Genomic DNA, 60,948 nt, shown 5'->3' with positions numbered 1-60,948 from the left:
AAAGTATAAGTATAATAATAATAATAATAATAATAATAATAATAATAATAACAACAACAACAACATATTTCTTTCCATTCCTTGAGGGAATGGAAAAAAAACACCTACATACCAAGGAATGGAAATTATTATATTAGGAAGGAGTTACATTCCCTTGGAATGCTCCATTCCATTACCACATGATAACCAAACATGTTTATTTTCATTCCATCAGAATGATCCATTCCATTCCACCTTCCATTCCTTCATACCAAACGCTACCTTAGTGAAATTTTGGTTCGGTGGAAAATATAGGAAAATGGAGATATGGTTGTGAAATGTGCATGCAAGTGTGTAGATGGTGGGATTTGCATCATGGACCACCACGTAGTGCTACCTTAACACAAAACATCGAAATATTGGGCTAGTCTGGAGTTTTGTTTTGGTTTGGTATTGGCAATATTGTCCCAAACGGGTCAAACAATGCATAAAAATAAAGAAATAGATAAAGACATGAATGTAAGTTGTTTGGGGCAGGTTAGTGCACTTATACAAGACCCAACCGAAACACAAAAACACTTAGATTTGGTGTTTTAGTTTGGTAAAAGCTTGGAAGTCAAGTTAGCGTTAGAAAGGCATAATGGTCAAGAACAATACATTAATGTTATAAATCCAGAAATGGGGCTTTACCATTCATGTTTATGGCTTAAACAAAAGGTTTCTAGCTTTGGATCCATTCTAATTGTAAGTGCATTCAAGAATGAAAGAAGAAATATAATTCTGGGAGTCAAACCTTTCAATTTTGACTTTTGAAGTTCTTCAAAGATGCAGAGACTTGAGAGAGTTTGGATGTGGATTTGAGGTGTGTAAAGTAAAATGGAGTGTAGGATAGGTTGTATTTATAATGGGAAAAATGGGTTAGGGCGAATTTAATCTTAAAAGTGGTTGGAGGTTCAAAAGTGGATGAGATAACATAAATTCGCATCTGGGCGTGGCAGGCTGTAAAAGTGTTCCCCTGTGCGTCGCGGGGAAGAGCACGACTCCTCCCCGTGGCGTGTGGATGTGAAAGTCAACAAGTCAAACTGGAGGCCTCCGCTTGGTGCGAAGGGGGAGTCATCAAAAGGTTGCATTTGTGACGCATTTGCAATGGAATTTAAAAAAAATGCGACACATTTATAACAAAATATTTTTAAAAAAAGATTGTTATGCATTTGGGACAGAATATTTAAATCCACCATACTTTAAAAATTATACATAAAGCAACCTAAATTACATATATGTATTTGAGGTATACATCATTGTAATATTCGTACTTTTCCCGTTCATTGTAATCTTATGCTTTCATTTTCAAAACTTGTAATCGTTGACGTTTGGATCAATAAAATCATTTAGAATGTTTATTAATATTGTTCATATCATTTTACATACTTACATATGTCTACTTGTGTTGCTTATATCATTTTACACCTTTACATATGCTTATATACTTAAACGAACATGGAGTTTCTAGCAAAAACTAACCACGAAACATTAAGGTTTTGTATAAATCCGTAGCAAATCAAAATTTGTGACACATTTGTAACAGAAAAATGCATCAAAAATAGCCATTTTCTAGCAGTGACATGGCACCCATTATTCCATTAACGTATCTTGTATTTTAGGGTAATTGTGAGATAATTTACACACATTTCATAGTTATTAAAATACAAAATTGTATTATTAATCACGTATAAAAGAAAAATGTAGCAAACCCTAATGGATACAAATAACATACACTTATGATCATTTTACTTTGAAAATATTAGCTATGCGAACAAGATGAGAGTACGGATGATTAGGGTTGATAATTTTTGAAACGACACAAAAGCAAATATGTTTTAGGTTGATATACTAAACTCTTTTAGAAATGGGTCGTTTCTAAAAAAACATGTTTAACCTATTTAATTAAACAAGTCTGTTGCTAGCCCGTTTAGGACCCATAACCACCCACCAACTCAATTAACACGTTTATACCTTGATTACCACTCACCAACCACTTCGACACGTTTATATAAAATGGATTAAAGGGTCGTTTTCGGGTTAAGTTTATGCGGGTTAGAGTTATTGTTCATGACATAAAAAAATTATGGGTTGTGCTCGGATTGAATTGTTCAACCCATTATGATTAACACACCTAAGTATGATATACACGATATATTTCATATTAAGTTTAAATACAAATACAACCATGTTTCTACATATTGTAGGACTATAGGCTACTACAGTAGAAACTCTATAAAATAATACACTTGGGACCACTAAAATTTATTAATTAAAAGAGTTTAATTAATCGATAAATTAATAATTATTAATTTATATATTAATTAATATTTTATTAATTTATAGTAGAATACTTAGTTTACAAACACATTTCAAGCTTCCACTTAATTATTGTATACAATGCATGTATATCAAATGAACGGCCCAATTTGAAAGAAACCTTCAATCTCCTACCTTATTATGCTTCTTGTGTTCAATGTATCACTTTATGAACATTAAAAATATTTTCTATATAAATACAAGATCAAAATAGGTTAACACAAACAAATCATACACACAACATGGCTTCCCATCTTAAAGTTGTGAAAAAAACAACAATGACAGACGAGATTCGAAGAGCATTATGCAAGCACAACAAGGATAATCCAAATCTCACTCAAAAGCAATTGAAAGCGTTATTGGAATTAATAAAGATGATATCGATGAAGAAGATGATGAAAGTTCTACAATGGAGCCCCCTTCGCGAAACGAAGCTATTAAAGCGGCAATCACATTGAACAATTTCTTGTTGAGCTATGAGAAAACAACACCAGAAGTTCTTACCATGCTAAGTAAAATTAGAGACGAGATTCAAGGGGAAATTGATTTCAACAAAAAACAAAAGACAATTGAGTAATTTTTCAAGAAACCTTCATAAATCATTCATGTAATATGCTATATATAAGGAATTATTAATTTATATTTTATATGAGGTCTAAAGAAATTATCAAAAATGTATTATCTTATAATTTTAACGAATTATTAATTTAGCACCCTATCCCCGAGTCGGGACCGACAAAAAATATTATCTTAAAAAATTTATTAAGTAATCAAGTATTAATTTATCGAGTTTCTACTATATTTTTAATTTTCAAAATTACTACATTGAAAGAATTTCCAATTTAAGGACTTACAATCATGGCTTGATGACCTCTATTCTCCCGAATACCCTCCCTCAATAAATACAAGTATTAATAAGAAAAAAAAAACAATTAAGTATGAACCACCAATCATATCTTGCCACGTAACCCTTGTGAAAGAGAGGAAGTCTAGAGGTCATAGTCAAAAAAGATTCTCCACCATCGGATCAACTACTTGATCCAACGGCTCTTGTCACATGTAGATAATCAATCCCATGTAATGCACATTTTAACTAAATTGAACAGGCATAAATACACCAAAATAGTAACGCCCATTGCTCTAATTATTCTCTCTTAACTCAATCATGAACGGTGGTGACTACGGTGGTTATGGTGGTGGCCACGGTGGTTTTGCTAATAATTATGTGAATTATCATAACCAACATTCTTTGTACAAGCCTGCACCTCCACCATTAACAGCCATTGATAGATTCTTATGTGGTCGAACAAGAGTTGATCATCAAACTCTAAACCAAGAGATTAGTCAAGCCTCGTTCGCCTCTTTGAACCCGGTTTCTGATTTTTCGGCTTGGAGTAACATGATCAACAATGAAAGTAGAATTTTTAATTTAGCAACATTTTTACCATCGGTCAATAGCTTTGCAGTTGATGTTAATGCTGATCATGTGTTTACTAATAACGTTGGGGATCAAGCTAGAAATTACTTGATTTATGATCGAAATGAAGAATCTAAATTGAAAGGTGGTGTGGCCTCTAAAGTTTTGATCAAGGGACAATGGACAGATGAAGAAGACGAGTAAATTTCTAGCACTTTTTCTTGAATAATTCATACATTTAATTTCATATTAATTTATTTTTATTTTTTGTTATTTTTTTTTTTTTGTGTGTTTTTAGCAAGCTAATCAGGCTGGTGAATGAATATGGAGAACGGAAATGGGCTATAATAGCGGAGAAGATGACTGGAAGAGCGGGGAAGCAGTGTCGCGAGAGGTGGCGCAACCATTTGCGGCCCGATATCAAGGTCTTGTTTCTGTCATTAGTTGGTTTAAGTTCTTCATTTCATCTATAATCTGCTTTGAGTTATTAAATATTATTACAATGATGAACATTTTATGTTCTAGTTAAAGATGCAAAGATGCAAATAGTCACATTTACAATGATGAACATTTTATGTTCTAGTTAAAGACACAAATAGTCACATTTTTCCCACTTTGTGATTTTATGAGATCAACTTAGATATCGTACTTTGTCTTATAATTATTGTTATCAATCTATCCAAAAAAAAAAAAAACAATCTTTTACACATGAATTTGGATTTGGTAACGATATTCATAAACTCGATCTCTATGTTGATTAATTTTCTTTGAACTTTTTTTTTATTTTTTGAATTGGTTTTACAGGTTTTTGTTCCATTTATCATCTAATCCAATAGTAAATCTTTTTAAACAACAATTTTTTAACACCTAAATACCAGCTAATCTTCGACTTTTTAATGATTTATACTCACGTCACTTTTTTGAGGATCAAACACCATGCCATTCGATCATGAGGATCACCCAGTATCGTAAATAACACACATAAAGTGTGACAAAACGATAACAAAATTTCCATGTGACCGGTTATACTATACTTTCTTAAAAACTTATAACAAGTTTCATGTGACTTTTGAATACTTTTTTTTACCAAATGATTATAATCTGTTACAAAAAGGTGTATAAATAGTAAATTCTCAATTGTTATATACTATAATTTCTTAAAAACTTATAACAAGTTTCATGTGACTTTTGAATACTTCTTTTTATACCAAATGATTATAATCTGTTACAAAAAGGTGTATAAATAGTAAATTCTCAATTGTTATATACTATAATATAATTTCTTAAATAATTATAACAAGTTTCATGTGACTTTTGATACTTTTTTTCATCAAATGATTATAATCTGTTACAAAAAGGTGCATAAAAAGTAATTTTCAATTATTTGCTATCAGAAAGATACATGGAGTGAAGAAGAAGTGAGAATGCTAATTGAAGCTCATCAGAAACTCGGCAACAAATGGGCGGAAATCGCTAAATTTATTCCTGGAAGAACAGAAAACTCGATTAAGAATCAATGGAATGCAACAAAAAGAAAGCAAAATTCCCGTAGAAAGAGCAAGAAAAGTGATGCAAAAGATAGAAAGTCTAAATCAACTCTTTTACAAGATTACATTAGAAGCAAGACTATTGATCACAGTCTTGCCTCCTCTTCCTCCACCGTCACTGCTGCCACAACCACCGGCGACTCCACCATTGTGGGCCCTGAGCTAACAAACTCAAACAACAACACTTCTGATCCATCTATAGAGATGACTCAGGCCTATGACGATGAGTTAGCTTTTATGCAAGCCTTTTTCCAAACCACCTCTAATGATTCCTCCAGCCATGTTTCTGAACTTAAATCGTCGACTATCGATCATTCAATAGGGTTTTCTGGCAATTCACAATGCGGGTTTTCTTCAACTTCTTTTGATGAGAACTGGAATGTGTACTTGAACAATTACTATGAAGATGATATGTCGCAAACCCTAGTTGCTCCTGATTTGGAAGAAGTCATTGCAATGGCTAGTTCAGGTTATCATGTGCATGGTTGACATGAAGGTGGTGGTTCTTATTAGTTATTTGTTAGAGGGTCCTACTCATGTTTTTCTTGAAAGTAAAAATTTGTCGGATTCTAATAATCGGAAGGTCAGTTGACCCTCTTAAGCCGTTTCCACCTGCGGCTGAGATGGGTCAACGATTGACGGTTTTTTATTAGGTTGGAACTTTGTGATTTTAAGGTTGATGGTTCATTTTTTCTATGTTTCATGTATCCTAAGTTATTGTTTTTCCAACTTGCTATATTGTTATGGGAAAGTAGACTGAATTTAGGGATGTTTTATCATTTTAGAAAAAAAAAGGTATCAAAAGTTTTATTTATAGCTACATTTATATGAAGTATAGCTAAATCTATAAAAAGCGTTTAAAAAATATAATTTCTACTCATACTAGCTAAAAGGCTAAAAGCTATATTGGAATTTGTCTTTTATTATATTTAATTAAAACTATGTTTGGTACCAGTATATTGAACGACCAGAAAATGAAAATGAAAATGTAAAATATATAGCTCACAATTCTGTATAATTTTATTTTACATTTAAGAAAATGGTGACAACGTATTATGTGCAAATGACAAATAGTAGAAAATTTATTTACAATAAATGGAGATAAGTGACCAATTAATGCGTTATCACTAATAGTTTTTTAGTATGATATAGAAACCAAATAGTCATTAGACCATGTGCAGGGGCGGACCCACATTGGTGCCACCGTGGTCCCCGGACCCCAATCTTTTTAAAAAAAATAGTAGATTCGGTATATTAAATTGTATATGGACCCCATAAATACAATTAGATGGACACCATAGAAATAAAAAGAAAGCTGGTGTAGTGGTAAATCTCCTTTTTTCAACCAAGAGGTCATGGGTTCAATCCTTGATAAGCCCATTTTTCTTATTTTTTTTTAAAATCTAGTTCAAACCTCACTTTAACTCGACCCGAACGAGGACCGACCCGAAAATGGACCCCATTGAAATAAAATCATGGGTCCGCCACTGACCATGTGTAGTGGTTTAGTTCAATAATGTCCTCACTATGGGGTGTTTTGCGACACGTGGCAGTTCAGTCAGCATGGGGCATTATTGGGGGTTATTGCAAAAGTGTCGTAGTGGGAATAATGCCCAATAACGCCCCTTCCAATCATTAAACAATTATTTTTTTAATTAAAAACTTAAAATACTTCATTAAATAAAAAAAAATACAATACTAGAAATAAAAAAAATAAAATCCGACTAAATTAAAAAAAATACACTAGTTTTCGTCTTCGCTTTCTTCATCCTCGCCAACTTCGTCTTCCTCGTCCTCCGTTTCTTCCTCACCCTCAGCCCTCAGGTGGTACATACCGAACCAACCATGCGTGTTGTACCAAATCAACCATTAACGCAGCATGGTACGGTTCGTAACGCAACTCTCGCGCATTATTCACTCTTTCTTCCATTGACGCCTGTGGATGCTCCTCTTGAACGGCTTCTGGCACATAATTCTGGTATATCGCCTTTCCTTCGTTTTCCAAAATCATGTTGTGCATGATTATACAAGCGTACATAGCATCTCTCATTTTTTGCTTGCTCCATGCACGACAAGGATTTTTCAAATATTGCCAGCGTTTTTAAGAACCCCAAAGCATCTCTCAATGTCATTTCGTGAAGACTCTTGAACCTTTTTAAAGTATACTCTTTTTTCATCAATAGGATCACTAAACGTCTTCACGAAAATCGAATACCTAGGATAAATTCCGTCAGACAAATAATATCCATGAGGGTAGTAGTTTCCATTTGCGTAAAACGATGCTTTTGGAGCTTTGCCAGAAACCCACTCCTCTAACAACGGAGATTGTTCAAAAACATTTATATCATTGCATGACCCGACCACGCCAAAGTAAGCCGACCAAACCCAAAGGTCCTGTGAAGCAACCGTGATGTGCGTGTAGTGTAATATATTTTTGGTATATATTTTAAGCCCTTTTTACACTTTTTAGCCAAGTTTTAAATTTATAAAACACGATATTTACTAACACTAAACACACATATGGGCAAGTGCACCCATCGTGGACGTAGTATAGTGTTGGTAAGATACCGAGGTCGTCCAAGGATACAAAAGCTTTTAGTACCGGTTTATCCTCAACATCTAATCAAATCAAAATGTTAGAAAAAGATAAGAAAATAAAACTAACTAAATGTTGAAAAATAAAATAAAAATAAAAACAGATAGACAAGATGAATCACTTGGATCCGACTCATGTATTAGTATAACCTTTGATTATTTCCGCACTTTTACACTTGTTTAAGAGATTATCTTAGTTATTGTAGTAGGCCCCTCTTTTGAAGGTGACGTTACCCTCAACTCAGTAGTTTGAGTCAGCAAGGATACAATCCTAAAGGGTCGGATTATTGAAAGATAATGAATTAAGTTATTAATGCAAATTATGGTAGGCCCCTCTTTTGGAGGTGACGTTACCCTCGACTAAGTAGTCTGAGTCAGCAGGGATACAGTCCTAAATAGCCGGGTTATAGTATTAATAGTAGTTTACTTATGAGGGGGTCAAAGAGTTTGGATCCCCGCCATCCAATACCTTTGGGTATTGAAGGAGATCCTACTAAATTTGACCCAGGTCCTTTGCAGGACCTCTAAACGCTGAACAAGGGCAAGACCCTTACCAAACTGTTCCCTTAACCCCCGACCAGGTAGCCAACATACCTCCATATAGACCGTGGAGATATGAATGGTGAAAATCTTTTATTTTATATAGACAGTAAAATAATGCCAAGTCACCACGGACAAACGATAAGGAAAAGTCACCTTCAACATAAGAAACTAGTTATTAAAGTCATTAATACAAAACCAAATAAAAAGTGCAAAAGATTAAAAATAAAAAGTATTATACTAAACACTTGTCTTCACCAAGTGATGTAAGAGACTTAGGCAAACATGGCCTTGATTGTCAAGAACTCTTACGATCAATCGTGGATCCCGAGACGACTCACACACTCTATGATGGACAATGGATGATGGTGGTGGATGATGGTGTTGTGATGGTGGTGGGTGGTGGATGAAGTGTGAGAGAGGTGGTGTGCCAAGGGATGAGTTGCAATGAATCCAAGCACTCGTATTTATAGGCTGAACAGAGGCCTGGGCACGGCCCCGTGTCCGCTGGGCACGACCCCGTGCCTGTCTGACACTATCTCTCCTCATTAATTGTAATTCGCAATTACAATTAATGTGCCTGCAGTACTTTGGGCACGCCCCCGTGTTCACTGGGCACGACCCCGTGGTGAGCAATAGAAGCTTCTACAGGTTTGTTTTTTCTGCTGCTTCTTGGGCACGGCCCCGTGCTCGCTGAGCACGGGGCGTGTTCAGTCTTCTGTCTTCTCTGTTTTGCTTGGGAGGATGCTGTTGAGGGGTCGGACAATTCACTTTTGTTCCTTTTCTTGTATTTATGTTAGATTTAGCTGCCTTTTTGCTTCTTTTGTTAATTTGAGCTCATTTAATCCTGAAAATACAAAAGGAAGACAAAAACACACTTTTTCCAACATTAGTACTTAAAAAGGGTTAGTTTTATGCCTCATTTGATGTAATTTATATGTTGCATTTTACACACATCAAACCGCCTGAAGAATAACAGTGGGTCCTTTTTGGTCACCCCGTGTGTGTTGGCCTCGCCATGCGGTCGGGCAGTTATCCCAACGCCAATGCATGCAATATATGCTCCCGATCATACCAGGCAAACCATGCTCCGCCGAATGTACCTCGTAGATCTTTTGAAGGTCGTCCCATGTGGGCGTTCTAAGATAACGCGCACCATACACATCAATAATACCTTTATAAAAAAACATACACAAACATAAGCTTCAAAAAAAAAATTGTAAACATAAAGTTTAGGAATTGTACCGCGACAAAAATGCTCCAAGGTGTCTCGCGTTGTTTTCTCGCCCATTTTTAGATACTCGTCGTTGATGTTGGTTGTGTTTCCATAAGCAAGGATTCGTAACGCCGACATACACTTTTGGATACCGGTAAATCCAAGTGCCCCTCCCGCATCCGCTTTTTGTTTAAAATAATCGTAGTTGGCTTCCAAGTCGTCGACGATGCGTAGAAACAACCGCTTACTCATTCGGAAACGACGCCTAAATATTTGGTTCGAAAATGTCGTCGCCTCATCAAAATAATCTTTCATCAAACGATCGTGTGCCGCACGTCGGTCTCGTTCAATACAACCTCTTTTATTTTTTTTCTGGTTCGGGGCGACGACAATGCTTAACATATCTCACCGCTAGTTGACAAGCACTCGTAACCGCCTCTTACTCGACCTCCTCATCGGTGGAATCATCGCCATCCGCAAAAAACTCTTTGAAGTAAAAATTCACCATGGATGAAAAACTAGGGGAATCCATTAAATTTTATAAAATGAAGTGTTTTTGAGAGAGTTTTGGAAAGAGTATATATATATATATATATATATATATATATAGGTAAAAGGTTTAAAAAAATAAAATAAAAACTAGCCGTTTGAATAGCTAGCCGTTGCTAGTTGTTGATTGGTCATTCAAACTTCTTCTGGAGGCGTGTTTCAAACAACGCGGGAGCAATTTTTTTCGAAAAAAACGCCCACAGACACCCCTATGTAATGGGATGTGGGCGTTTTTTGGCGTTATTTTTCAATTTAAAAAAAAAAACGCCCCACTACGGGTGTCTTATATTATACAATTATAGAATGCTATACAATTATAGAATGCTATACATCAAAAACTGTCATAAAATTATACATTATCCTTATTTAAATATTATGTACTACCATTCAAAAACCAAAATTGGTCAAAATATACGTACTTACATAGTTAAAAATACACACTCTTACGATTTTATACATTAATCATATACATTGTCACAAATTATGTATACACTAACATTCGAATTGGTCTTTGTATAGATTTTATATATAGGGAGAGGATCATGGAAAAACTAAAAAACTAACTAAAAAAGTCTAAAATATATGTCAATTTTTTTTTACAAATTTTCTCTACTTTTTATATATAAAAAACTCTTATTCAAAAAAAAAAAAAAACTTGTACTGCATATGCGCAATACATGTGTACTGCACATGTGCATTATATGCTTAAAGTTAACTTTTGAGTTTAGTTTAGCTTTTCGAATTATGTTTTTTGGAGGTTTAGGATTAGGATTAGGTTTAGGTTTTTGGGTGTGAGGGGATGGGGGTTTAGGTTTTTTTTTTTTTGGGGGGGGGGTGTTATGTTTTTGGGGGGTGGGAGAGGTTTAGGCTTTTGGTGGGAGGGTGAATTTAGGTTTTTGGGGGTGGGGGTAGGGGGTCTAGGTTTTTGGGGGGTGTCGGTGAGGAGTGGGTTAGGTGGTTTAGAATTTTTCGTATTATTGCACATGTGAAGTACAATATCACACATCTTCCTTTTAAACTCCTCATTGTTGCACAATTCGTGTCCAACCTACACCAATAAATGGTTTTTTTATTAGCATGTAACGGATATATAGTGTAAAAAAATGCTAATGACACACAATATAGCATAGTCAACCTTATCTGCCACTTTTTTCATTATGTGCCACATGCACAATCTGTGTCTGCTAGTAGTAAAAACACCCTTGATAGCCTGTTTCATCGCAGGCTCAAGGTCTGTCACTACAAACTTTGGTTCCGTTCAAATGACTTTACAAATGAATTGAGAAGCCATTTATAAGAGTCAATGCTCTCCGATGCCAACAACCCAGCTCCAAGGGTTACATTTCGACAGTGGTTGTCAAGTCCAGTGAACGGAACAAACACCATCTTATACCCGATGCAATATAATTCATGATTTAGTAAACGTGCGAAATAGACAGTATAACATGCGAAATAGACAATATAACATGCGAAATATAAAGTTTAACATGCGATATATTCAACACCTAACTTTCATGTTTATTAACATGCGATACTCCCGTGCTTACAAGTCCCCGAACTCCATAAAGTTACGCTTGCATAACCCATCGACCCAGAACAAACCAGCTAACCGTTTGTCATCATCAACAGAACATTCAAAACAAAAGTCAACTAAATATTCTTTTTTGTCAATCAGCCTATTAATCACCATGTCAACGTCATATTCTCCTACATAGCTATTAATTCGAGATCTAAAGTTTTTGCAATCATCGACCGTGGCGCCAACATTCTCAAAACCACCATATTGTTTCCTCATTATATGAAAAGCTTTGAAAGGGCCAAGGTTTAGAGTACCTAGTTCCCATATCATTTCCTCTTGGACTTCTGACAATTGCATGTAAGCTTGCAGCATATGAATATCGTGTGGACATACAAACTTATGATTATGACCATCAACAAATTTCTTGACTGTATATGATCTACCATCCACCGAACAAATCATAAGTTGAGCTTTGCACCCAGTTCTAATGGTCCCTCTGTTCCTTGATTTGTATGGCTTTTTTTGACTTCGAATAAGCATCGTCAATAAACAATGGCTTATGTCCTTCTTTAGAGCAAACCAAATTAGTTTTGATTATACCACCACTGTGTACTTCACCACCTTTGCGGGTAGAAAAACCAGCTAACTTAGCATATGTTTGGTAAAACACGTATGCTTGTTCGAGAGAACTAAATTGCATTCCAACCACAGGTGTAGCTGATGCTTCAACCTCCGGAATATAAAGCCTTTCATCTACATAATTAAATAAAAAGAGACAACACATGCGATTTATCGGACTCATAACATGCGATATATTGAAATTCCAAACTTTCATCATATGAAAGTGCGAATTGTTAGACTCATAACATGCGAAATTGACATTTTGATAATATGTTTTACACATGCGATTTATGATATCATAACATGCGAAATCAGCATTTAGGTTTAACTTCACATGCGAATCGTTAGACTCATAACATGTGAACTTAAACACTTTGCTTTCACATCAATTATCCTCTAATAACATTGAATACGTTCCAATAGTTATAATCATACAGAAAATCATTAAACGATTTCACAAAAACATCTGACATTGAACAATTTAAACATCTGAATTAACAAACTTACCATTGGAACAATCATTTACACCACTTGTATTTGCATTTGCATTTGCAGAATTAGGATTTATAACTTCATCAATCGTAACTCTCTGATAAGCAGACAATTGAACGTAATCACCGACCGATCGAGCATCTTCAAACTCAACATCTGTATTCCGTACGGTACTGCTCTGTGGATCCATTGAAAACAACAATCGATTCAAACCCTAGCGCACAAAAACGAAACTGCAGTGTACTGTTTTGAGAATTATGAAAATTTGAAATTGATACGAATCATAACTACCGTGATAGTGGTGTAACGAACTTCGCGCGATCTGATTATTGAATGAATATACTAATTTGCCCTCATCTGATTGAATGAATTCTCTGATTTAACCTTATGAAAGGAAAATGAATCAGGGACACGTGTACGGCCATGGATATAACGTACGTAATGTAGGATAAGAGTATTTGTATTCTACACTTCCTCTAGATATAAAGGACAATTTTTATAAAAAAAAAAAAATCAGCCCGTGCTTACAGTTCCAAAGGCCAAATAACAATAAACCTATCCGCCAATGATCTCTAGATCAGGTGGTGGAGTGCTTGCATTTATCTTGAGAGATGCATGTTCAACTCCCACTTGGTGCAGAGTGAGACACTGGTGGACAATGATAGGAGATCCAGGAAAACCTGGGTTGGATCCTTGAGCCAAACGGGTTTTACCGGTAATTTCACTGTCGTGCCTACGGGCGAGTGGATTACCGGGTTTTCACCGGAATTTGTGGTGGACTCGAGTTACTCTCAAAATACTGTGTTTGTCCCGTGAATGTCCCGAAAATGCTCGAGATTAATTCTGTTTGCCGTAAAAAAAAAAAAAAATAATAATAATAATAAACCTATCCATAGACCATAAAGCCCGAGCAAGAGGATAACGATAACACACACACACTCATCCCTTTCTCCCACACAACAACAATGGCGACCTTCATACGACCACCATCATCACTCTCCTTCCTTTCATCCCAAACCCCTTCATCCCTCTTCACCAAACCCCCAAAACCCCACACTCTCAAACCCATTTCCAACCTAACCCGCTGCCAACTCTCCACCCTCCCAATCCTCTCATTCGACGGCACCAAAGTCGGCGAAACCTCCATCAACCTCAAGTCCGCCAGCCCCGACACCGCCCGCGCCGTCGTCCACCGTGGCATCACCACCGACCTCAACAACAAGCGCCGCGGTACCGCCTCCACCCTCACCCGAGCAGAGGTTCGGGGAGGCGGTAAAAAACCCTTCCCACAAAAGAAACTGGGCCGTGCCCGCCGCGGGTCGCAGCGCACCCCGCTTCGACCCGGGGGAGGGGTTGTTTTCGGCCCGAAACCTCGGGATTGGTCAGTTAAGATTAATAAGAAGGAGAAGAGGTTGGCGATATCCACCGCGTTGGCGTCGGCTGCGGTTAATGGGATTGTGGTGGAGGAGTTTGGGGGTAAGTTTGAGAAACCGAAGACCAAGGAGTTTATTGAGGCGTTGAGGCGATGGGGGATTGACCCGAAGGAGAAATCGATGTTTTTCATGACGGAGGATGAGGTGGAGGATAATGTGGTTCTTTCGAGTAGGAATATTGGGACTTTGAGGATGTTGACACCCAGGACTTTGAATTTGTTTGATATTTTGAATGCGGATAAGTTGGTGTTTACGAAAGGCGGGTTGGAGTATTTGAATGAGGCGTACGGGGCGGATGATGGAGAGGATGAAGAGGATTTCGAGGAAGAAACCGAAGAAGGTGAATTGATTAATTCGTAATTGTGAATTTTGGAGTTGGGTTATTCGATTAATGATTGATTGTTTTGATATGAATAAACAGGAACCGAAGCAGAGGAGATTGTGGTGCCACCAAGTGATTCTTGAAAGTTGAAAACCACTTTGTAGTTGCATCGAATTTCTGTTTGGTAAATTTGTATTTTTGTAGTAGATTAATGAATATTGATATGAGGCATTGAGGTGTTGTGTGTTTACTTGTGTTCTGTTATGTTTGCGCCGATTTATAAGGTTCCTGGTGCTAAGTATCGAGTTCTTTATACCTAAGAATTCTAGGTAAGGTAAGAAACAATCAAACATTGATCCTTTTATATTATTTTTTGAAATTTCGAAAAAGGTTATGTTTACTTTTATGTTATTTTTTGAAATTGCCAACATTGTATTGTGATTTGGGAGGTTATGAGGTATATGTGTGTAGAAATTAGTATAAGGGCGCGAGTATGACTCAAAACTTTGTGATCAAAATGTTTGGTCAAAATTGTTTATGTTGTGTTAAGAGAGCCTGCCTGATTGAGGAGAATGTTCTTTAAGATAAAGAGAAACAACCGGTTTTTGGAGGCTGCTTCCTCTAACGACGAGGTGTTGCCGGTGGTCGATTTGAAGGTATTCAGATTGAAGGCTTGCAAGACCAATGGTAAGAAAAATCAAGTAAGTTATGCAAAGGTGTGTTGTGTATGGTTAATATGTTGTTACTTTTAGTTATGATGACTGCTGTTAATAAAACACGAAGAATTTGGCACTATTGATTTGTCTGATAATGAGATTGTTAAACTCAAAAAAAATCATTACTGGCATCACTTCGGTGATATGGTGGATCAATATCTGTCACACCTCGCATGATGTCCAGAACTCTCCAAACATTACTCGTGATTAACTTCATAGAACTTGAATGTGGGCTTTGTTGTTACTTGAATTTCTTTGATATTCAATTTGCATATAGAATCTAAATGCATCACTTAATCTGTCACAGTTGGCTGCATCCGAACGGGAGAGCTTCATCTATGTCGCCAAGCGCTACGAAGGTTAGCAACTTTTGTGCTCTTTCTTCAGCCATCACCACCCGCTACACCAGAAACACCCCAATTTTTTATACACCTGTACACACATACGGACGGAATGTTGTAGTATATGTTTGTATGAATCCTATCCTATAAACATTTTTCACTTATGTAAGATATAGTTTTGGTCGTTTAATTCAGATTATTATAGCCATTAACACAATTATGTAATACGCAGTGTAATTATTAGTAATTGTTAAGATGCTTTACTCAAATTACAAATATGGGTCACCTACATGTTCCCTTAATGACACATCTGATAGGTTGATAGACAGTTTGGTAACTTAATTTGTAGGGTTATCGAGGCTGTGATTATGATGGGCACCCATGCCGGAAGCAAAGCATTCATTTGTAGAATTTCCTACCTCTACATGCGACCGTTTCCCGTAAAGGTTTGCTTTGCTATAACAATCAACAAAAGTCAAGGACAGACATTTAATCATGTTTGTGTGTATCTAATAAAGTCTATTTTTACACATTGGTAGCTCTATGTGGCAGCATCGCGTGTAACGTCTTGGCGTGACCTACGGTTTTATGTGGACAATGGTGGAAGTGTGACAATACACTTGAGTAGGAATGTTGTTTATAAAGAGGGTTGTTTTTGTTTTTTTTTTTTGCTGGGAAGATAAGATGCTATTTGATTGTAGTTTGTACTCTTGGTAGCAAGGGTTAGTAAATATTGTGGTTTGGGTCATTTTGCCATTTTAGTCCAAATGTTCCATTTTTCGCCTGTGGATTCAAAAAGGTTTCATTGTTGCCATTTTAGTCCACTGGTTAGCTTCATCCATTTTTTATGTTAACGAGAAGGGCAATTCAGTCATTTTATATCCAACTTTGGTTACTTTGTTAACCAGAAGGGCAATTCGGCCATATAAAATGACCGAATTGCCCTTCTCGTTAACAGAAAAAATTGATGAAGTTAACCCGGTTGACTAAAGTGGCAACGGTGAAATCTTTTTGGACCCACAGGCAAAAAATGAAATCTTTGGATTAAACTGGCAAAATGACCCAAATAACAGGGATTAAAATGACATTTAACTCTATGAAAAAAGTTAATGTTTCATAATTTTTGTTGATTGTAATGAAATCTCCCCCACTTGCAAGTCAAGAAGTATACGGTGCAAATAATGGTGTTTTTTTTAGGATGCTGTTAGGAATCATATGTTTACTTTGCTATTTCTAGTATTAGGGAGGGGGTATTTGTAATTTTCTCTCTTATAAATAAGTATGGAATAGTTAGTAGTGGAAAAGAGAGTTTGCTAGTCGGTTAGGGCTCCATTGTGGAGAGGCTCCCTTGTGGAGAAAGGCTTAGCCCGGGATCACTTCGGTGATTGTTTATCTTCGATTTGTATTTCAATTCAATCTATCACCATTATCATATATCGATTCCTATCATTGGTCCGACCTGCCTCACCTCTACTCTCCGATCTGTTACAGATCTGTGACCTACTTCTCGATTTCTACTTTCAGATCTCACTTCGATTCTCAGATCTGATTTCTACTTTCAATATCAATCTCCAGTTCATTTCAATTTCCAATTCTCAGATCTCACTTTGTTTTTCACCATGGTGAACCAATCTACTCGTTTGGACATCCAGGAGCAATTGATTCAGAAACTTCAGGGCGATTTGACCGCTCAGTCTTCGCGTTTGGATTCCATTGCGGCGACTCTAGAGGCGCATCGTTTGGAGAATTCCGAGTTCCGTAAAATGATGGCGGGTTTTGTATGATAACAGGAGAAGAAGATGACAGATGACGGGTCATCACTATTAGCTCAATTGGAAGCGCTCGTTTCCAGATCTGAAGAACGCCTTTGTGGTTATGGACGACAATTGATGTCGACTGGTCCTACAGATTCACGTTCTTCAGTTTTTGTTTCTAAATTGCCGAATTCCAGTACTCCAGTTGCTTCCGTCAGATCCAAATCTGACATAATTTCGGTCGATCGAGGCAATTCTGCAGCTCCTTTGTTCAGATCTCCGTCATCTATTCCTAATTCGTCGTCACTGTTAGCTCAATCGAAGGCTATAATGTCCAGATCTGAAGAAAACTCACGTGGCCATGGCCTTTTGATGTCGCATAGAGTTAATTGACTCCTATTGGACAACCTACAAGGGATGTTGGGCTCAGAACCACTTGTGGGCCACAATGGAGAGCTAAAAACAGTTGTGGATTTGGATTATCCAAATCCGGGCCAAGGTGTGGGGCAGAATTTGGTTGTGGGCCTGATTATTTCTGATTTGGACTTGTGTGAGAAGGGAAAAGTTCCATTTGACAGGGGAAAGAAGTCATTGTCTCACCGTCCTCTCATTGGAACGCGATTGACGTTTTCGGCTACGTGGCATTTATGGGTCGTGCATGGGCAGCCTCGGCCACCGGATGACGCATCTGAGGACGCCTATACTGGGAAACCGGGACAGGCTTCTGATCAAAGTCTTGAGGACAAGACTTTCTCGAACGGGGGAGTATTGTTAGGAATCATATGTTTACTTTGCTATTTCTAGTATTAGGGAGGGGGTATTTGTAAATTTCTCTCTTATAAATAAGTAAGGAATAGTTAGTAGTGGAAAAGAGAGTTTGCTAGTCGGTTAGGGCTCCATTGTGGAGAGGCTCCCTTGTGGAGAGGCTCCCTTGTGGAGAAGGGCTTAGCCCGGGATCACTTCGGTTATTGTTTATCTTCGATTTGTATTTCAATTCAATCTATCACCATTATCATATTATCGATTCCTATTAGATGCAAAGCAACAATACTTATGTAATACCTCCACCGTGGCACCGTACGAGTATAAAACTAGCTAAAAAAAGGTATTCAATTACTTATGTTACATGCACCCAACATAATACTTACTATATATATACAAGTCTAAAATTAGGGTAAATTACTTTTTGAGTCCCTGTGTTTTAGTGGTTTTAACCACTTGAGTCCAAAAGCAAAAAGTTTAACGACCTGAGTCCCTATAAGCATTTTCTTTAACTATTTGAGTCCAAATTTCTAACACTGTTAGAATTATTTTGTTAAAATTTGTTAAATGATAATATTACCCCTATAATTAAAAAATAAATAATAATTTATATTTCTCTTTCTCTATCTTCTCTCTCATTTATCTACCATAGATCTGCATTCCAGTCACACCTCAAGTATACACATACAATTTTCACCGGTGAACTAGGGTTTCAACTTTCACCACCGGAAAATCTTATCCGGCGACAGTAGACGATTCTACAGCGTCATCACCTCCATAACTGCCACCGTGATTCTGGGTTTCGAGTGGTGGAGATGATTTTAGCGGTGATTCTTGAGCCCCAAATGGGGGTTTATCCGGCGCCGTCCAACCTGTTGGTGGATGTAGTTTTCTCAAATCCTGGGTCATATGAGGGTGTGCGGGTTTTCACTAAAGCGATTAAAGATCAGGGGGTCATCATTCAGCGTCAAAAAGTTCAGGTGCACAAATTTCGACCCTTGAATTCGCTGCTCATGTGGCCATTACAAAGACCGGTGATGGTTCTTGATGGTTCGAATAACTTAACGGGTCGAATAACTTGAGTGAACCTGTTGGAATTTTCTGCTGCAAACAATTATGTTATAGGGTAATCTGATTCCAATCGGCTCGGTGGTTCTATTCCGGTCGCAAACCATTTGTTCTGGTTTGCTCAGGTGGTGGTGTGAAATATTAGTGTTTTTGCTTAGGTTGTGTGTGTAAAGAGAGAAGGAAGAGATTTTACATCACTGATTCATTGGCTTTTGTTGATAGATTCATGAGATCTAAATGAACCGGCTCTGATGAATGGGATGGGGACGGGGTGTTTGGATTTGAATGAACTGAAAGCTGGATTCAGGTATGGGGCAGTGTGGTGGTGGAGGTGGTGCAGTGCGGTGGTAGTTGTGATCAGGGAGGTGGGTGTTGATGGAGAGAGAGGGATGAGAGAAAGAGTTAAAAGAGAAATTGCATTTGGTTTATAAATACATATAAATATAAAAAGGTCAAGTAATATCTTATGCATAAAGAGTTGTACTTTATGTGTATTTGACTAAAATGCCCTCGTAGTTAACAGACTTGATGGATGGTGTTAGAAATTTGGACTCAAATGGTTAAAGAAAATGCTTATGGGGACTCAGGTCGTTAAACTTTTTGCTTTTGGATTCAAGTGGTTAAAACCTATAAAACATAGGGACTCAAAAAGTAATTTACCCCTAAAATTAATAATGTAGTTTTAGACGTTTAGATATTAGAATGACGCTGACACACCAATCAGGTATAGTAATTTAGCAGACCCGGCTCTTGGGCTGGCCAAGCTGGGCAGGCGCCCAAGGCCCAAAAATGTTAGGGGCCCAATAGATATTTATAAGTTTATTATGTTAAGTATACAACAGGCCCAAAAACTGAAGATGAAGGCCCAATGCTGAAAAAAAGCCCAAACTCCAAACACAATTTATCCCTAGGTCCTGTGCGCTAAATAAAAAAACAAAATTCCAACTTCTATGCGATCGATTCGTAGTTAGTGTACGCTCAAATAAAGACCAATCCTCAGTTTTTTTTTTATCATCATCATCATCCGATCATCTAACGTAGTTAAAGAATCTTCAAGATTTCATCCTTTAAGATAACTAATTTTCAATTCTAAAATCTATTACTAGAATGTAATTTTTTTTACTTTTAGATTTACATAATTAGTCAATTACATGAAACCTTGAATCTATGTTTTTTAGATTTATTGATTTAGAACTAGATGAAACTTATGAATCTTTATTGAATGATTGAATCTTTGAGACTTTGATGTATAATTGTTTATTTTTTAGGTTTAGAGTTAGATGAAACTTACTAGTTTTGAACTTTGATTTTATTTTTTTGTCTAGAAATTATGCCACCCATTCCTAAATGGATTGGCGATGATATCTCTTGAAAACGAAATATTAGAAAGCATGGAATATAAAGACTTGATCGAGAGCTTTGCTTTCAAAAACGCTAGGAGAGCCTCACGATTTGCTTAAGTAAGTTAGTTCGATCATTTAGCTACGCTAGTATTGTTTTGTTTATCTTATAACAATTAGTCAATTATCGTTGTATCGTGGTTTTTGGATATATAAAATGATAAGTTTATATTATAGAGATGGGGCCCAACTTTTTTTTGTCTCGCACGAGGCCCAAAAGTTTTTTATTATTCTCGGAGACGGCTCTGTAATTTAGCAAGTGGTAATATCAAATTCAAGACTATAAATTATATGATATAAAATTTGTGCATGATCCACATGATATGATGGAGTGTGAGCGTGTATAAGTTGAATGATAATAATATTCAGATGATCCACTTGAATTTTTATAAAGTTTTAGACTTGCATGAACATGGATGGAACCAGCACTAGCAGCGACTGCCCCGGAATCGAGTCTCCGCTACTCAACAACTTCGTGGGCGGCGCCGTTGTTGACTACAAAGGTCGTCCTGTCCTCAGATCAAAATCCGGTTCCTGGCGATCTGCATATTCCATCTGCGGTAACATTAAGCCTCTCGAACACACACTCAAACTAGTACAAGTTTTTCAACCGTTTAATGTTGTATCAGGTGTCGGACTGGCGGAGAAATTTGCATACAGTGGAGTCAGTTCAAATCTAATCACGTACTTGACAGGACCTTTGGGGCAGTCGACGGCCAAAGCCGCCGAGATTGTCAACGCCTGGTCAGGAACGGCGCTGCTTCTTCCCCTAGTAGGAGCTTTCATCGCGGATGCTTTTCTTGGTCGATACCTTACAATTATCATTGCTTCTCTGCTCTATGTTCTGGTTTGCAAATCTTTTTATTTTCACTTCGGAACAAGGGTGGCTCAAGGGAGTGAAATAAAGTAATATAATTAGGGAAACTCACGAAAATAAACGAGTAAATTACTGTTTTGGCCACAAGTTTAACCATTTCAGCCCAAAAAGGGGGCTTTTAACATATCAGACCTCCAGTTTGTATTTTATAACAGTTTTGGCCCTTTAATTAGGGAAAATCAGCAAAACAAACATTCACTTTTACCCCAATGATAAATTAGTATTTTTAAAATACACCAATCAAAACGCGCCGGATAGGAATATTGTGATCTGACTGGCACATAAATAAATGAAAAGTGTGATTGATCCACACAAGAACAACTAAATTTTAGCTAGAGCTTTTCTGATCTAGCAAAATTTTAGCAAGCACTTTACATGTGGTTTTGGAAATGTATATTTGTGAGTGTGGTAAAATTGAATGTTTATTTTGGCAAAAAAATAGGGTTAAAATGTTTATATCAGTGATTTCTACATATAGTTATGAACGATATAGGAATCATAGGATGGAAACCGAAATAATTTTATTTTTTGAAAAAAGGGCCACAATTTTATTATCCGCTTTGAGTAGGGCTGTGCAACGGTTCAGAACCGAACCGAATCGAACCAGAACCGTTAATTGCTAAATTTAAGAACTGGAACCGAACCGTATTATAACGGTTCCAGTTAGGTTCCGAACCGGTTAAATGGTTCTCGTGTAAATGGTTCTCTCGGGAACCGGTTGACAATTAAATCATAAAATTAACAGTTCAATGAAAACAAATCAAACCATTTAAAACATTAACTAAGAGTTTCAACATTCAAAGTTCAAACCAACCAAAATAAAAGTAGCAAAGCAACAATAAAAATTTCAAGCCATAAAACAAACTCTAAATAAAACTATTACAACCATCGTGTTAACAATTAAAACAAACATCTTCAAACTTCATTCGATCTTCATCCTCTCAATCTTCTCATAAACATCTAAATGAAATCAAGTGTTAGCAATTAAAAAAAATAAACGAATAATGCATCTATTGTATTTGGTTCACGTGAATAGATTGGTCAGTAATGCATCTACTGTATTTACCAAGCGATACACTATTTATATACACATTTATAATTTGATCAACATTGATTTGATTATTTTTGTTCAATTTTTATTTTCACATACATAAAACTATATGTATCAGAAAGCAAACATCTAGAAAGAAAATATATGCAATTATAAAAAATGGTCATGTAGAATAGCGTACCTGTATTTGCAGGGTGTTGATGGAGATGAACTTGTATAATAGCAATTAGGGTTAGGGTTGAGAGATGGAGAAGAATTAGAAGTTGAAAGATGAGATTGTGGAATGAATATAAGAGGAGTGAATAAGAATTAGGACGGTCGTATAATGTTGAAAAACCCATTAATAAAATAGGATTTTAAATATTTTTTAATCCCAACTAGTTCGAGCGCTTCTTTAACCGGAACCGAACCGGGAACCATTTTTACCCAAACTTATGAACCGGAACCGGACCCTATATACAAAAATACGGTTTGGATCTAGCGGTTCCGGTTCGGTTCCCCGGTTCTGGCGGTTCTGAACCGTATACTGCTCAGCCCTAGCTTTGAGACAAAAAAATAAGCTTGAGCCAGCCCTACAATGAAATTTGAATGATCACCGGATTAATTAAGCAAATGATGAAATTAACGATTAACAGGCACTTGCATTGCTGGCTTTTTCGACTTTGATTCCATCTAATTGTACAAGCGCCATTGATGGCTCATCATGTTCACCTCAGCTCCAAGTTATCATATTTTTCATTTCCTTATATCTTGTGGCATTTGCCCAAGGCGGACAGAAGCCATGTGTTGAGGCTTACGGGGCTGATCAGTTTGATGCCGATGATCCAGGAGAACTCAAATCCAAAAGTTCATTCTTCAACTGGTGGTTTTTTGGATTGTGTTCGGGGCCTACAATCGGTATCTTTGTTCTTAGTTATATTCAAGATAATATTAGTTGGGGTCTTGGCTTTGGGATTCCTTGTGTTATCATGGGTTTTGCTCTCGTAATATTCTTGTTTGGAAGCATGACTTATCGGTTTGGCGAGAAAACCCTAGAAAAAAACTCGTTTCGGCGAATCAGCCATGTGTTTGTTACTGCAGCTCGGAATTGGAGGTATAAAAAATTAGTCTAGATGCGAAACTATATAATTACAATAGCAATGTCGTCTTTTAGATAAAACTGATTTAGAAGGTCGTATGCATTGAAAGCATACTTTGGGCGACTTTTTATCCATTTATGTCACTCTTTTGACCCGTTAACTATAGAAAGTGATCCTTTCATAAATTCATAATATGTAGCATGGAATAAGTTTCTAATATCTTGTGGGAAAGTTTTATGCTAAAACAAAACATTAAAAGTGGCGCTTGAATAAAACAGTGTCGATAAAGTAGGAAACGCGAAAACGATTGGGAAAAAAATTTGGACCATTTCTCGATTTGTGCGTGTCATCCTTGCGCAGGGGCCATGCTAATCTTCTCTGTATCGTTCCAATTTTATCGGATGTCCCCGAAGGGACAAAGTGCATTGCTCAGCCACAACTTCATCTCTGGGCCGATGTGGGACGAAGTGAGTCAGCCAGGATCTTGTAATGTGAAGTTAATCAAACTGCTGCATAAGGGAAAAATGTTTCAGTGTTCAAACATATACCTGAAACTTGGATTGCAGATTGAAGATGACAGATGGATACCATGTTTTGATTGAATTTGTTTTATGGCACCTACATACATTATTACTTTTATTACAGTTATTCATTATAATAATAATAAGATGCATTAAACACGTAAAAGCATCCAAATGCAGAGGAAAGCATACGAGGGCAAAGTATGATGGACACCTTCAAAACAATAATAATAATAATTTTGATGTAAACTGAGTTTTCAAAAACATTATATTACCTTCAAACAATATACGCCACTTAGGTTTTGGCCTAGTGGTTACGAGGAATTACCTCTTGTGGAGAGACCAAGGTTAAATCCTTGGGAGGTGCAATTTGGTATAGTATTTAAGGGGTAAAAAAGCTTAGCTGTTAAAAAATACAATATACAAAAAAGTCAGACCACGTGAAACGTTAATCATCTAACATTATTAAATAAATAGATGCTATATTATTATAAACTAAAAATCCTTAAAATAGATTTAGAACTACCATTTAAGATTTTAAGTTGTATTGAAAAATAAAAAGTGAATGCTCAGATGCGCTTTAAATGTTTCGAATAATCGAACAGTTGTGATGACCCAACATCACAATGAGCGTTGCTTCTTCATTTCAAAGAGTGCACCAGCCGGGAATCGAACCCGGGTCTGTACCGTGGCAGGGTACTATTCTACCACTAGACCACTGGTGCTTGATATTTGTTTCATTTTACAAAGAGGCAATAGATAAGCTAATTTAGTAGCCACCAATAACATGATAACTTCTCACAGCATTAAAACACTTAGAAACCTAAGAGGTTGAGATTTTGGTAAAGATAACTAAAAATCATAAGTTTATTATTTACTGTGGATATAAAACTGTTGGCTTGCACGCACTGATCTGGTGAAGCCAAAGGCTGCTTGTGTTTGTATGTTGTTTGTTGTTGATGAACATTAAAAGCATAATGGTTAGAGGTAATAATTGGTCAACAGCAACCACCATAGCAACGGAAATCGGAATTGATAATGTGGTCCCAAATGAGGATCCTTTGGAGAAACCGGACCATAATCAAGGAGATGCAGGCTTGCGATGGTCGAAGATGGAATAAACATGAAGATGGAGATTGGCACCGGTTGGACCACAATAAGATCGAGGGAAATGGGTCTATGCCTAATCCAAAAGAAATATTTAAATTACGTAAGTATGAAAACTAAAAAACGGTCAGCTTATAAAAGTCTAGAATGGATCATATGTCACGGACTCTTATATCAGTGAATGGCATTTCAAAGTGGCATCATATCTAGCAAGCGGATAAAATAATGCAGAACATCCCTATCAACAATAGCTAGTTGTTTTGATCCTAAATGAGAATTACTTAATAATGGTCCTGGTTTTCTCTAAATCCAAAATCCTGTTAATTATTATTATTTTAGTTTGCGGTTATTTAATCTCTACCTCTTTGTTTTTATACAAGTTTCGGGGGGGGGGGGGGGGTTACTATTCTACCACTAGACCAATGGTGCTTGATTTTTACTCATAGAGTGATGATTATTCTGACTTGTTATTTTAAGCTCCAGCTTGTAAATGATACAACAGTTTGAGCATGATGCTGCAATGCAACATATAATCTATTAATCTGGTGAAATTGCAGTGCAATGCATATGGTAAAACACACAAGTTAGAACTTTAGACCATGTCTAGGTTTAAACAGAATAGTTCCAGGTGAGTTGTCGGTCGAACGAGCACTACGTTTAGCTAAAGTGCTAAACGAAACATGTTGTGCCAACCCATCTGGTTCATAGGTTGGCCCTTTATTTTTTATTAAAATATTCAGGATATATCGTGTAAAAGTTTTAGGTTGTGGGTATTATATGCTAAAAACAAAACATTAAATAATGGCGCACAAATAAAGTTTTGGGGTAGTACGGAAAAAAACACTTGATTCGACCTCTCTCTTTCTCGAGTCGACTTGCCTCCGTATCAGTCTTCATGTGTGTCTTCACATACAATTTAAAAAGCAGGAGCAAAAAAAGGAAAATTAGTCTTCATGTGTGTCACATACAATTTTTTAATTATCAAGTGCAGTAGAAGTAACTTACTAAATGTTTTTGATCAACAAAAGTAAAACAAACTTTGTTAAAGTAATTTTTTTTAATCATAATAGACAATTAGAGACACCCCGCTGAGCGCCATAGCCTTATAAACCATACCAAAGATGACATGTTTTGACACCTCTAGTTCAAAGTTTGTTTGCCGTTGTCATATCTTCTTTTGTTCTAAAGGTTGACAAAGGCGGGGAAGACGCTTTCTTTGTGAGCTGTTACAATGGTGGGTTGGGTCAAGTTGACCCATAAACGCTTTGTGCCATCTTTTGAATTTCTTGTTCCTAATGGGTCACATTGAGTAACCTTTTTAGTATGGATCAAGTCAGCTTGAATGCACTTAATTTTTTTATTTGTAATAACTATATGTTAAAAATAACTACAATACAATGTTACTATTACAATAATAATACAATCTTTTAAATAAATAAAAATTAGGAGGTTTATGCATGTGTTGTATCATGTTAACTGCTGATGAACATTAAAAGCATATTGGTTAGAGGTGATAATTAGTCAACAGCAACCACAATAGCAATTGGGGATGGAACAGATGTAGCGATCGAAGTCGTGGATGTAGTGTTGATTAATGTCAAGAGAACATGTTAAAGTACAAAATAAAAATATCTTTTTTGGAACACCAATTTCATTAGAAAAAAAACCAGCTGGGAGTTTTGGGTAACGGACACATTCAAAACAGAAGTAGTTGTTTGTGTCAGCCGGCGATTTATGGTAGATTGTGTATACATTTTTCTAAGGGGAAAAAGGTATCGAACAGCTGTGATGACCCAACATCACAATTAGCGTTGATTCTTCATTACAAGATGATGCACCAGCCGGGAATCGAACCCGGGTCTGTACTGTGGCAGGGTACTATTCTACCACTAGACCACTGGTGCTAGATGTTAAATACGCAGAAAATCTAGTAAATCAATATTAACAAGTAAATAAACTATTGCAGAAGCAACTTGCAAACTGCAATCTTGTAGATTTTGGTGTATTAGTGGTTTGCATTGGACATGCACACTTTTGAATGTAGCACATAAAAACAATGAAGGATAGGGTGAATTTGGAATATTTATGGATGATAATTGATCAGTGTTGTTTTATTTGTTCTAAAAATTACATCCTACAACAAAGGATAGGGTGAATTATGTTTCAACTTTTGTAAACTATTATAAATTTATTACAGCCTTATAGGTTATCTAACTTAGCATCCTATGCACCACAACACAATTAGTATTTGTTCTTTCTATAAGTATAACCCATATATATATGTAAAGATGAGGCATATGGACAATTGAGTGAATATTCTTGTGATTTGTATGTTAATGCTACATACATTTTGAGATATACATACGTGTAGATTCTAATTAGTAGTTGGTATTTGAAAGCACACATTATATGTCTTATTCTTTGGTAATTTACTTTATAACTTACATGAAATGCAGATGTGTAGTTTGTATACATTGTTGGGTTTTTGACATATACATTTGTTATAGTAGTTGGTTACTTGGTTTCATATAAATACATACATGTAAGCGTATTTAGTATACATTATTTTTGTCGCACATTCAAAATTTTGGGTCTTACATCTTGATTATAAATTCACGAATCTTCATCTATGTAGATGCTTAGACGAGGCTTGTATACAAGTTATGCAATTCGATGAAGCAGATACCTAAGCAAAAAAACACTTGAAATCCAAAGTACACCACGCACCACGTCGCTTGAAAAAAGGAACCACTGACTATCAACGGCCATAAATTTGAGAGATAAACCAATTAAGGGACATGTTTTAAAACTAATGTGTTTTTGCACATTGCATTATTTGATGGAAACAAAGAATTTCAAAATTATACAAGGTACCTCGTTGCATTTCTTTTACCAACACATGTGTATCATATATTTTTTTGTTACATACACATATGCATCATATAACTTTTTATTACATACACATGTGCATGTCGTCATATTTTTTAGAAAATGCACACATCCATACATTTGTATCTATATGTGCAAAACATATGTATTGATTATCGTCTCTTAGATAAAACTGATTTAGAAGGTCGTATGCATTGAAAGCATACTTTGGGCTGCAAATAACCACAATCAATTTTGGCTGCAAATTTTGAAATGGAATCTTTTAAGTTCAAAATAAAGCATGGGCAGCCAAATACCTTGAAGTATGAGATCAGTGGTTTGATTTTGTACAGAATTTCATAGGCAGTCTTTTTGTGCCTGGGGTTTATTAAAACTCTGTTCTGAACATAGCAAGCAGTGTTTACTGCCTCTGCCCAGAAAGTTAATGGCAAACCTGAATCTGCAAGCATGGTTCTGGCAGCCTCAATCAAAGTTCTGTTCTTTCTTTCAACAACCCCATTTTGCTCTGGTGTTGTAGGGATGCTGTACTGCCTTACAATCCCTTTCTTCACACAGAAGGCATCCAACTCCCTATTTTTAAATTCTGTGCCATTGTCACTCCTAAAGCTTTTCACTGGAAGATCAAATTGCTTTTCAACCTATGTCACAAAGTCTTGCAAAATGCCTGCAGTTTCATCTTTAGAGTGCAAAAAGAAAGTCCATGTAAACCTAGAAAAGTCATCAACTATAACTAAACAATATCTTTTCTTTTTGAGGCTCATGACTTGAACTGGGCCAAACAAATCCATGTGCAGCATTTGCAAGCACTGGGTTGTTTTGGACTCTTCAATGGACTTGTAGGAACTTTTATGCTGTTTTCCTTTTAAACAGGAAATGCAATGTTCAGGACATGAAAACAATTTTTGTGGAAGGCCTCTCACCAAACCATTTTTTGAAATTTCTGTTATTGTCTTAAGATTTGTGTGTCCCAGTCTTTTGTGCCAAAGTTCTGTCTCTTTGTTAGAGGCAGCTGAGAACAGACAGGCATCAGCTCTGGGACACTCTTTAGACATGTCAACAACATAAACATTGCCACTTCTTTGAGCAACAAGTTTTGTTTGACCATTTTTAATTATTGCTTCAATCTTTTTGACCATTTCTGGTCCAACAATCCTACAACAATCTTTTGTGAAGAATGACCCAAACCCTTTGTCACTCATTTGAGACACACTCAGAAGGTTGAATTTTAGATTGTCTATTAGATTGACATTTTCAAATTTTACATTGCCAGATTGCACTGTGCCAGACCCCAGAACTTTCCCTTTACTATTATTTCCAAAGGATATAACACCCCCACCATGGATTTTAAAGTCTTTGAGGAGGGCTTTACATCCTGTCATGTGCCTGGAGCCTCCACTATCTACATACCATAGACTATCAAAGCATGCAGAAGCTCCCTGCACATGAAGTAAAAGGATTAGTTCATTAAGGACTCCAAAGCCAACAGGGCTTTGGATGGGGTCTCAACAGTGTCTGGTATGGATGCAGTGTGATAAGCAGTGGTTAAGTCAGGGGTTTGGATAGTTTTAGTACTGTTTCTTGCTAACCACTGTTGGGGGTCTTGCCCAATCAACTGCTGGTAACCGAAAGGATGCCTATTCACTCTGGGTTTAGAGGGCCTTTTGTAGACCTCATAAACGTGTGGAATCCTTTGGTAAGACTGTTTTTCCCTGCCCTTTCTGAATTGATTGGCAGGAGGTGCATCAGTAACCTGAACATCTCTTTTGACAGATGTTTGGTTCAGCTGTTTTGTGACAGCTGTTTGAACTGGCACAAACAGTGGTTGTTTCTTTGTGAACTTGACAGATGGTGAAGGTGCTGATGAACTCAAGGATGTTTTAGCCATGTACTCATTCTTCTTTTCATTGAAGTTTTTGAGGTACACACATGCCTGAGTTTTATGGTTTGTTTTACCACAAACACTGCAACTTTCAGCTGAAGTAGTGACACTTGTTTTGGTTAAGTCATAAGCTTTTAGATGGAAACAATCTTTTGTTAGATGGTTCCTCTTCTCACAGAATTCACAAAACAAGTTATCAATTTTCTCTTTCTTCTTCCTCTTTTCAGACTCCTTTGTAGCAGAGGTTTTGACCACTGCTGGAATATCCTTAAGAGGAATGACTTTAGCTTTTGGAGCCTTAACACCATCAGTTGATGTAAAGTCCATTGGCTTGAAATTTTCAAGGATATCACACTCATCAGACCATCTTGGTTTAAATTGATGATTTTCAATCTCCTCAAATGCAGAGGGACCCATTGGTCTGTCAAGTGTGATTTTGTTACCAAGTTTGTCAGTGATTTTCACTTCTTGGACATCCTTGTTTGTTGGGATGAACTCAGTAGTTACATCAGTGGTTGAAACAGATTTTTCAAAAGCAGTGTTTTCATCATCATGTTTTCTATAACCAACCCCAAATTTTACATTGCTTTTTATCTGTTTCTCAAGCATAACCTCATACCCTTTGCATGATTCCACCCATCTTTCACAAGTGATCTGGGTGGATTCTAACTCCTTTTTGCAAACTTGGTATTTTTCTACCATAGTTTGGAGTTGGGTTTTGGTTATGCTTTGCTCTTCTTTCAAACTGCTAATCTCTTTTTCCTTTTCAGTCAACTTGTTTTTAAGTTCTTTTAAAGATCTTTCAAATTTGACTTCATCAGTTAAGATTTTGTTCCTAAGGTTTTCATTCACCTCTTTGATGTTAGCAAAAGCAATAATGCAATTGTCAGAACATAGTTTTTCTAGAACTTGAGGTGATACCTTGGCAGCAGCCATCATTGCACAATCACACTTAGGATTTTCTTCCTCATCAGCTCTCTCTTCTTCCTCACCAGCCTTTTCATCTTTCTTGTCTTCTTCAGACCATAGATCTGTCATTGGTTCAATCAGGGTACCTGAACTTTCTCCCAGCAGTACTTCATCAGTCACAGCAGTAACCACTGCTTCAGTCACCTCTTCCACTGTTTCTACCTTCAGCTGTTCCTCCTCAGATTCAACCCCCTCCTGTATTGACTCTAATGCCATCAAACAAAATTCATTGTGAGAAGAATCATTTGAAGCATATAGTGCAAAATTTTCATCATTAAGATTTTCAGGCATACTGCTCCAGTCAACAAACTCTTGACTAAAGAAACTTTGTTGTTCAGGTTGTGTAACTACTGGAGCAGTAGTTTGAGGTGCAGATTGCACTTGTGCCTGGGGAGCAGGGGTTTGAACATATTGGATTTGTGGAGCAGCTGTTTGGACATAATGCACTGGCATAGGGGCAACAACATAATGAGCAGTGGTCACATGTGCTGCTGGGGCATATTGGGCATAGTGCACAGTGTTTTGATTTTGAGGTCTAGGATTTGAACTAGGGTGAGTGACTATGGGACCAGTTGTTTGACTCCTACATTCCCTAGCAAAGTGTCCCAACCTGTTACACTTGTAACACTTGATTTTCGATTTATCCAGCCCAACCCTTAGGTTCCCATGTAGACCTGGAAATTTTCTCCCAGTTCTCTTATAAAACTTGCTGGTTCAAACACTTAGCAAGGCCAGTTGGTGCAGGATGTCCATTTCCTCTAGGTCAGTGGGGTCGAAATGCTGTAAATCATTGAGTTCAAAGCTTAAATTGTCTGACATCTGGTTTTCATTTGCAGTGAATGCATAACCTGTAGAGTGAGGATCAGGGTTGTTAAAGTTTGCACCAGCAGTTATGTCAATGAAGTGATCATAACCCTGATCCTTACCACTACCACCAGATTCTTCTTGACCCAGAAGAGCAGTGTTACCGAATGAATAATCATCAACGGTTTTCCCTGACTCTTGTAACTTCCTTTTCTGGTTCAACTCCCTCTCAAAGGTCAGGAGTCGACCATGGAGTTGGGTCAAGGTCAGATCCTTGAACTCAGGTGCAGTTCTGGTGACAATAGCTATTGTGTCCCATTTTTCTGGCAGTGATCTGAGGAACCTGCTATTTTGAGTCGAGTTTGTAAACGTGACATTAACAAGCCTCAGTTCACTGATGAGACAACTGAAACGCTCAAATTGTTGAGTCAGTGATTCACCTTTAACATGACAAAATGTTTCATACTGTTGGTTCAGGATTTCCCTATTGTTTTCTATGACCTCTTCGGTACCTCCAAACTGTTCCTTAAGTGCGTCCCACAACTCTTTGGCACTGTTACAATGTAACACTCCAGCATATATTTCGTTGGGGAGCGCTGATGCAACAATACTAAATGCTTTAGCATCTAGTTCAAATTTTTGATAATCCGTTTCAGTATAATTTTCAACAGGTTTAGGAACTTGTTTTTTAGCATCTTCAGCGCTTGGCACTGTAGGAACATGAGGACCAAAGATAACAGACTTCCAACAACCTGTGCTTTGCTGAGCGAGGATGTGACCCATCCTCCTCTGCCAGATGTTGTACTCATTTCTTTTTAGCATAGGTGGTTTAAAGAGCGAGCCAATGTTGTTTTTATCGTCCTGAGATTGTGACGTCATTCTTGTTGTTTTACAGGTACTGAGAAATCAACTATAATGGTGATTAATCCTTACTCTGTTTTTCAACGACGAACAAACGATCAGTATCAACTGTTTTGAGCTGAACTATTTACGTCAAAATGATTGTTAAATCAAATTTGACTGTTCTAGCTCTGATACCAATTGTTGGATCTGAGTTTCCTTTTGATTGTATTTTGGTTTGTAAAATAAGATGGAGATGAACGAGTGTGCAGCGGAAATTAAGTTGAACACAAACTTTGTATACAATCGAATGAGAGTAATACTTTTAATCAAACATCTTTACACAAAGAACTGAATGATTGAATTTATTTCAATTACGATTACAATGATGATGAATGAATGCAAACTCCCCCTCAGCCAGAGCTCAGCAGTTTGTTCGTGTAAAGAAGATGAATGATGTGAAGAGCTAATAGAACAGTACAAAGTACTGTACTATTTATAAGCACTTGCAAACTACTGAGCATCTTTAGCTGACATCACCATGAAAGTGACATCTAACCTCCTAACAAACTCTAACCTCTGATCTATACAGACACTGCTTCTGTTGAACTACTGCTAATACATTCTATTACAAACAGACTTTAGAACTACTGCTGCAACCTTCTACTGCTGTGAACCCAGCAGCACTTATCCGGATCAGCAGTGCTTGACTCAAGGCAGTAGATTGAATCAGCAGGACTTGAGTCTTCATCAGATCTTTAATTGAGCAGCAGTTATTGGTCAGCAGTTAGTAAGATCAGCAGATAGGAGGTCATCAGTTGTTGGAATCACTTTCAAGGGGAGAGATATGTATATCAGCATCTGCTTATTCTGAATCCACTGAGCTGATCCAGTTTTGGCTTTACATTATCTGTTCCTCTGATAGGGTTCAATCCCAACAATCTCCCCCTGGAACAGATAATGCCAAAACTCTTCATTATTGTGGATATTTTATTGCCTCATCAACAGCTCCCTTATCTGGCCTTTAAATTGCAATTCAAAGTTAAGGGCATCTGTATCTTCATCATCCCTGCTAAGTGGAAGATCAAGGAGATCCTGCAAATCTTCAAGACTCAGGCCAAGAGCTTGTTCCCTTGATGTTATCTTCACTTCTCCACCAGACCTGAGCAAAGTCAATACGCGGGTCTGTTTGTCAGTTGCCCACTTTTGTATTTTTGAGCCTGGTGGGTTTCTTGGGAGATGCTTATTTGCAGAAGTATTTGGAGAGACTGGCCGATTCATCACTGGCTGAGGAGTGGTAGCAGAATTTTCTTGTTCAAGTTCTTCTTTTAACGTTCTTAACACGCCTTCTTTTAAAACTATATTGCCCGAAAGAATATCTTGAACTGTCTCAACTCCTAACTGGCTTTGTCTCCTCCTTTTGTAAGAGGAAGTACCAGCTGGAGCAGTGGATCTCCTGATTTGCAGCTTTGATGGTCCTTTTGAAACCGCTGCTTCAGGATAGTCAGGTTTTTGAGGGATTTTAGGATCTTTCTTCCTTAATTCCTCCAACCTTTTGTAGGTTGACCTGACCAAATCTTCCTTCCATCTAGCTACTTGTCTTTTGGTGCCAAAATCAGCAACAACCAATTCTTCTTTCATTCTTTTTAGTTCCAACTGCTTGTCAGGAATATTTCTTTTGAATTTTGCCCAATCAGGAGGAGTGTGAGTGACTTTCCTTTTTATCATATCTTGTATTCTTTCTGCTTCAGCTTCAAGCTCAGGAACAGCCCACTCTTTATACATGTGTCTCTCTCCTTTGTATTTCTTGTAAAACATGATGCTTTAAATGTAGTCTTTCTTCAGAGTTTCAGCAGCTCTTTCAGAAATTTGTTGACTAACATTCTTTGCAAAACGTTCTAGGGAATTGACTTGTGTAAGCAGATATTGGTAGTATCTTGAAACTTCTTTGTCAGATTTCCCTTGTGAGTTTCTTTGTGAGATATCCTCTGCTTGTTTGGCCTTTATCTTCAAATATTCATCAATGTTTTTGGGCCATGGATATCCTTTGATTGAGGGCAAACTCCTTTTGGCAGGGTCATCCTCAGTATAGAAGGATTTTATCTCTTCTCTGACAGCTTCTAGTTTAAGAGGAAATTGAACACCTGCAGGAGGTAAAGGTTTGTGCATAGGAACAGAAGAAACTGGAACTGGTTTTGGTATATTGACAAGAGCTAAAGATTTTGAAGATGTTTGGGGTGGAAAGGTGGTTGTAGTGGCAGTGGATTGTGATAGACTAACAGTTTTTGAAACAACTGGTGTTCCAACCACTGTTGTCTTTACAGCAGATGTTTTAACAGCTGCTGTCTTCTGCCTTTTGACAGGAGGTGATTGTGATTTAGGTGGTGATGGTGGTAAAGCAGTGGATGTTGTGTGTGTTGAGGTGGTGTGTGTTGAAGTGGGAGCAGATGTTGAAACTACTGAGGTACCAACAGTAGTGGATACAACAGAAGTTACAACAGCTGTTTTGGTTGGTGGTTTTTGAGCAGACTTTGAACGTCTGACCGGAATGGATTTGGGTAGCCTTACTTTTCTAGTAGGCTTCTTCTTTTCATCAAAGAGATTTTCATCATCTCTTGACCCTGAAGTACCCTGATCCGGATAATCCACCTTGGCTTTCTTTTTGGCCTCTCTATCCCTTTTTACACATGCAAGTGCTTCTGCAAGTGCATTTGTAGTCACATCAATTTTCTTACTCCCATCTGGCAAAGGGATTTGCTTGGTCATATTTGAATTTTCTGGTGCAAGATAAAGACCATCAGTTATTCCCTTTCTTCTCCATTCTTGAATTTTCTCCCCCTTTTTGGCATTATCTTTAGGGAGGTGATCAATGAAAAATACTGGTGGAGGAGCAGTGCCAGTGGAGTGCAGGATCTGAGTTTTGAGAGCCTTTAGATCAGCCTGAGTGTCTTTGAACCTAGACTCCATAGCATTTCTCAGCTGTTGAACATGTTTTTCATGTTGCTGATCTGCTAATTGTGCCTGATGATGGAGATAAGGTTGAAAGAGATTCCAGAGCTCATTTGTAGCAGGTGCTTGTTGTAGAGCAGGTGCTTGAGGTGGAACAGCAGTTGATTGTAGTACCTTTTGTACTTGTAGCAACTGTTGGAGCATATCTTTCAGCTCTGCAACAGAGTTATCAAGTTTTTCAACACGATCCGTCAATTTCTGGTACTTTAAATCATCACCCAATTTAATGGGATCATCTTATTTCCCACTAACAGTGGTTTTATCAGTGGCAGATGTAGGGAATTTATTCCAAACACTAACCACTGATGCCCCTTTTTCTTGGTACTGGGGTCTTCTTCCTTCAACACTTGACAACCTTTTGATGATGCCAGTTGGATATATAAATCCACTGGTGGTTGGCAGAGGTTCTATGTAAGGAATTGCCTCCAAGGAAGTCTTATTAATGAAACCACTGCCCACCTGTAAACCTGTAGGTTCAATAGTTGAAGTGGCTGCTTCACTTGGATTACCATAAAGAGTTACTTGTAACTCAATGGGTGTAACCTCTTCAGGCGTTGTTGGTGGGTTAGCAATGGATGATACAGCAGGCTCAGTCATTTGTTGAGGTATATTCTCATTGACAGGTGATTGAGAAGGACTGGATAGTGCCTGGTTCAAGTCAATTGCATCCAACAGTAGTTGTGTTTTTGGTGGAATTGAGGGTGTGATGGTGGGTTTAGAAGGCGGGGTTGCTCCGGGCATTGAACTGTGGATGATGGAGACAAGTGTATCCAGAGCATCATGATGTGGTGGCCCTTTGTGTACAACCTGTCCTTTTTGTGAAGAAGTAGGAGGAGTTATGGTTATGGGTTGAGATATTTGTACCAACTGCTGTGAGGAAGAAGCAGCAGTGGTTTCTAGTGACATTTGTGTTGTCACAGGCATTAACTCTGGTATCTCATCTGCCAGAGTTGCCTTTTTGATTGGTTTGGAGGGTTTTTGATTTTTCTTTTTGGATGGCCTTTTTGGTTTGGTAGGTGTGGGTTTCAAAACAGTTGTTCTGCTGCTTTAATCACCTAGAGCAGTGGGCTCAGCAGCAGATACCTGAGGAGCAGTGGTAGCTGCTAAAGTCTGCTCAGGTACCCCTGCTTGTGTTTTGCAAGGTGCTAACATACGTGAAAATGTTTCAGATGTTAGACAGTTTATTGCAGTTATTTCACCTTGGTTTATTAGAGGCAAATCATCCTTACTGAATTTCTTTTGAAAATAATAGCTTAAAAACCTTGGAAACAGTAAAAATGATTTGCTTTCAACATTATTAACCAAATCTTTAAAGATTTCTCGAGAATAGTTATAATTTTCTTCTTGAAGAATCGCATATCCCAGATTTTGAATCTTTATAGGGATCTCATTGAAAGAAGTGGTTTTGTTTGAAACACATACTAGGAGGGTATGAACTAAAAATCTTGGTGCAGGAGGAAAATAACCTTTTTCTAAAGTTAATTTCGTCATCATTGTGGCTTCATACCCTCTTTCAATGAAGTCAATGTGCAACTCGTTTTTGGTGAAGGAAGTTTTACCTACCTGGTCATCAAGTTGAAAGACTTCGGAGATGGATTGTGGTGTAATGTGGACAGCTTTACCCTTTATGGAAGATTTGATTGCAGTGACAATGTCTCCTTGTTTTTCAAGGGTTGCATTCTTCCAAAACTCCCTTTGGGTTGCCAAGTAGATGGGTGCGTCGGCGGTGAGCAAAGTTTTGTACTTTGATTTTGCCATGATGGTGATAATGGCATCGAAAACATCTGTGGTTCCTGGTTTTGTGAGAAGACCCAGAAGATTGTGAGATTTTTTGAATGGAAGTTCAGTGGTAGTTGCCTTTTGAGAGGCTGTTTTCGATGATTTTGATGAGGGTTTTGCAGATGACTTCGATTTTGTCATTTTTGAAACGATTGATCGAAGAAATTTTGTGAGAGATGAAAGAAAAACTGCTTTGAGAAGAGAATTTTTATGAATTCAATTCGACAGTAAAACCCTGTTTGGATGGTGAGTGGGGAGTTTTATAGGAGAGATAGTGAATGCTGACGTGGCAGCCGTTACAAAAAGTCTGACACTATGTACTGCCCACGTGACAACCACTGGTGAAGATGGAGGACAGTACTTTGGATGAAAGCAACTGATGAGAGCAGTGGAAAAGGGGCAGCGGATGATTTTTACTATCAGTGGATAGCATATCAGTGGATAAGACACTGCTTTTGAACAACGGTGGTTACCAAGGAATGAGAGAACAGAGATTGCCTTTCAGCAATGGGCAGACTTTTTGAAGTAGAGCAGACTTTTGAACAATCAGTGGTTATGGCAGACTTTTAAGGATTTTAATGAAATTTTCATTTTTAAGCTATTTTTAAGGATGGATTTTTGATTTTCTGAAAACATTTTGTTGCTTTTATTCATAGAAAAACAAGATGTTGCTTGTTATTCCATGTTCAGCATCCCAATCCTAGAGACCAGACTTTCAATAGTGGCTGTATCAAGTGCTTTTGTGAGCACATCTGCCAGCTGGTCTTTAGTTGGGACATGATGTAGAGAAATCAAACCTTTTTCATAGCAATCCCTCACAAAGTGATGTCTGATGTCGATGTGTTTGGTGGTAGAATGGGAAACTGGATTTTTGATGATATTTTCTGCTGCCTGGCTATCCAGCATAAGTGGTGTCTTTAAGGCAGTGATACCAAAATCCAGTAACTGATTTTGAAGCCACAGGAGTTGGGCTGTACAGCTTGCAGCAGCAATGTATTCAGCCTCAGCAGTGGATGTTGAAACTGCTGCTTGCTTTTTGCTTTGCCAAGAAACTAAGCAATCACCTAGAAACTGGCACCCTCCTGAAGTGGACTTCCTTGTTGTGTGACAACCAGCAAAGTCACTGTCTGAAAAACCTGAAAGCTTGATATTCCCATTAGCTGGATACCAGATACCAAGTGTGGAAGCACCTTTTATGTATCTGAGAATCCTTTTTACAGCAATGAGATTAGATTTTCTGGGAGCTGATTGACTTCTTGCACAGACACATGTTGCAAACATGATGTCTGGTCTGGATGCAGTTAGGTACAATAAAGACCCAATCATGCTCCTATAAAGTGTTTGGTCAATCAGCTCATCTTTTTCATCAGACATGACCAGCTTATTTGTGGCCATGGGTGTGCTGCGTGGTTTACAATCATTCATATCAAATTTGGTTAAAAGTTCTTTAGCATATTTGCTTTGATGAATGAAAGTTCCATTTTGCATTTGCTGTACTTGGAGACCAAGAAAGCATTGCAGCTCACCCATTGCACTCATTTCAAACTCAGCTGTCATGAGTTCTCTAAACTCTTCACACATTTTGGTACATGTGCTTCCAAAAATAATGCCATCCACATAAATTTGGACGATCATTAAATCTTTCCCTCTCCATTTAAGAAACAGTGTTTTATCAATGGTACCTCTTTTGAAACCATTTGAGAGAAGAAAGTTGGAAAGAGTTTCATACCAGGCTCTAGGTGCTTGTTTCAGGCCATACAAGGCTTTGTTTAGCCTGTAGACATGATCAGGATAAAATGGATCCTCAAAGCCAGGAGGTTGACATACATATACCTCTTCTTGCAATGTACCATAGAGGAAAGCACTTTTGATATCCATTTGAAACACCTTCATGTTGTGGTTGACAGCAAAGGCCAGAAACAGTCTGATAGCTTCCAATCTTGCAACAGGGGCGAATGTTTCATCATAATCAATCCCCTCTTCCTGTCTGTAACCTTGAACCACAAGCCTGGCTTTGTTCTTGACAACAATGCCCCTTTCATCTGTTTTGTTCTTGAAGACCCACTTTGTGCCAATGGGACTGACCTCTTTTGGCAGTGGTACAAGCTCCCATACTTGTTGTCTCTTAAACTGTTGGAGCTCCTCTTGCATGGCTTCTACCCAGCTGTTGTCTTTTAGTGCCTCTTGGTACTTGACTGGCTGATGGAGTGATAGAAAACCAGCAAAAAGACAAATGTTTTGGGTTTGGCTTCTTGTGAGCACCCCTTCATTGATGTTGCCAATGATTTGATCAGGTGGATGAGATCTCAAGAAGATTAAATCTCCTTGGTATGGTATGATGGCATTTGTTGGTGAAGGCTGCAAATGTGTATCATCTGAGCTAACCACTGCTGGTGACTTTGATGACCCAGCAGTGGCTTCAAAAGGTGGTGGAATGGGTGGTAATGGAGTGGACCACTGCTGACTTTTATCCACTGTTTGAGGACTTTTGTCAGCAGTAGTTGAGGATGTGGAAGCAGTGGTAGATGGGCTACTTTGATCAACAACTATTGAGGTAGCAGTGGTTGAGCTTTGGCAATTGTTTTGAACAACTGATGCTTTCCCTTTTGTGGCAGACCTTTGAGGGATGATGACTTCATACCCATAGTCTGGTGTTGTATCCTCTGATGGACCTGCACTGTTAGTCTTGACAGCAGTATTTTCAAAAGTGAATTTTTCAAGATCAAACAGTTCAGCAGGATTTGCTGGGATTTTCATTGATGAAAGTTCATTGAACTTTACATCCAAAGTCTCCTCCACTACCTTGGTCCGTGCATTGAACACTTTGTAGGCCTTGGCAGAGGTTGAGTATCCCAGAAAATAACCACAATCAATTTTGGCTGCAAATTTTGAAATGGAATCTTTTAAGTTCAAAATAAAGCATGGGCAGCCAAATACCTTGAAGTATAAGATCAGTGGTTTGATTTTGTACAGAATTTCATAGGCAGTCTTTTTGTGCCTGGGGTTTATTAAAACTCTGTTCTGAACATAGCAAGCAGTGTTTACTGCCTCTGCCCAGAAAGTTAATGGCAAACCTGAATCTGCAAGTATGGTTCTGGCAGCCTCAATCAAAGTTCTGTTCTTTCTTTCAACAACCCCATTTTGCTCTGGTGTTGTAGGGATGCTGTACTGCCTTACAATCCCTTTCTTCACACAGAAGGCATCCAACTCCCTATTTTTAAATTCTGTGCCATTGTCACTCCTAAAGCTTTTCACTGGAAGATCAAATTGCTTTTCAACCCGTGTCACAAAGTCTTGCAAAATGCCTGCAGTTTCATCTTTAGAGTGCAAAAAGAAAGTCCATGTAAACCTACAAAAGTCATCAACTATAACTAAACAATATCTTTTCTTTTTGAGGCTCATGACTTGAACTGGGCCAAACAAATCCATGTGCAGCATTTGCAAGCACTGGGTTGTTTTGGACTCTTCAATGGACTTGTAGGAACTTTTATGCTGTTTTCCTTTTAAACAGGAAATGCAATGTTCAGGACATGAAAACAATTTTTGTGGAAGGCCTCTCACCAAACCATTTTTTGAAATTTATGTTATTGTCTTAAGATTTGTGTGTCGCAGTCTTTTGTGCCAAAGTTCTGTCTCTTTGTTAGAGGCAGCTGAGAACAGACAGGCATCAGCTCTGGGACACTCTTTAGACATGTCAACAACATAAACATTGCCACTTCTTTGAGCAACAAGTTTTGTTTCACCATTTTTAATTATTGCTTCAATCTTTTTGACCATTTCTGGTCCAACAATCCTACAACAATCTTTTGTGAAGAATGACCCAAACCCTTTGTCACTCATTTGAGACACACTCAGAAGGTTGAATTTTAGATTGTCTATTAGATTGACATTTTCAAATTTTACATTGCCAGATTGCACTGTGCCAGACCCCAGAACTTTCCCTTTACTATTATTTCCAAAGGATATATCACCCCCACCATGGATTTTAAAGTCTTTGAGGAGGGCTTTACATCCTGTCATGTGCCTGGAGCCTCCACTATCTACATACCATAGACTATCAAAGCATGCAGAAGCTCCCTGCACATGAAGTAAAAGGATTAGTTCATTAAGGACTCCAAAGCCAACAGGGCTTTGGATGGGGTCTCAACAGTGTCTGGTATGGATGCAGTGTGATGGGCAGTGGTTAAGTCAGGGGTTTGGACAGTTTTAGTACTGTTTCTTGCTAACCACTGTTGGGGGTCTTGCCCAATCAACTGCTGGTAACCGAAAGGATGCCTATTCACTCTGGGTTTAGAGGGCCTTTTGTAGACCTCATAAACGTGTGGAATCCTTTGGTAAGACTGTTTTTCCTTGCCCTTTCTGAATTGATTGGCAGGAGGTGCATCAGTAACCTGAACATCTCTTTTGACAGATGTTTGGTTCAGCTGTTTTGTGACAGCTGTTTGAACTGGCACAAACAGTGGTTGTTTCTTTGTGAACTTGACAGATGGTGAAGGTGCTGATGAACTCAAGGATGTTTTAGCCATGTACTCATTCTTCTTTTCATTGAAGTTTTTGAGGTACACACATGCCTGAGTTTTATGGTTTGTTTTACCACAAACACTGCAACTTTCAGCTGAAGTAGTGACACTTGTTTTGGTTAAGTCATAAGCTTTTAGATGGAAACAATCTTTTGTTAGATGGTTCCTCTTCTCACAGAATTCACAAAACAAGTTATCAATTTTCTCTTTCTTCTTCCTCTTTTCAGACTCCTTTGTAGCAGAGGTTTTGACCACTGCTGGAATATCCTTAAGAGGAATGACTTTAGCTTTTGGAGCCTTAACACCATCAGTTGATGTAAAGTCCATTGGCTTGAAATTTTCAAGGATATCACACTCATCAGACCAACTTGGTTTAAATTGATGATTTTCAATCTCCTCAAATGCAGAGGGACCCATTGGTCTGTCAAGTGTGATTTTGTTACCAAGTTTGTCAGTGATTTTCACTTCTTGGCCATCCTTGTTTGTTGGGATGAACTCAATAGTTACATCAGTGGTTGAAACAGATTTTTCAAAAGCAGTGTTTTCATCATCATGTTTTCTATAACCAACCCTAAATTTTACATTGCTTTTTATCTGTTTCTCAAGCATAACCTCACACCCTTTGCATGATTCCACCCATCTTTCACAAGTGATCTGGGTGGATTCTAACTCCTTTTTGCAAACTTGGTATTTTTCTACCATAGTTTGGAGTTGGGTTTTGGTTATGCTTTGCTCTTCTTTCAAACTGCTAATCTCTTTTTCCTTTTCAGTCAACTTGTTTTTAAGTTCTTTTAAAGATCTTTCAAATTTGACTTCATCAGTTAAGATTTTGTTCCTAAGGTTTTCATTCACCTCTTTGATGTTAGCAAAAGCAATAATGCAATTATTAGAACATAGTTTTTCTAGAACTTGAGGTGATACCTTGGCAGCAGCCATCATTGCACAATCACATTTAGGATTTTCTTCCTCATCAGCTCTCTCTTCTTCCTCACCAGCCTTTGCATCTTTCTTGTCTTCTTCAGACCATAGATCTGTCATTGGTTCAATCAGGGTACCTGAACTTTCTCCCAGCAGTACTTCATCAGTCACAGCAGTAACCACTGCTTCAGTCACCTCTTCCACTGTTTCAACCTTCAGCTGTTCCTCCTCAGATTCAACCCCCTCCTGTATTGACTCTAATGCCATCAAACAAAATTCATTGTGAGAAGAATCATTTGAAGCATATAGTGCAAAATTTTCATCATTAAGATTTTCAGGCATACTGCTCCAGTCAACAAACTCTTGACTAAAGAAACTTTGTTGTTCAGGTTGTGTAACTACTGGAGCAGTAGTTTGAGGTGCAGATTGCACTTGTGCCTGGGGAGCAGGGGTTTGAACATATTGGATTTATGGAGCAGCTGTTTGGACATAATGCACTGGCATAGGGGCAACAGCATAATGAGCAGTGTTCACATGTGCTGCTGGGGCATATTGGGCATAGTGCACAGTGTTTTGATTTTGAGGTCTAGGATTTGAACTAGGGTGAGTGACTATGGGACCAGTTGTTTGACTCCTACATTCCCTAGCAAAGTGTCCCAACCTGTTACACTTGTAACACTTGATTTTCGATTTATCCAGCCCAACCCTTAGGTGCCCATGTAGACCTGGAAATTTTCTCCCAGTTCTCTTATAAAACTTGCTGGTTCTAACACTTAGCAAGGCCAGTTGGTGCAGGATGTCCATTTCCTCTAGGTCAGTGGGGTCGAAATGCTGTAAATCATTGAGTTCAAAGCTGAAATTGTCAGACATCTGGTTTTCATTTGCAGTGAATGCATAACCTGTAGAGTGAGGATCAGGGTTGTTAAAGTTTGCACCAGTAGTTATGTCAATGAAGTGATCATAACCCTGATCCTTACCACTACCACCAGATTCTTCTTGACCCAGAAGAGCAGTGTTACCGAATGAATAATCATCAACGGTTTTCCCTGACTCTTGTAACTTCCTTTTCTGGTTCAACTCCCTCTCAAAGGTCAGGAGTCGACCATGGAGTTGGGTCAAGGTCAGATCCTTGAACTCAGGTGCAGTTCTGGTGACAATACCTATTGTGTCCCATTTTTCTGGCAGTGATCTGAGGAACCTGCTATTTTGAGTCGAGTTTGTAAACTTGACATTAACAAGCCTCAGTTCACTGATGAGACAACTGAAACGCTCAAATTGTTGAGTCAGTGATTCACCTTTAACATGACAAAATGTTTCATACTGTTGGTTCAGGATTTCCCTATTGTTTTCTATGACCTCTTCGGTACCTCCAAACTGTTCCTTAAGTGCGTCCCACAACTCTTTGGCACTGTTACAATGTAACAGTCCATCATATATTTCGTTGGGGAGCACTGATGCAACAATACTAAATGCTTTAGCATCTAGTTCAAATTTTTGATAATCCGTTTCAGTATAATTTTCAACAGGTTTAGGAACTTGTTTTTTAGCATCTTCAGCGCTTGGCACTGTAGGAACATGAGGACCAAAGATAACAGACTTCCAACAACCTGTGCTCTGCTGAGCGAGGATGTGACCCATCCTCCTCTGCCAGATGTTGTACTCATTTCTTTTTAGCATAGGTGGTTTAAAGAGCGAGCCAATGTTGTTTTTATCGTCCTGAGATTGTGACGTCATTCTTGTTGTTTTACAGGTACTGAGAAATCAACTATAATGGTGATTAATCCTTACTCTGTTTTTCAACGACGAACAAACGATCAGTATCAACTGTTTTGAGCTGAACTATTTACGTCAAAATGATTGTTAAATCAAATTTGACTGTTCTAGCTCTGATACCAATTGTTGGATCTGAGTTTCCTTTTGATTGTATTTTTGTTTGTAAAATAAGATGGAGATGAACGAGTGTGCAGCGGAAATTAAGATGAACACAAACTTTGTATACAATCAAATGAGAGTAATACTTTTAATCAAACATCTTTACACAAAGAACCGAATGATTGAATTTATTTCAATTACGATTACAATGATGATGAATGAATGCAAACTCCCCCTCAGCCAGAGCTCAGCAGTTTGTTCGTGTAAAGAAGACGAATGATGTGAAGAGCTAATAGAACAGTACAAAGTACTGTACTATTTATAAGCACTTGCAAACTACTGAGCATCTTTAGCTGACATCACCATGAAAGTGACATCTAACCTCCTAACAAACTCTAACCTCTGATCTATACGGACATTGCTTCTGTTGAACTACTGCTAATACATTCTATTACAAACAGACTTTAGAACTACTGCTGCAACCTTCTACTGCTGTGAACCCAGCATCACTTATCCGGATCAGCAGTGCTTGACTCAAGGCAGTAGATTGAATCAGCAGGACTTTAGTCTTCATCAGATCTTTAATTGAGCAGCAGTTATTGGTCAGCAGTTAGTAAGATCAGCAGATTGGAGGTCATCAGTTGTTGGAATCACTTTCAAGGGGAGAGATATGTATATCAGCATCTGCTTATTCTGAATCCACTGAGCTGATCCAGTTTTGGCTTTACATTATCTGTTCCTCTGATAGGGTTCAATCCCAACACCTAGGGTCTTGTAGACGCGATGTCCTTGAGCAATCCCCCATTTATGTAGGCGACAATATACATTCACACAATACTCTCCCTAGTCGAGTCAAGACCTCATGGTTGTGTCCGTTCATGGTCATGGAACACGTTCCTGGTACTGCAAGAGCTCTAGGATTTGCGCCTCCCCACAAATCCATTCGAAGCGACCCCACTTCTCTCTAACATAGGTGATTCCTCTGAATCATTAAAAGCATGGTTTGTTGGTGCATGTTTGTGACAACAGCTTAGATTTGGTCTTTGGATATCTTGTAATTAGTTAAACGATAAACAGTTAGCGGGTTTAGCTTTGTAATAGTGAAATAATAGAGTTTGGGCTAAACTAAACCCAATTGGATGTAGGGAAACGAATTGGGCCTTGCCCATGTAGGAAACCCTAGTCCAACTTGTAAACCTTGTGTTATATAAACAAGGTTAGACATTAGGGTTTAGGTTAATCAGATAATCAGACTAAACAGTATTTGTGAGATAGAATTTCATGATAGCTTTAGGGTTTGGACGAAATTCTGGTGGTTAGGGTTTTGATTGATTGTAATACTTTGAGTTTGATAATCAATAGAAAACCCGGTTTGAAAGTGATTGCTGATTTCTGTTCCTACACGTTTTCTGCTAATTCTGATCAAGAGGATTCCGCACTCTTGATTGGAAAGACGATTCTGTGAAGATCCATAACATCAAGGGGACCTACATGGTTAATTTGGATTTCCTCAAAATCCTTAACCTCAACATGCTTAACCTTTCCTTCATGTCACTGATTGGAATGGACTAGGAAGTATACAACTCCCTTTATTGATTTTGGGGCACCCCCCACAGTGACTCCCTTTGGGTTTATGATTAAGTTTGCCTATTGAACCTAGATCTTGGGATCTCCAGTCAACTAGGTTAGGTTTCCCTCATATTCCCTTCATCTATGGGCTTTAATCCCATTCCTCTTGACAACCTATACACCTTATCTGTGCTTAAGCCTTTTGTTAACGGGTCCGCAATGTTCTCATTTGACCTAACATAGTCAACTGAGATCACACCCGTTGAGATAAGTTGTCGTACCGTGTTGTATCCACGTCGAATGTGCCTTGATCTGCCATTGTACATCATGCTTTGTGCTCTAGCAAGAGCATACTGATTGTCACAATGTATGCAGATTGCCGTCAACGGCTTTGGCCATCTTGGAATATCTTCCACAAATTGACGTAGCCACTCCGCCTCTTCCCCGCTTTTATCTAAAGCGACGAATTCGGATTCCATCGTAGATCTAGCTATAACCGTTTGCTTGGAAGACTTCCAAGCTATAGCTGCGCCAGCAAGTGTAAACACATATCCACTTGTCGATCTATGATCTTTTATATCCGATATCCAATTCGCGTCAGTGTATCCTTCGATCACTGCTGGATCACGGGTATAATGCAATCCATAGTCTCTCGTGTATCTTATGTATCTGAGCACCCTCGTGATAGCTTTCCAATGATCCTCGCTCGGATTACTGGTGTATCTACTTAGCCTACTCACAGCATACGCTAAGTCGGGTCTAGTACATGTCATTAGATACATTAGACTACCAATGATCCTTGAGTACTCTAACTGAGAAACGCTCTCGCCTCTATTCTTCCTTAGGCGTTGGGTATTATCAATTGGACTTCGAGCTATACTCGTATCGTCCGAATTGAATTTCCCAAGGATCTTGTCCACGTAGTGAGATTGACTCAACACAAGACCATTTTGGGTTCTAGTGATTTTTACTCCAAGAATCACATCCGCGAGACCCATGTCTTTCTTGTCAAACCTCGCTTTCAACATGTCTTTCGTTGAGTTGATCATGTTATCATCACTCCCAATGATAAGCATATTATCTACATAAAGACATAAAATCACATAACCTCTTGGTGTGTCTTTAAAATAAACATACTTGTCGCACTCATTTATTTTGAAAACCATTGTCAATCATGACATGATCAAACTTTTGGTGCCATTGTTTTGGAGCTTGCTTCAAGCCATACAAAGACTTGACCAATTTACATACTTTACCCTTGTTTCCAGGGGCGGAAAAACCCTCAGGTTGTTCCATGTAAATTTCTTCTTCTAAATCGCCATTTAGAAATGCGGTCTTTACATCCATTTGGTGAACTTCCAAATTTCTTAGAGCCGCAATTGCAAGAACCAATCGTATAGAGGTTATTCGCGTTATAGGCGAGTAAGTATCAAAGTAGTCTAGACCCTCCTTTTGTCTAAATCCTTTGATCACTAACCTTGCCTTGTATTTATCAATACTTCCGTCAGCTTTCATCTTCCTTTTGAATATCCAACGATATCCAAGTGGTTTACAACCAGGTGGAAGATCTACTAACTCCCAAGTATGATTTTGCAATATAGAATCAATTTCGTTCTTAATTGCTTCTTGCCATTGAGGTCCTTCTGCGGAGGTAACCGCCTCGCGGTAGGTATTGGGCTCACCCTCAACCATATAGCTCATGAAGTCTGGACCAAAAGATTTTTCAACCCTTTGTCGTTTACTTCGTCTAAGCTCACCCTCCTCGACCTCAGGTCATTCATGAGTTTCATCTAATCTCGTAGACGAACTCGGACCTGCCTCATCTACCCATGTAGATGAACTTGGACCCGCTTCATCAGCCGCTGTTGATGAAGTCGCTTGTGTTTGACCCAACATAGGAAACACATTTTCAAAATATGAGACGACGTTAGGATTTGCGTCCATGATAGTGTGTTTGTGTACATCGGGATTCTTGGACTCATGTACAAGAAAACGATGCGCACTACTTTGATGTGCATATCCAATGAAAATGCAATCAACAGTTTTGGGTCCTATCCTAAGAGCCTTAGGAGGTTGTACAATCACCTTAGCTAGGGACCCCCACACTTTCAAGTATTTGTACGAAGGCTTCCTTTTTCTCCATAACTCATATGGAGTTTCGTCCCTATTTTTCAAAGGTATCTTGTTCAAAAGATAGTTTGCTGAGAGAATGGCGTCCCCCCACATTTCTCGGTTCACTCCCGAGCTTATCAACATGGCGTTCATCATTTCTTTCAATGTGCGGTTCTTACGTTCCGCAACGCCATTTGATTATGGAGAATAAGGAGGTGTACACTCATGTACAATGCCACTTTTTGCGCATAAATCCGCAAAAGGTGCAACATATTCACCTCCTCGATCGCTTCTCAAGGCTTTTATCTTCTTTTTAAGTTGATTCTCAACTTCGTTTTTGTACAAGATAAACTTTTCTATTGCTTCGTCTTTACTCTTTAGTAAATACACGTAGCAATATTTCGTACAATCATCAATAAACGTGATGAAGTACTTATTTTCTCCACTCGTGGGAACCGCTTTTAAATCACACACATCGGTATGAATTAAATCAAGGGGTTTGGTTATTCGTTCAACCGATTTAAACGATGATCTCGTAAGTTTGGATTCAACACATGTCTCGCATTTGTGATTGGACTCGATATGGAATGTTGGTATTAAGTTTAATTTAATTAAACGTCGTAATGAATTAAAATTTACATGTCCTAGTCTACCATGCCAAACATAAGAAGACTCAACCATGTAAGTAGAAATAGAATTTTCATTCATTTTCTTGTTTTGGTTCACAACCATTACATTCATTTTAAACATTCCATTAAGGGCATAGCCCTTTCCAACAAACATTCCACGTCTAGACAAGACAAAATTGTCCGATTCAAACACTAGACGAAATCCAAACTTGTTGAGCATCCATCCCGACATGAGATTCTTCCTTATCTCTGGGACATAAAGCACGTTGGTCAAAGTAAGCTCCTTGCCAGACGTCATCTTCAGGATGACAGTGCCTTCCCCCTTGATGCTTGCGGTAGCTTTATTTCCCATATAAAGCTTTTCTTCACCCGACGCTTCCTTGAATGTAGAGAAAAGAGCCTTGTCTCCACAAACATGGCAGGTTGCACACGTGTCAACGAACCATCCTTTTGGGTTTTCACCCATCGCGTTGACTTCTTCAATCATAGCCGCTTCCTCGGTTATCATTGCGATTAGAGGCATACCATCCTCATCAACCATGTGTGCACGCTCACGCTTAGGTTTCTTGCATTGGTTAGCACGGTGCCACGTCTCGTTACAATTATAACAAGTACCTTGGAAAGGCGCAGGCTTCTTTTTCACAGCCCCCTTTTTCGGTCCAAGGTTGTTAACCTTTGCTTTCCCTTTGGTGTCCTTCTTACCCCGTTTTGCCTTATTACCCTTTGAGGACTCCCCAACTTCCACCATGTTTGCTTTAGCCGAAGCTTGCAAAATGGTGCCTTTTAGGGCCACCCTGTTGTCCTCCTCTATACGAAGACGGACGACAAGATCCTCAATCGACATTTCCTTTCTCTTGTGTTTAAGATAATTCTTAAAGTCCACCCAAGCAGGAGGTAATTTCTCAATCATGGCTGCCACTTGAAATGTCTCGCTGAGTACCATACCCTCAGCATGGATGTCATGAAGTATAATTTGTAACTCTTGGACTTGGTTCATAACAGTCTTGTTATCAACCATTTTGAAGTCCAAGAAACGGGCGACAACAAATTTCTTTGTTCCCGCATCCTCCGTTTTGTACTTTTTCTCCAAAGACTCCCATAATTCTTTGGAAGTCTTGATATTATAGTACACATTATACAGGGCATCCGAGAGACCATTGAGAACATAGCCTCGACATATAAAGTCCGAGTGCTTCCACGCCTCTACCGTGCTCAGAGCCTGAGCATCGGTCTCCCCTTCCGCAGGTTGGGGAACGGTCTCCGTCAAGAACCTCGTAAGGTTCATGGTGGTCAAGTAGAAGAACATCTTCTATTGCCACCTCTTGAAGTGGAGACCCGAGAACTTCTCGGGTCGTTCAGCATGATTTGCCACTGTGGACGCTCCCACAGTGTTGGCAGGGGTACCGACAACGACGTTGACGTTGGTATTTTCAGTCGACATTCTGAAAAATTCCACAAAACCAAGTTAATAAAATAATAAATGTGCTAATTTATTATTTATCCAATGTAAAGAGTTTATGAAACCACCACGCAGCTTCTAAGTCCAACTTTGAAGACTACAACAGTAGGTTTTTAGAACTCAATAAAGAATGGAGTAGAAGCAGAGTTCTGTTTTGACAAAGTCGCTCCTTTGAATCAAAACAGAGAAAAATCTTTTTAAAACACAACCTGCTGTGAGAGAAAAAAATTTGAATTCACAGCAGAGAAGTTTGTGATTCTACACGAACGGTGTTTTAAAATTTGTTTTAAGATTGTAGGAATCCGTTCGTGTAAAATATGTAAAATAATTTATTAAATAATTTATTAACTTGAATTACAAGAACAAAACAGAATTACAACTGAAATAAAAATACTATTACAACTGAAAAAGGGAAAAACGAGATCAGAAAATCCAAACAGACGAAACTGTTCTTGGCTGAGGATCGTGTTAGACACGGGTCCCTTAAAACAAATTTCGTGTCTCCCAGGAGAACACGTTTGTTTCCAGGATACAACAGCCGCAAGCAGTTGCACTGCCGGTCTTGACTCCAACCCGAAGGTATACCTTGAAGCTTGAAGGAAGAAAAAGAATTCTGCTTGAGAAGATTGTAGAGAGAGCTTATGATTTTTCGGTGTATTTGATTCTGCAGCTGAATCCTCAATTTATGCTGCAAATCTTGAAGAAACTGAAAAACGAATTTAATAGGAGAATTAAACTGCATTAAACGTCTTCAATGCACTTTAATTCTTCATTAAATTCTCAGTCAAACGCATTAACTACGTCAGTTTCAAATGCTGAATGTAACTGCACTAGCATTAACTGCAGTATGGATCAAGTCAGCTTGAATGCACTTAATTTTTTTATTTGTAATAACTATATGTTAAAAATAACTACAATACAATGTTACTATTACAATAATAATACAATCTTTTAAATAAATAAAAATTAGGAGGTTTATGCATGTGTTGTATCATGTTAACTGCTGATGAACATTAAAAGCATATTGGTTAGAGGTGATAATTAGTCAACAGCAACCACAATAGCAATTGGGGCTGGAACAGATGTAGCGATCGAAGTCGTGGATGTAGTGTTGATTAATGTCAAGAGAACATGTTAAAGTACAAAATAAAAATATCTTTTTTAGAACACCAATTTCATTAGAAAAAAAAATCAGCTGGGAGTTTTGGGTAACGGACACATTCTAAACAGAAGTAGTTGTTTATACATTTTTCTAAGGGGAAAAGGGTTAAAAAAAAGGATGCTCAGAGACGCTACATAATTCGAAATATCGAACAGCTGTAATGACCCAACATCACAATTAGCGTTGATTCTTCATTGCAAGATGATGCACCAGCCCCGGGAATCGAACACGGGTCTATACCGTGGCAGGTACTATTCTACCACTAGACCACTGGTGCTAGATGTTAATTAGGCAGAAAATCTAGTAAATCAATATTAACAAGTAAATAAACTATTGCAGAAGCAACTTGCAAATTGCAATCTTGTAGATTTTGGTGTATTAGTGGTTTGCATTGGACATACACACTTTTGAATGTAGCACATAAAAACAATGAAGGATAGGGTGAATTTGGAATATTTATGGATGATAATTGATCAGTGTTGTTTTATTTGTTCTAAAAATTACATCCTACAACAAAGGATAGGGTGAATTATGTTTCAACTTCTGTAAACTATTATAAATTTATTACAGCCTTATAGGTTATCTAACTTAGCATCCTATGCACCACAACACAATTAGTATTTGTTCTTTCTATAAGTATAACCCATATATATATGTAAAGATGAGGCATATTGACAATTGAGTGAATATTCTTGTGATTTGTATGTTAATGCTACATACATTTTGAGATATACATACGTGTAGATTCTAATTAGTAGTTGGTATTTGAAAGCACACATTATATGTCTTATTCTTTGGTAATTTACTTTATAACTTACATGAAATGCAGATGTGTAGTTTGTATACATTGTTGGGTTTTTGACATATACATTTGTTATAGTAGTTGGTTACTTGGTTTCATATAAATACATACATGTAAGCGTATTTAGTATACATTATTTTTGTCGCACATTCAAAATTTTGGGTCTTACATCTTGATTATAAATTCACGAATCTTCATCTATGTAGATGCTTAGACGAGGCTTGTATACAAGTTATGCAATTCGATGAAGCAGATACCTAAGCAAAAAAACACTTGAAATCCAAAGTACACCACGCACCACGTCGCTTGAAAAAAGGAACCACTGACTATCAACGGCCATAAATTTGAGAGATAAACCAATTAAGGGACATGTTTTAAAACTAATGTGTTTTTGCACATTGCATTATTTGATGGAAACAAAGAATTTCAAAATTATACAAGGTACCTCGTTGCATTTCTTTTACCAACACATGTGTATCATATATTTTTTTGTTACATACACATATGCATCATATAACTTTTTATTACATACACATGTGCATGTCGTCATATTTTTTAGAAAATGCACACATCCATACATTTGTATCTATATGTGCAAAACATATGTATTGATTATCGTCTCTTAGATAAAACTGATTTAGAAGGTCCTATGCATTGAAAGCATACTTTGGGCGACTTTCTATCCATTTATGTCACTCTTTTGACCCGTTAACTATAGAAAGTGATCCGTGCATAAATTCATAATATGTGGCATGGAATAAGTTTCTAATATCTTGTTGATATTGGGTTAATGGCAGATTTCTCAACAAAGTGTTGGTTTCCCCTGACGGGTCGAATGAAGATGTAACCGTTTGTAGTGCTGATGAGGTGGAAGAAGCAAAGGCGGTTCTTAGACTAATTCCAATATGGGTAAGTTGTTTAGCGTATGGGATTGCATTTTCTCAAGCTTCCACATTATTCAGCAAACAAGGAGCTACCATGGACCGGTCAATTGGGTCAACATTTGAGATTCCACCCACCACACAACAATCTTTCATCAACCTCTCTGTTATCATCCTCATTCTGATCTATGACATGGTAATAGTTCCTCTTACCCGTGTTGGGTTGTGGAGGATTTGACTAGCAGGGGTGCTGTTACACTCCTTCTGCACCTAGCAAGCTAGCAGGGGTGTTCTGTGCTACACTCCTTTTGCAGCTAGCAGGAGTTTCTCTGTTTATGTAATAAAGTCAACAACCCTAATTGTAACCCATATAAATGCTTCTTTTCATGTACTGTAAACTTCTTGAGCACCTAATACAAAGAATACTAGTTGTGGAGAGTGGATGTAGATCAAGCTTGATCGAACCACTATAAATCTTGTGTTCTTGTGATTTTAGAGTGTGTGTGAGTGTGCAAGCTTGTTGATAATTGTTCTAGTGTTTGTGTGAATCGTGTTCTTGACCTAACAACTGGTATCAGAGCACAGGCTCTCGATTGATTCGCACAAAACAAGTAACAAACAGAGGTGAAGAAGAAGAAGATACCTGCAAATCGCGACTAGGGTTTCAGAAACCCAGTAGCCGCCGCCGCTGCTCTTCATCTTCTCGTCGCTAGCACCTCCGCCGCCGGCTAGGGTTCCAAATTAGAGACCATCCTTGCTGGAAATCGCATCTAGGGTTTCAAAATCGAAGGTCTAGGGTTTCGATTTTGCTTGAGGATCGCCGGATTTCAGAAGAAAAAAAAGAAGGTTTTTTTTGTTGTTCTGTGGGAGCAGGTCGCAGGAAGGAAGAAGAAGAGTATACGTTCCTTTTTGTCTTTCTTTAAGGAGAATCAAGTTTCCCCTATTTGCTAGAAGAGCCCCTCAACTTTGATAAGGATCTCATCACCTATCATTATTTGTTCAATCACAAAGCCTGAAACAGATAAGTGCTTGTTTCCGTTTATTGCTTCCGCTAGTATAATTATCATTTAGCAGTACAAATTCGTTTAGTTTGTAGCAAATTGATAATTGTTCGTTAAAATGGCAGAAGATAGTAAAATCAAGATTGACAAGTTTGATGGTAGTGATTATGGATTTTGGAGAATGCAAATAGAAGATTTGTTGTATCAAAAGGGTTTGCATTTGCCTATGTTGGGAATATAACCGGATGACATGTATGATGAAGAATGGAAGTTGTTGGATAGACAAGCTTTGGGTGTGGTTAGGCTTTCTTTGGCAAAGAGTGTTGCGTATAACATTGTCAATGAAACAACTACGTATGGTGTATTGAAAGCTTTGTCCAATATGTATGAAAAACCATCTGCTTCAAACAAAGTATTCCTCATCCGACAATTGGTTAACACCAAGATGAAGGAAGGCATGTCGGTTACCTCTCACATAAACGAGTTCAACTCGATTATCTCTCGTTTAGCCTCAGTTGAAATAAAGTTTGATGATGAAGTACAAGCGCTCCTCCTTTTATCATCATTGCTCGAAAGTTGGTCAGGCACAGTCACAGCTGTTAGTAGTGCATCTGGCACTACCAAACTTACCTTTGAGGGTATTCGTGACTTGATTATAAATGAAGATATCAGACGGAGAAGCAATAATGAAACTTCTAGTTCAAGTTCTTTATTGCACACATAAAGTAGAGGAAGAAGAAACGATAGAGGAACTAATCGAGGTAGGTCAAAGTCCAGAAAAAGGGGGCAGTCAAAGAACAGAAAAGACATTGAATGTTGGAACTGCAAAGAAAAGGGTCACTTTAGAAGCCAATGTACAAAACCAGCTGCAAAGAAAGAAGTAAACAGTGTAGTCTCTGAAGAATCAGGAGATGCTCTCATATGTTGTGTTGAGAATTCAGTGGAATCCTGGATTATGGATTCTGGTGCTTCTTTCCATGCTATCTCATGCCCAGATATGGTCAAGAATCTACGAACAGGTAATTTTGGTAAAGTTCGTTTAGCCGATGATCAAATGCTTGATATTATGGGTATTGGAGATGTAGACTTAAAGACCTCATTGGGAACTATATGGACATTGAAAGATGTCAGGGTTATTCCTAATTTGAGGAGAAAGTTGATTTCAGTTGGTAAATTGGACGATGAAGGGTTTAATGTTCACTTTGGGGGTGGACAATGGAAAGTGATCAAAGGCAACTTAGTGATTGCCAAAGGAAAGAAGCAAGGCACTCTATACATGGCAGAGATTCATGTTGAAGGTGTTCATGCCATGACAACCAGTCCGAGTCCATCTACTTTATGGCACAATCGACTCGGACACATGAGCGAGAAGGGATTGAAAATGTTGGCTCAGAAAGGGAAGTTTCCAGATTTGAAGAAAGTGGAAACTGAATTCTGTGAATCTTGTGTCTTTGGTAATCAAAAGAGAGTCACTTTTGTGAAGACGGGGAAGACACCAAAAGCTCAGAAGCTGGAGCTTGTTCACTCAGATGTATATGGACCAACATCAGTTTCATCTCTAGGAGGCTCGAGATACTATGTTACTTTCATCGATGATTCAACACGCAAGGTATGGGTCTATTTTCTTAAACATAAATCTGATGTATTTGATGCTTTTAAGATATGGAAATCTGCTGTTGAAAATGAAACTAATTTGAAGGTAAAGTGCTTAAAGTCGGACAATGGTGGTGAATACATAAGCAAGCAGTTTATTGACTATTGTGCCAAGAAAGGGATAAAGATGATCAAGACGGTTCCTGGAACTCCTCAGCAGAATGGTGTAGCTGAGAGAATGAACAGAACATTGAATGAGAGGGCAAGAAGTGTTGATGCACGTAATGTCTATCGCCTTCGTCAATCCGTGTCGTAGTGAAAAGTCGGAAGGAATCAAGCGCATAATGTCGTATCTAGATAGAAGTGGCAAGGTGGCAAACTTGTAATTAATGATAACTATCATTAAAGTGCCTTGACCATATAAATAGGAGCTTATGTTATGATTTTAGTTAGACTTTTGGAAGATTAGGAGAAGACTTGGAGAGGAGACTTTCTAGAGAGAGAAAGTAGAGAGAGAAAGTAGTGTAAACGTGAAATCTTGTACCGAAGCGTCAAATCTATCAATGAAATCACGTTAGTAGTACGATAGTGTGTGTTCGGTCACGTACGTTCACGGATTCCGCACGTGAAACGTTCGTTACGCAATCGAACGGTGTCAAAACCGGTCCTACAAGTGGTATCAGAGCTAGGAGCTCGATTGCTTGATCAAACACGTCGTTCTCGTACAGATTTTAGCGTATTCAGAGCCAAATCAGATCTAAATTCGTCAATTTCTTCATCTTCTACTCGTTCTTTACGGTTTTTACGGAAATTCGACAAATTGAACGTGTTTTCACGGTCCGATTCGTCTGAAATTCAAGTATATTGTGCGAATATCATTGAATACCAAGTTTCACATTGAAACACCAAGCCGTTTTGGAGAAATTGCAGATTTTTCGGTCCGAATTCGCGTCAAATTTTAGGTGTGGATCGCTTATGTGACACTATTGTGGATCGCTTATTGGGAATTATTTGAATCGCTCATATGTCATTCCTTTGAACCGCTCTTAGGGAATCTTTTGAACCGCTTTTATGACACAACTGTTGAACCGCTTATTTGTCTTTTGTAGAACCGCTCATTAGTCACCTTCTTCACGTGACTGTCTGATCTTACAGGTTGTCGGCAACTTGAAAGTTCATCACTGATTTAGTCGGCTACATAAGAAATCATCCTTAATAGTCTACATCAACAATTGGCCCAATCATCGACGTTGATTTGATAAGCATTGTCCAATCCTAAGCTTTGTTCCACGTCCCATGTGAAGCCCACTAGCCCACCGCCCAATCATTATTTGCACCGTCCCACTAAAAGAGCAGTGCCCAATCACAGGTGCACCAACCCACTTGTTTAGAAAGGCACAATAGATATGTCAGTTCATTAATACACCGCCCATCTATTGGTTTTATCGGCCCAATAAACCCAACAGCACCGCCCCAATATCTTGTTTTGGCCCAATCACAGTTTGTTTCTTTCAAAAAGTGAAAAGGTGTGGTTGTTAATTTTTAAAAAAAAAGGGGCACTATCAGCAGTGGTGTTTAGATTTACTAAAGTGCAAGGCAAAATCCCTGAAGCCTCACAGTTTGGGTTGTTTGAAGAATTGGGGACAGTTGAATTAACAGTGTAATTCATTGGAACGTGTTCGCGGATTTTCTATACGAATTCTAGATCAATTTAATTGACACACACTTTGACAAATTCAGTTGTTTGATACTTTTACTGATCGTTTATTTGTGTATTTGCAGGTAAGTCGAAGTGATTAGAGGTCACCAGATTTTCATCAATCATATATTCATTAGATTTTTGCTTGTGTGAAATCATTTTCATTGATTGAAAATCTGTCGCTGTGTATTTCTCATTACCGAATCATGGATATGGATTTCTTTAATATGACTAAAGAAACACTTGATAGAAGAAAGGTATTAAAGAAAGAATTTGATTCGTTTTCAGGTGATCCAGGAGAAAACACTAAGGATATCATTGGGAGATATAGACTTCTTGTTCGTTCAATGTCTGAAATTGGTATAACTAAAGAACCAGCAGAATGGGTTGAAAAATTTGTCAGTGCTTTACCGAAAGAAGAATGGGAAGATTACATCTTGAACCTGAAGAGTTCTGGAGAATTTTCTCAACTGACGATTTGTCCACTCGTTGAAAGAATTGAAGAACAGATGAGGATTAATGATGAAAAGAAGAAAAACCAAAATGGTGATCAAAGGGCAAAGGAAGAAAAGGCTTCAAAAGTTGGAGAATCTGTGAAGAATGCATCAGTGTGTTTCAAATGTGACAACTTTAAGACTAATAATGACAAACTCGTAAAAGTTGCAAAAAGTTTGGCATTGGAGATCAAGAAGTTGACAGATGAGAAGCAAGCTGATGATAAACAGATTCTTATGATTCAGGAAATTTGTGAGAAACTGAAAGTTGAAAATGACAAACTGTTGGGTAATTTGAACAATTTGACATCAGAAAACAAGGTTTTGAAAGAGAAAGAAAAAGACTTTGAAAGCAAAAAGAAATCCTCAGAAAATGAAGATTTTTGGATAAAACTTGAAAACAAGAATTTGAAAGCGAACGAATCAAAATTCCAAGAACAGTTAAAAATTTTGGAAATTGAAAAATCTGTTCTTGAAAATTTGAAGAATGAGAATGAAAATGCGATCAAGTCTCATCTTGGTAGAATATCTCAGCTTGAAAAAGAAGCTGAAAATTCCAGAAGCAAGATTGATGAACTTGAGAAGAAATTGATAGGTTTTGTGACTTCATCAGATAGTTTGAAGTTTCCCTGTCCAAAACCAATCAATTCTAATCCAATAAGTGACAATGTCACAAACTTTGACAATGTCAAAGTTGAAGATTGTGATGAGAAATCTGATGATGTAAATGCAAAAATTGAAAAACAAAAATTGTTTTTAGAATTAAAAGAAAAAGTCAAAAATACTGTTTTGCAATCTACTGAAATAGGTGAATGCTCAAAGCAAAAACCTGTTAAGAAGAGTGTAGAACAAAAACAAAAAGGTAAAAATTTGAAAATTGTTCAAAACAAAAATAAAAGCTCATCAGATGAATCATCCAATCGCAATCAAAAAGTACAAAAATTGAAAAACGAAAATTCAAAAATTGTTGGCAATGAGTGGTGCAGGTTTAACCACAGTGCTCAAGAGCCAAATCCAACAATCAAGAAGAGGAAAGAGTATCACCAAGCTAAACAGTGCTTTGATCTGAGCGTTTGGTATGAAAATGGTGATTGGCATGATAACAGAGTGTGTTACCGATGTGGGTATCGAGGACACATTGCTGTTAACTGCCAGAGACAGAGATTTGAGGCGAGGAGATGCTATAACTGCCAAATCAAAGGTCATATTGCCAGAGATTGCCCAAGGAAATTAAGTGAAAGATTGAGGGCTAATTCTCAGAAATTGGCAAAGAAACCAGTCCTTGTCAAGCCCAAGGTACTGAAAGTTTTAGAGAATGTCAAAGAACAGAAGGTCCAAGAACCTAAAGTTCAAGAAAAGAAAGTGAAGCTTTCTCAGGGGCAAAAAGACAAACTGCGAAAGAAGAGGAAGAAAGCCAGAGAATATCTGGAGAAGATTTTGTCCTCGGGTTCACCCGAAAGATCGAATAAGAGTGCTGATGAATCGATTCACTTAACTGCAAAGTCAAGTAAACCGAATTCATCAGATACAAATCTAAGGACAAAAGAGGAGATAAAGAAGAAGGAGAAAAAGGTCGGCGATGAATCTGACATGTCGAAGTCAGACAAGCCACCTTCAGGCGATGAATCTGGCTCGTCAAAGTCAGACAAGCCACATTCAGGCAATGATTCTGGTTCCTCAAAACCAGAAGAGCCAGTTATTGAGGTAAAATCTGAGAATTCAGATTTAACAATGGATGATACGAACTTTCCTCCATTGCTAAACAAGAATTCAAAATCACCCAAGGACAGTCAGGCTTGGGTGAAACTTTTCAAATGAAAAACCTGACTTGCCGGAGTTCCCAGGTTGGTAAGCGTGGAACATGAATCGGCACATTTCTTGAGAAATTTCACTCTGGTGATTTTTCGTCTTTCAAAAGATAAATCAGGGACATTAAGTTGTACTTGATTCATCTTTCCTACAAGTGGTAATTTGAAAAACAAAGTGATGAAACCCCGTGTTTATGAAATGTCACACAAAACTAATTTTCCGGAAAAACCATTTTGATTAAAACAAACTTAAGTGTTTTGAAATCATAATGGGAAAATAGTTTGTTGTGAGGGGGAGTTCTGATTGTTTACGCCAAATGGATGGAGAATTGAAGTGATTCTCATCATGTTGTCAAGTTTGTACAGTTTGTTTCAAATTTTCTCAGAAAATCAAAATTGAAACATATTTTGATTTTAGGGGGAGAAAAATTTTAAAAAAAATTTAGAAAATTTGAAAAAAATCAAAAACATTAAAAAGTCAAAATGAGTTTTGTTGTGAAAAAGAGGAAATGATAGTAAATCAGTGGACTATCACAGCATGCTAAAGAAATGTAATGTAAAATGTGATAAACGGTCTCACTGATGATGTGACGATAGGTTTTTGTACATTTAGTAGATTTATTCGGGATATAAACCTAAAATTTCAAACTTGTGAAATTCGTGGGGAACACTACTTGGATATATAGGTAACCCCTGAAATCTTGTTTGAAAGGTCTCGTATTCTGATATACTAGGTGTTTATACTCTATGATGTCTGGGGTATTATTCCGGGACTTCTGCTGAACGGTAGTTCTGACCTAGTCCTTGGCTAATACTTTCCGCAAAATGCTTGAAACATAGCATAAAGCCCTCAGCTGATTAGACAATAAAATTGATAATCATCTGTTGTAGCTGAAAAGATACTCTAAAGGGGACACACTGCTAAGTCGAAGCTGATATCTCTCTGCTGAACGGAAGTTCTGACCTGAGATCCCTCAGTTCTCGCATTTAACCCCT

At 37.9% G+C, this 60,948-nt stretch overlaps 4 protein-coding genes, 1 long non-coding RNA gene and 2 other non-coding genes across 7 annotated transcripts; 3 read left to right on the top strand and 4 right to left on the bottom strand.

The window, feature by feature from the left end:
* Positions 1-3,502: 3,502 nt before the first annotated feature.
* On the top strand, positions 3,503-5,997 carry LOC110908070 (transcription factor MYB119). Its single transcript, XM_022153006.1, has 3 exons — positions 3,503-3,954; positions 4,053-4,179; positions 5,149-5,997. Exons 1-3 carry the CDS (start codon positions 3,503-3,505, stop codon positions 5,788-5,790), a joined length of 1,221 nt encoding a protein of 406 aa, XP_022008698.1. The 3' UTR covers positions 5,791-5,997.
* Positions 5,998-9,392: 3,395 nt separating this feature from the next.
* Positions 9,393-9,904, bottom strand: LOC110908152. Its single transcript, XM_022153071.1, has 2 exons — positions 9,682-9,904; positions 9,393-9,610 (listed from the first exon to the last, which is right to left on the bottom strand). Exons 1-2 carry the CDS (start codon positions 9,902-9,904, stop codon positions 9,393-9,395), a joined length of 441 nt encoding a protein of 146 aa, XP_022008763.1.
* Positions 9,905-13,744: 3,840 nt separating this feature from the next.
* On the top strand, positions 13,745-14,988 carry LOC110868776 (50S ribosomal protein L4, chloroplastic). Its single transcript, XM_022118032.2, has 2 exons — positions 13,745-14,606; positions 14,688-14,988. The coding sequence occupies exons 1-2, from the start codon at positions 13,799-13,801 to the stop codon at positions 14,729-14,731; spliced, it is 852 nt and encodes a 283-aa protein (XP_021973724.1). The 5' UTR covers positions 13,745-13,798; the 3' UTR covers positions 14,732-14,988.
* Positions 14,989-15,132: 144 nt separating this feature from the next.
* On the top strand, positions 15,133-18,098 carry LOC110868784. Its single transcript, XM_022118043.2, has 4 exons — positions 15,133-15,275; positions 15,612-15,663; positions 15,995-16,091; positions 16,185-18,098. Exons 1-4 carry the CDS (start codon positions 15,161-15,163, stop codon positions 16,326-16,328), a joined length of 408 nt encoding a protein of 135 aa, XP_021973735.1. The 5' UTR covers positions 15,133-15,160; the 3' UTR covers positions 16,329-18,098.
* Positions 18,099-22,351: 4,253 nt separating this feature from the next.
* On the bottom strand, positions 22,352-23,071 carry LOC110868804. Its single transcript, XR_002552770.2, has 2 exons — positions 22,739-23,071; positions 22,352-22,466 (listed from the first exon to the last, which is right to left on the bottom strand). It is a non-coding gene; the product is annotated as an uncharacterized LOC110868804 (long non-coding RNA).
* Positions 23,072-23,950: 879 nt separating this feature from the next.
* LOC118482929 lies at positions 23,951-24,053 on the bottom strand. Its single transcript, XR_004869257.1, has one exon. It is a non-coding gene; the product is annotated as a U6 spliceosomal RNA (small nuclear RNA).
* Positions 24,054-24,811: 758 nt separating this feature from the next.
* Positions 24,812-24,882, bottom strand: TRNAG-GCC. The gene has a single exon. It is a non-coding gene; the product is annotated as a tRNA-Gly (tRNA).
* Between the last annotated feature and the right edge of the window lie 36,066 nt (positions 24,883-60,948).

The sequence above is a fragment of the Helianthus annuus genome, chromosome 1 (genome assembly GCF_002127325.2).
Source record: "Helianthus annuus cultivar XRQ/B chromosome 1, HanXRQr2.0-SUNRISE, whole genome shotgun sequence".
In the NCBI taxonomy this organism is placed as follows: Eukaryota; Viridiplantae; Streptophyta; class Magnoliopsida; order Asterales; family Asteraceae; genus Helianthus; species Helianthus annuus.
The sequence above is the reverse complement of the archived record's forward strand: the minus strand, read 5'-3'. Positions and strand labels throughout refer to the sequence as shown.

Bases quoted from the DNA above. Each gene is read 5' to 3' on its own strand.
- LOC110908070 (XM_022153006.1), top strand. From the start codon at position 3,503: ATGAACGGTGGTGACTACGGTGGTTATGGTGGTGGCCACGGTGGTTTT. The intron at 3,955-4,052 runs GTAAATTTCTAG...GTGTGTTTTTAG, and splicing joins TGGACAGATGAAGAAGACGA to CAAGCTAATCAGGCTGGTGA. The intron at 4,180-5,148 runs GTCTTGTTTCTG...ATTTGCTATCAG, and splicing joins ATTTGCGGCCCGATATCAAG to AAAGATACATGGAGTGAAGA.
- LOC110908152 (XM_022153071.1), bottom strand. From the start codon at position 9,904: ATGAGTAAGCGGTTGTTTCTACGCATCGTCGACGACTTGGAAGCCAAC. The intron at 9,611-9,681 runs GTACAATTCCTA...TTTTTTATAAAG, and splicing joins CTTGGAGCATTTTTGTCGCG to GTATTATTGATGTGTATGGT.
- LOC110868776 (XM_022118032.2), top strand. From the start codon at position 13,799: ATGGCGACCTTCATACGACCACCATCATCACTCTCCTTCCTTTCATCC. The intron at 14,607-14,687 runs GTGAATTGATTA...ATGAATAAACAG, and splicing joins CGAGGAAGAAACCGAAGAAG to GAACCGAAGCAGAGGAGATT.
- LOC110868784 (XM_022118043.2), top strand. From the start codon at position 15,161: ATGTTCTTTAAGATAAAGAGAAACAACCGGTTTTTGGAGGCTGCTTCC. The intron at 15,276-15,611 runs GTAAGAAAAATC...AATCTGTCACAG, and splicing joins GAAGGCTTGCAAGACCAATG to TTGGCTGCATCCGAACGGGA. The intron at 15,664-15,994 runs GTTAGCAACTTT...CTTAATTTGTAG, and splicing joins TGTCGCCAAGCGCTACGAAG to GGTTATCGAGGCTGTGATTA.